We start from the raw sequence: 72,089 nt of genomic DNA, 5'->3' as shown, positions 1-72,089 counted from the left end.
CAATACTCCCTAGGATCTTATCACTAAGTGTATAAGTCCTGCTAAGGTTTGCTTTCCCAAAATGCAGCACCTCAAATTTATCTAAATTAAACTCCACCTGCCACTTCTCAGCCCATTGGCCCACTTGATCAAGATCTATACCACCTATGGTCACATCCAAATCATTTATATAAATGATGAAAAGTAGTGGACTCAGCACCGATCTTTGTGGCACTCCACTGGTCACAGGTCTCTAGTCTGAAAAACAACCCTCCACCACCCTCTGTCTTCTACCTTCATGCCAGTTCTGTATCCAAATAGTTAGTTTTCCCTGCATTCTGTGAGATCTAACCTTGCTAACCAGTCTCCCATGGGGAACCTCATTAAACACCTTAGTGAAGCACATATAGATCACTCTCACCACTCTGCCCTCATCAATCCTCTTTGTTACTTCCTCAAAAAACTCAATCAAGTTCACGAGACATGATTTCCCATGCACAAAGCCATGTTGACTATCCCTAATCAGTCCTTGCCTTTCCAAAGATGTGTAAATCCTATCCCTCAGGATTCCCTCCAACAATTTGCCCACTAACCGACGTCAGGCTCACTGGTCTATAGTTCCCTGGTTTGTCCCTACCACTTTCTTAAATAGTGGCACTATGATAGCCAACCTCCAGTCTTCCGGCACCTCACCTGTAATTATCGATGATGCAAATATCTCATCCAGGGGCCCAGCAATTATTTTGCGAGTTTCCCACAGAGATCTCGGGTATACCTGATCAGGTACTGGGGATTTATCCACATCTATGTATTTCAAAACATCCAGCACTTCTTTCTCTGTAATATGGATATTTTTTCAAAATGTCACCATCTATTTCCTTACCTTCTATAACTTCCATGTCCTTCTGCACAGTAAACACTGATGCAAAATACTTGTTTAGTGTCTCCGCCAGCTCCTGTGGCTCCACACAAAGGCTGCCTTGCAGATCTTTGAGGGGCCCTCTTCTCTCCCTAGTTACCCTTTTGTCCTTAACGCATTTGTAAAAACCCTGTTGGACAATTAATTTAAACGTATCGATTATTCTGTCCAATAAGTAAGTGACTTCCTTGAAACATTCAAGTGCATTCGTCACACATGACCAACTCTTCACAAAGCCTGCCCTCTTTTAATTATTTGGTGTGTGCATTGTCACAAAGCAAGGAATTGCCTTGTCATTGGCTAAATGGAGTTCTTTTAAATCAGCCTTCAAGTTAAATTAGTGGTCAATCTTCAACAGTGTAATTCATTGGTCTCGACCGCAACAATAGCCCAGATAGTCTTGGCAACTGATGTTAAGTGGCTACACAAAAGTTTAAAAAGGCCAACTTCCACTGGGCAGGTCAAAGCCTTACTAACCTTTTTTTGGATGGGTTGGCACATCATAGGTCCTCTGTCTCTCTGCTTCTGATAATCTAAATCGGGGCTTCCATACACTGGATGGTGACCTGAGTTTGAGAGATGAGCTATCGGGGCCTCAACCTCTGAGATAGCAACAGCTGTTGCGAAGCTCCCACTGATTTTTGACAGCTCTGAGACCCCTTCAGACCTTTCTCGGTTGGTTGGGGTGACCTAATAGACTGCCCTCTAAGACATAATTCCTGCTGTCGGAGAGAAAACTATGAATATGTCTTAAGCCAGGAATTCAGAGACAAGTAATTGTCCTCTCTGTCCCAAATTACTATCCAATACGAGGCACAAGTGAGGAGTGCGGTGGAATATTCTTCACTTGCCTACATGAATGCAGAACCAACAATACTCAAGAAGCTTGACACTACCCAGGACAAAGTAACCCATTTGATTGGCACCCATTTTTTTTTTGATTCATTCATGGTATGTGGGCATCGCTGGCTAATCCAGCATTTATTGCCCATCCCTAATTGTCTAGAGCACAGTTATGAGTCAACCACATTGTTGTGGGTCTGGCGTCACGTGTAGGCCAGAACACTAAAAATAGAATAGAATAGAATCCCTACTTTGTGGAAACAGGCCATTTTGGCCCAACAAGTCCACTCCAACCCTCTGCAGAGTAACCCATCCAGACCCATTCCTCTACCCTGATTACTCCACATTTAACCCTGACTAATGTACCTAACCAACACATCCCTGAGCACTATGAGCAACTTAGCATGGCCAATTCACCTAATCTGCACATCTTTGGATTGTGGGAGGAAACTGGAAGACCCGGAGTAAACCTACACAGACACAGGGAGAATGTGCAAACTCCACAACAGCAGTTTCCCACCCTAAAGGACATTAGTGAACCAAATGGGTTTTTCCAAAAATCAATTCATAATAGACTTTTAATTACAGGTTAGTATTGAATTCATGTTCCATCATCTGTCTTTGCAGGACTTGAACCCATGTCCCCAAAACATTACTTGAGTCACTAGGTTAACAGTCCAGCAATAATACCACTAAGCCACACCTCCTCTTGCACCACATTTGGCATTTATTGCCTTAGTCACAAATGCACAGTGGCAACAGTGTGTACTATCGACAAGACACTCCACAGTAACTCATCATGGCTCCTTCAAGGGAACCTTGCGAATCCATGATCTCTTGCACCTAGAAGGACAAGGACAGCAGATACAAGGAACACCACTGCCAACATCTTCCTCTCCAAGCCATTCACCATTCTGACTCGGGAATATATATCACCGTTCCTTCGCTGTCACTGGATCAAAATCCTGAAGTCCTTCCTAACACCACTGTGGACTGCAGTGGTTTAAGAAGGTGGAGCAATAAGGAAAAGGCAATGAATGTATAACTAGTGACAGTCACATCCTATGAATTAGTTGAACAAGTTGGGAAAAAACTACTTATGCTGGAAACCTGAAACAAAAACAGAGAATGCTGGAGAAATTCTGCAGGTCTGGCAGCATCAGTGGGCAGAAAGTACAGTCAACATTGCAGGTCCAGCAACCCTTCTTCAGAATCAGTAGTGACTACAAAAAGATGATATATATGCGAAAGGAGGGGGGGGCGATGGTTGTCAGAGGGAGAGTGAAGGAACTAGGTTATAAGTGGAGCCAAAATGCCAAGCATTAGAGAAAGACAGTAAGGCAGACAAAGGGATTGATAATGGTAAGCTAGGGACAAAGAAGCACTGCTAATGCTGGCCAGAAGTAGGTGAAATAGGGTGATTGTGTTGAAAGCAGCCCATGTGATGACAGGGCCTGGGGTGTGGGTGGGTAAAGGACATCAAACAAGTTCAGGCGTTAAAATTATTAATTTTAATGTTAAGTCCTGAAGGTTGCAGTAGAAAATGTTCATGGCATGGTGGCTCAGTGGTTAGCACTGCTCCCTCACAGCGCCAGGGACTCCAGCCTTGGGCAACTGTCTGTGTTGAGTTTGCACATTCTCCCTGGGTGTGCTCTGGCTTCCTCCCACAGTCCAAATATGTGCAGGTTAGGTGAATTGGCTATGCCAAATTGTCCCATAGTCTTCAGTGATGTTTAAGTTAGGTGCATTATTAGTCAGGGAAAATGTAGAATAATATAGTAGGGGAATGGGCTTGGGTGGGATACTCTTCGGAGGGTTGGTGTGGACTTGTTGGGCTGAAGGACGTGTTTCCACACTGTAGAGACTATTAAAAAAAAATGAGATGCTGTTCTTTCAGCTTGCAGTGAGCTTTGCTGGAGCACTGCAGCAAGCCTGTGACAGAGATGTTACTCGGGGAAATCATGTGTTGAGGTGGCAGGCAACTGGAAGCTCATGGTCACTTATATGTACAGAACATAAGTGATCCACAAAGGACTCGCCAAATCTGTGTTACATCTCCTTAACGTACAGGAGACCACATTGTGAGTAGTGAATACAGTAGACTAGATTGAGTGCAGTGCAGGCAAATCACTTCTTCACCGGGAAGGTGTGCCGGGACCATTGGATAATGAGGAGGGAGGAGGTATATGGGCAGGTGCACCTTCTGTGATTGCATGGGAGGGTGCTGTTGGACTGTGGTGGGAGGGGGGTGTTGGGAGTGAATGAGGAGTGGACCAGAGGGAGCGGACCCAGGAAAGGCTGACAAGAGAGGGGAGGGGAGAGGAGTATATACCTGGTGGTGACATCTGCTGGAGGTGGCACAAATGGCGGCAGATGATTCTTTGGATGCGGAGGCTGGTGGGATGGTAGATGACAAAGGGGATCCTATTATTGTTATGGGAGGGAAGAAAAAGCACGAAAATGGGCTGTATACAGTAGTGGGCCCTGGCAACCATGGTGGTGGGGAATCCTCAGTCCAGAAAAATGGTGGAAATATTTGAGGCCTCCTGAGGCATCACTGGAACATGATGTGATGAAGATGGAGAAACAAGAAGAATGGGTTAGACTCCTTCCAGGAAGCAGGGTGTGAGGATGTATAGTCCAGGTAACTGTAGGAGTCAGGGGGTTTGCAGTGGAATTTGGTGGCCAGCCTATCACCAGAAATGGAAACAGGGATATCAATGAAGGGAAGGGAGGAGTCAGAGAAAGAATTGTGGCTGGGTGCCCAGGTAGGACTGGATAAAGGAATGTTTCACGTACCCCACGAAGAGATAGACACACTGGGGCCAATGCGGGTACCCTACCCACTCCTCTGACCTGAAGAAAGTGTGAGCAGTTGCTCAGTATGAGGAAGAGCTCAGTCAGGCAGAGGAATGTGGTGAAGGATGGGGAGGGTTCAGGCCTTTATTCCAGGAAGAAATGGAGAACCACAAGTATATCCTGGTCAGGGATGGACGTGCAAAGGACTTATAAATTAATGACTTTTGCTGAATATAAAACATTTTGTGTCAGACACAGGAACAGATAGTAAATATCTGGTAAGAGGCTGAAATTATGAGAAGTGATGGAGACAGAGTTTGGGAGAAGGTTCCAGAGAGGCATGGGTACCTCTGAGTTGTTGCAGCTTGTGTTCCTTTATTAGATTTGATTAAATTACTTACAGTGTGGAAACAGGCCCTTCGGCCCAAGTCCACACCGATCCGCCGAAGCGCAACCCACTCAGACCAATTCCCCTACATCCACCCCTTCACCTAACACCACGGGCAATTTAGCCAGGCAATTCACCTAACCTGCACATTTTTGGATTGTGGGAGGAAACCAGAGCACCCGGAGGAAACCACGCAGACTCGGGAAGAATGTGCAAACTCCACACAGAGAGTCACCTGAGGCGGGAATGAACCCGGGTCCCTGGCGCTGTGAGGCAGCAGTGCTAACCACTGTGCCACTGTGCCGCCCACTCCTGAAAGGAATTAGAAAATGGGGAGGGGGGGTGGAGTGGGGCAGGGTGCAGGGCACCTGTAAGCCAGCATGAGATGGTGCCAATGGAGAGAGAAGTTGAGAGTATGCCTGTGGCAATGCATGGCACTGAGTGTGGACCTCAGGCTTAGTTGGAATCCAGTTGGGATGAGTCTGAGCTGGAGGCAGTCACTGAGGGATAAGATGGGCCGTGGAAGTGAGTTTTGGCAAATACCTTGTCAAACACCAGGAGTGAGAATGACAGAAATGATAGTGAACGAATGGAAATCCTGTCAGAGAGAGCAGCAGAACTTCTTCAAAGTCGGCACGCTTGGAAGAGGTGTCACCATGAGTTAAACATGAAAATTAAACATAGGAAAGCAGGTGCTTGTGGGGTGGAAAGTGAAGAGCAGGAGACCCTGGTGAGATTGTGGGAGGTAAAAGTAGAGGTGAGGGGAAACATGAGGGGAAATGGATTAGACACAGCAGATAACCCTGTCAAAAACTCTTCAGGACCCCGCAGCCTTTAAGATTTAATAGCCAGCAGAATAATTTTACAGCCTGAACACCTTCTTCCATGTCCTTTATTCACTCCCCTACTTCAGGCCCTGCCATCACATGGGCTGGTTCAGCACAGCCAACCCATTTTTACCTGCTTATGGTCCCCATTACCAGCTTTTCTTTCTCCCAGGTTTACCATTATCCATCTATTTATATGTCTCACTGTATTTCCCTCTCTCTATGAGCTCCGTCTCCACAATTCACTCACTCCTTTATTCCCCAGCCCTACCTTCAGCATATGTACCACCTTTTTCTAGCCACTACTAAGTCTGAAGCAGGGTCATTGGACCTAAAATGCTAACTCTGCTTTCTCTCTACAGATGCTGCCAGCCCTACTGAGTTTCTCCAGCAATTTTTGCTTTTGTGTTAAAAATGTCTATTTTCTTTTGTTAAGACCCTACTTTTTCACCTGCACCTTAGTACCCAGGAGATGACAGGGGAGTGATGAAGGAGGAAAGATGGGAGGAAGCAAGATGGACATAGGAATGTGAGGAGGGGGAGTTGGGTGATGCAGAAATGTTAATCATCTACAAGACACAAGTCATGAGTGTGAAGGTATACTCCCACTTTCCTGGATGAGTGCAGCTTGATACCATCCAGGACAATGCAGCCCGTTTGATTGGCATCACATCCACAAGCATCTACTCCTTCCATCACTGATGCTCAGTAGCAAGTGTGTACACTATCTACAAGATGCAATACAGAAATTTACCAAGGGTCCTTAGACAGTACGTTCCAAACCCATGACTACTTCCATCTAGAAGGACAAGGGGAGCAGGTACAGGGGAACACCCTTACCTGCAAGTTCCCCTCCAAGCACTTACGTTCTTGACTTGGAAATATATCACTGATCCTTCACTGTCACCGGTTCAAAATTTTGAAATTCGATCCATAAGAGTGTTGTGGATCTAACTGCAGCCTGTGGACTTCAACAGGTCAAGAAGGCAGCTCTAGAGCAACCTTCTCCAGAGCAATAAGGGGCAGGCAATAAGTCAAAGGCTGCCAGGGATGCCCATGTGCCATAAATGAATAAAAAGAGGATGTTTGTTCAGATGTCAGGCTAGATTGGGTTGGGATATCTGGTCGGCATGGACGGGTTGGACATGCTGTACATCTCTATGACTCTATGACTCTATGTCCTTTGAAAGATGAAAGAGATACATTTTAAGAAGTCTCTTAAAGAAAGAAAGTGATGTAGAGAGGTGGTGAGGTTAGGGAGGAAATGCAAGTGCTGGGATCCAAGGCAACTGAAAGTACAGCCACGAACAGTGAAGCATTAATAATTGGGAATGTACAAGAGGCCTAAATGAGAGGAGCACAGATACGGACAAATAACAAAATTACAAGGGCATAGTGCAACAAAATGCATCCTCCCTGGAACATTTTGAAGCAATTTTTCTCTCATCTCAATCTGGAAGCTACTTAGATATAACACATGCAAATTTTGCTCTGTTCAATCCAACGTAAAATTGCCTGTGTCTCCAGTTTTGGTGCTGCACAGCCAGTTATAAAATTAACGCCGTGTAGACATTTTCCGAAAGCAGAAGCTGAAAACTAGATGCAAATAAAAGCTTCCAAATTTGCAAACTTGCTTTAATGGCACATACCACTATTGGAATAATATATCATTGTTAATTTTGGCTTCAGGCAATAATGATGTGATTTTGGACAGTCATATAGCCAGCATGGAAACAGACCCTTCAGTCCACCTCACCCACACCAAACAGATATCCTAAATTAATCTAATCCCATTTGTATTAATGACGGCATCCACATTTCTTTCAATTTTAGATGGCTGAGTTGTCACAAATTGACAATTTTACTATTCCATTTTAAAAATGTGACCCGTGGAATAGAAAATTTCTAAGTATATTTTATGATGGGTTCTTTTGCACAACAAAAATCTAATTACCTTTGCCTTAAAAATATTTAATGGCCCTCCCTGCACTGCCTTCTGAGGCAGAAAGTTACAAAGTTGCACAACCCTCAATAGGGAAAACATTCTCCTTCCTTATGTCCTAAAAAAGTTGACCCCTAATTTTAAAACAGTGGGGTTCTGGACTCATCCAAAGAAGAAACATTATTTCACATCAATTTCGTCAAGGCCATTCAGGGTCTTATGTATTTCTATTGATGCATCTCTCACTCTTTGAATTTCCGGGGAAATATGCACAATTTTCCCTCAAAAGATAACCTGCTCATTTGAGGATAATGGTCATAAACCTCCTCTGAGGTTTACATCCTTCCCGCGGTATGGAGGTGCCGGTGTTGGACTGGGTGAGCAAAGTTGAAAATCACTCGATGCCAGGTTATAGTCCAACAAGTTTATTTGAAAATACAAACTTTCAGAGCGTTGCTCCTTCGTCAAGTAGCTAGTGGAGCAGGATATGTAGGATACAGGATTCCCATAAATGAGGAGACCAAAACTGCATATAATATTTCAACTCAAAGGTCCTGTATAACTCAAAAATAATATCCTTCCTTTTATGTTCAATTCCTAGCATAGAACTATGGAAAGGGTATGGCACAGAAAGACCCATTTGATCCATTGTGTCTGCAGTGACTGGAAATCATGGCTGCCCATTCTAATCTGGGACAGGCACCATATCTGTAGCATAGAGAGTTACAGCAATTTAGGTACAGGTCAAGCTTTCTTTTGAATGAATTAACAGCTTCTGCCTCTATCACCAAGCCAGGTGACAAATTCCAGTCACCTATCACTATCTAGGTCTAAAGGTTTTTCTTCATATCCTCTCTAATCCTCCTGCATCACTTTATAATAGTCCTCTGTGCTAAGGGAAACAAGGCTTCCCTGTCCATTCTATCCAAGACTTTTCTTCCCTCATCTGCGGCATTAATGTGAATTTCAAAAAGCATGGTCTGCCTTCCCCTAACAGTTCCACATTACAAAAGAATTGTCAGAATGGAGGAATGGGCTGCACATTTCTGAAGGAGACTTGATTAGATCCCTTCTCAGAAATACAGCACTACTTCTTTTTATAAAAACAAGGGCATGAAATTGCTACTCTTAGGAAATTCAGCCCATTATAGAGTATCAATACATTAATAAACAAGCTCCTGATGTACAATGTAAACGCAGGATATCTGAAATGAAAACCGCAAATGTTCAAAACATTCAGCACGTCACAAAACAGCAGTACAGACAGAGATAGAACTAACATTTCAAACCAATACTGCAGGTAGCATTTAGCAACTGGCAATTTTCAGCTTTTAGATCCAAAAATAAGAAGACTTAATATTAACTTTATTTCGAACAAGCTATTTCAAAGTACAGAGAAACATTTAATACTGGCGAAACATCCAATTTCTGAACTTTCACCTTTTTGAAAGATAAATTAATAATGGCTGCTAACAGCAGTACAACTGCTAAGTACCTCTTTGGTCTTACTAAATAAGGATGCAAGATATGAAAAATTGCATGTGCTGGGATGTAAGCAAAGCAGCAAGAATTCTGAGTGAATCTACATAAATAAAAACTCTTGTCAGTAAAAAAGTACTGATTTCATCTCCAGTGGAGGTTGCTGGTAACTGCAATGTGTAGAAATTAAAATTCGGCTGTACTAAGCTCACATCTTCCTGTAACCTAAAATAATTGAGGCTTCTCTCTGGTTTAAAAAGAATCCTTTATCTCTGCTGGATGAAGGTAGTCAAATATTTATAATTAACTTGTCTGGCTTTGGGAGATAACTTGACAAACTAAACTTACTGAATATCTTCGGCACCTACAGCTTAACAAAAATGTCAATTGCTTTTGCTGGCACTAACCAGTAAGAAGCTGACATGCAATTTGGTTGACAAGGACAAATGATACAGTAGATTTTTTTTAAAAATGACTGTAATGAAGTGTTGTAAAATATTTAGAAATTCAATGATGGTAATGGCTTTTATATAAAAAAAATTATTGTGTTTTGTGGTATTATACCGCATTAGTGAAAATGCAATGTGAAGATCCAATGGCTGCCTTAATATTTACTTAAAATTCAAAATCTTTTGACATTCTTTGAGAATCATAACCCTATCTGGATGCTTGCCTCATTTTATTTGGATAATGCAAAGTGTGGAACCTATACTCTTTTTTGTTTTTCAAAGCACACCTGGAGGAAATGCCAAGTCTGTAGGAGAGATGAGTTCTGCCATCATATGGAAGCACTATCTGCTGGACGGTCACCTGCAATTCTGGCAAAATTCCTGCAATAATCCCAATTCTGTCAGCATTGCTGCACTAAAATCCTAGGAATTCGTACCTCATCATAAGGATTGCTCATCCATTACATTTTGTGGTCAGCTAAAAAGAGCAGGAAGTGCATTCTTGCTTGACATGCCACATTGTAAGAAACAACTGCAATAAATTTGGCAAGAAATATTTGTCATATACGCATCTTCTTTTCTCACACCATTTTCTGGTCACTGTTTGTTCAGAGTCTACACAGAATTTGTAGTGAAAATATAAAGTGCTGGCGATCACAGCAGGTCAGGCAGCATTCATGGACAGAAAGCAAGCTAACTTTCCAGTCTGGATGACTCTTCTAGACTCAAAATATTCGCTTGCATTTTCTCCATAGATGCTGCCTGACCTGGTGTGATCTTCAGCACTTTTTGTTTTCAGTGCAGATTCCAACAAGCTGCAGTAAAATTCTTTGACAAAGAGTTTGTTGAGTTCATGAATAAGTTTCATCTGGGAAATACTTTCTCTCTCCTGAGAGCCCATACAAAACCTAAGGCTTGAGTGGATGTGAAATAGACACTAAGATTGGTGGATTAGCAGATGGTGAAGGGGACTGTCAGAGAATACAGCAGAATATAGATAGACTGGAGAGTTGGGTAGAGAAATGGCAGTTGGAGTTCAATCCAGGCAAATGCAAGGTGGTGCATTTTGGAAGATACAATTCAAGAGTGAACTATACAGTAAATGGAAAAGTCCTGGGGAAAGTTGATGTACAGAGAGATCTGTGTGTTCAGGTCCATTGTTCCATGAAGGTGGCAAGGCAGGTCAATAAAGTGGTCAAGAAGGCATACGGCATGCTTTCCTTCATCAGATGGGGTATTGGGTACAAGACTACTCAGACCTCTTGGCATCATGGTAGCCCACAAACCCACCAATACATTAAAACAACAGCTAATGAACTTAAATGACTCTATACAGACAAAACTAATGTCATTTACAAAATACCTGGCACGAACTATAACAAACACTACGTGGGACAAACCAGCAGAAAACTTGCCACCAGGATATATGAACATCAGTTAGCCACAAAAATATATTACCCACTCTCACTAGTATCCTTACATGCAAATGAGGAAGGACCCCACTTTGACTGGGACAACAGATCCATCCTAGGACAAGCCAAAGAGACACGCACAAGATTGCTTAGAACATGGCATTCCAACCAGAAATCTATCAACAAACACATTAATTTGGACCCCATCTACTGAGAAAAAGAACCTGAAATGACATCACCAACCCAAGGAAACCTAAACACATAAATAGAAAGCAGGACATAACACCAGCTCATTCACCAGAGGCTCCCAAATTATGTTACCTAGTGTGGTGACAAAATGTCTGAAAACAAACCTTCTCACTCAGCGAGCAAACTTACATCCAGATATTCAACATGAGCTACTAATCTCCTCAAAACTCATGTATTTTAAGTTTTACATGAGTTCTGTCAACTTACCATTTAGCCTTTTCAATTATATTTGATTCCTTATTTAATATTTAATGCACAATTATTAAAATACCAACAGTACATTACTTTGATGGAGTGATATACATTTCAAGGCATTCAATAATTACAGTTCACACAATTGATTGCAGGTTATTTCAATAATTTTTTTAAGTTCAGATTCCAGTTAATTGAATTACATCTCTTTTCAGCTGCTGGCATTTACAGTGGCAATGTTGCCACAGCAGTTACTTGTCTGAGTGACAAAAGGGCATGAATAGGTCATGAAATCTGGAAATCTTTATATCATTTAGCAGACTATATGACATTTAACACTTTGCAAATCTTCTCAAGATCAACCAGTTGATGAACAATGAAAACTGCCCCAGCCACTGAAGGTCACGTGCCACAAGGGAATTTTAAAAATGACTGAGGATGACATCTTTTTTTTCCTCAAAAGTTGTCACCATCTTGGGATGTAGAAGTTCCCAGGTCAGTGCTCCCAGAGTCAGAGCCACAGAAATGGAAAATGGGCTATTGAAGGATTTGTGATTTTATAGAGGAATCTTATCCCCCTTGACCTAGTAGGAAGTAGGGCAAGGTGACTGTTGAAATGGACTATGAGCTTCAGCAACAAACCTCTTCCCAAATGCTACCAACTTCAATTTTAGGTATTTTCCAATCAACCTCTTCATTGTGACCTCTGGAACAGGTGGAACTTGACTTCAGGTCTTCTGGTCCAGATATATGGACTCTACCACTGCACGACAAGGATCCAAAACATGGGACTGCAGATGCTGGAGAATAGAGTCAAGATTAGATTGGTGCTGGAAAAGCACAGCAGGTCAGGCAACATCCGAGGAGCAGGAAAATCGACGTTTCAGGCAAAAGCCTTCATCAGGCCGAAACATCGGTTTTCCTGCTCCTCAGATGCTGCCTGACCTGCTGTGCCTTTCTAGCACCACTGTAATCTTGACAAGAATCCAAAACAGCCCTTTTCGAAATAGCACTGCAGTACAGAGACCTGATGCCCTTTTGTGGTGAAACAAGTATTTAAAAGGACCATCATCCCTTTAATCAGCAAAGGTAATCTATTTAGCAAGTTCCATGAATGCTTCAGCAATCAACAGTGTGCACGACTTTCCTGACTGAGCTACCAGCATGAATGTGGAAGGAGTGCACCGAATGTAGCCGCTGTTAACCTGCAGACTAATCCTGTTTTACAGCTTGCCCTACAGTGGAACACTTGCATTCATCAGGCAATGAAGCTAGTCTAGTGAGGAAACAGAAATCTCATTCATAGAACACAGAAAAGTGCAGCACAGAACAGGCCCTTTGGCCCATGATATTATGCCGAGGTTTAATCCTAATGTAAAATACAGTAACCTAACCTACATACCCCTCAACTCACTGCTATCCATGTGCATACCAGCAGATGCTTAAATGTCCCCAATGACTCTGCTTCCAACACCACAGCTGGCAATGCATTCCATGAATTCATAACTCTCTGAATAAAGAACCTACCTCTGACGTCTCCTTTATACCTTCCTCCTAATATCTTCAAACTATGACGACTCGTACCAGTCAATCCTGCCCTGGGGAAAAGTCTCTGGCTATTAACTCTATCTATTCCACTCATTATTTTGTACACCTCAATCAGGTCTCTTCTTTCCTCCTTCTCTCCAGAGAGAAAGTTCTGAGCTTATTCAACCTTTCCAAGTGTGGTCTCACCAGGGACTTGTACAGTTGCAGCAAAAACTTGCGGCTCTTAAACTCGATCCCCATTAATGAAAGCCAAAACAACATATGCTTTCTTAACAACCCAATACACTTGGGTGGCAACTTTGAGGGATCTATGCACACCCAGATCCCTCTGTTCCTCCACACTGCCAAGAATCCTGTCTTTAATCCTATATTCAACATTCGAGTTCGACCTTCCAAAACGCATCACTTTGCATTTATCCAGGTTGAACTCCATTTGCCATTTCTCAGCCCAGCTCTGCATCCTGTCTATGTCGTGCTGGAGCCTGCAGTAGCCCACTATACTATCGACAACACTTCCAACTTTGTGTCATCTGCAAATTTACGAACCCACCCCTCAACCTCCTCATCCAAGTCATTTATAAAAACTACAAAGAGCAGAGGCCCAAGAACAGAGCCCTGCAGGATCCCACTCAACATCCCACTCCAGGTAGAATACTTCCCATCCACAACCACTCTCTGCCTTCTGTCAGCTAGCCAATTCTGAATCCAGATAGCCAAATCTCCCTGTATCCTATACTTCCTGACTTTATGAATGAGCCTACCATGGGAACCCTATCAAATGCCTTGCTGAAATCCACATACACCACATGCACTGCTCGACTGTCATCGACCTGTCTTGTCACCTCCTCAAAGAACTCAGTAAGATTTGCGAGGCATGACCTGCCCCTCACAAAACCATGGTGACTGCCTCTACTAATGCTGTGCTTTGCCAAATAGTTATAAATCCTATCCCTCAGAATCCTTGTCAAAACTTTGCTGACCACAGATATAAGACTGACTGGTCTGTAATTGCCAGGGATTTCCCTATTACCCTTCTTGAAAAGAGGAACAACATTCACCTCCTTCCAATCCTCCGGTACGACTCCCTTTGAGAGTGAGGAGGCAAAGATCCTCGACAGCGGCTTAGCAACCTCCTTCTTCGCTTCCCAGAGCAGCCTAGGATAAAACTGTCTGGCACTGGGGACTTATCAATCTTAATGTTTTCCAAAGTTTCTAGCACATCAACTTCATCAATCTTGATCTGGTCAAGCTCCTCTAAGTTTTCATTTACAACAAGTTCCCTTTCCTTGGTGAAAACCGAGGCATTTAGGGCTTCCCCTATCGGCTCAGACTCCACGCACAAGTTTCCTCTGCTATCCATGATCGGCCCTACCTTCTCCCTGATCATTCTCTTATTCCTCACATATGAATAAAATGCCTTTGGGTTTTCCCTAATCCTTCTTGCCAAGCCTTTTTCATGCCCCCTCTTGAGCTCCTTTCTAGAAAGCCTGGAATCTTCTAAAGCTGTGTCAGATCCTTGCTTCCACCACCTTACATAAGCTGCCTTCTTTCTTTTGACGAGAAGTTCCTCTGTTCTCGTCATCCAAGGTTCCTTAATCTTACCCCTTCTTACCTGTCTCAGAGGAACAAATTTATGCATCACTCACAACAACTGTTCCGGAAATAGTCTCCACATGTCCACATGCCCTTTCTGTGGAACAATTGCTCCCAGTCTGTACTTCCCAACTCCTGTCCGATAGCGGCATAATTTCCTTTTCCCCAATTAAATATCTTCCCTCGGTAACTGCTCCTTTCCCTCTCCAAGACTATTCTAAATGTGAGGCAGTTGTGATCACTTTCACCAAAGTGCTCTCCCACCGCGAGATCTGACACCTGTCCTGGATCTTTGCTGAACACCAAATCCAAAATGGCCTCTCCCCTCGTCGGTCTGTCTACATATTGAGTGAGGTACCCCTTCTCAACACACCTGACAAAAACAGCTCCGTCCAAACCATCTACACTTAGGAGGTTCCAGTCGATATTGGGAAAATTGATAGCACCCATAACAACAACTCTGCTACTTCTGCAATCTTCCAGAATCTGCCCGCCTATGAGTTCTTCAATCTCTCTACTGCTATTAGGTGGTCTGTAGAAAACCCCCAATGTGGTGGCTGTTCCCTTGCTGTTCCTATCTTCCACCCTACTGACCCAGTAGACAAACCTTCCTCAACAATCTTCATTTCTGTAGCTTTGATGCACTCTCTGATTAGCAATGCTACAGCCCCCTCCTCTTTTTCCACCCTCTATGTTATTTTTAAACGTTCTAAACCCTGGAACATCAAGCAACCATTCCTGCCCCTGTAGGAATCCACGTCTCCATTATGGCCACAACATCATAGCCCCAAGTACAGATCCATGCTGTAAGTTCGTCACTCTTACTTCGGACACTCCTTGCATTAAAGCAGGCACATTGCTTGAGAAACCTTCCAGATAGATTTAATACATCTTATCACTGCCCCGTTTGCAACTGACCCCTCTCAGACATGTGACTCTGATTCCTAACCCACTGCCAAACTAGTTTAAACCCTCCTGAATCACACGAGCAAATCTCCCACCCAGGACATTTGTGCCCCTCCAGTTGAGGTGCAACCCATCCTTCATGTAGAGGTCCCACCTTCCCCAGGAGGTATCCCAATGGTCTAGGTATCTGAAGCCCTCCCTCCTGCACCAGCCTTGCAGCCACGTGTTAAGCGGCATTCACTGACTGTTCCTCACCTCATTGTCTTGTGGCACCGGTTGCAAACCTGAGATCACTACTCGTCCTGCTCTTCAGCTTCCAACCGAGCTCTCTGTAGTCACTTTTCAGATCCTCAATCCCTTTCCTGGCTATATCATTGGTGCCAATATATACCACGATTTCTGGCTGCTCCCCCTCCCCCTCCAGAATCTTGTAAACCCGACTGGTGACATCCCGGACCCTGGCACCGGGAAGGCAACATACCTTTTGGTAGTCCCGTTCCTGACCACAAAATCTCCTGTCAATCCGTCTAACTATAGAGTCCTCTACCACTAGCACTTTTCTATTTTCCCCCATTCCCTTCTGAGCCACAGTGCCAGGCTCAGTGCCAGAGACCTGACAACCGTGGCTTTCCCCTGGTAGGCCGTCCCCACCAGCAGTATCCAAAATGGTATACTTATTGCTGAGGGGAACGGCCACAGCGGATCCCTGCTCTGACCATCGGTTCCCTTTCCTCCCCCTGACTGTAACCCAGCTGTCCTTATCCTGTGCCTGAGGAGTGACCACCTCCCTGTACATCCTCTCAATTTCTCCCCTCAGCCTCTGATGATCCATAGTTCATCCAGCTCCAGTTCTTTAACTCGGTTTTCAAGGAGCTGGAGTTTCGAGGAGCAAGTTTCCCAAACTAAACTAGTCCCATTTGCCTACTTTTAGATTGAAAAAACTATGCTATTATAACATTTGAAGGGACAAAAAAAACTGCAGATACTGGAACCCAAAGTAGATCGGCAGGAGGTTGGAACAACACAAGAAGCCAGGCAGCATCAGGAGGTGCAGAAGTCGACGTTTCGTCTGTAACTCAAAGGTTACACTCAAAAATTCGACTTCTCCACCTCCCGATGCTGCCTGACTTGCTGTGTTTTTCCAGCCTCCTGCCTGAATGCAACATTTAAAAGCATCCTAACCCTTTCATCACCTAGCCTAATTTACGGTGCGCTGACCTTTTTTTTAAAATTGCTGTCATGGAGTACTTTGTTTGGGATATCAATGAAGTGCAGCAGGAGCGTGGACAGAATATCTGGAACCATCAGCACTTCAAGGGTTAAGAGAGAAACTCAACATTGTTTTTATTTCTCTGCCTTCCGATACACAGATGATTCTGGGTTCGCCCAATTTAAGGAACTCTAAAATCAACAGAACCTTTAGAAAACACTTTTTAAAAAAAAATAAACGTCCCAGAGTCAGGTGTTTGGAGGGGCATTCAAAAAAAATGTTTCTAAAGGAGTGGGAGCAATTGCAAGAAAAGAATAAGAAATGTTTCACATCCCTGTTATGTGAAGGGGCGGTGATTTGAGGAGATGACAGATTAGGAAGACCGAATCTTGCAGTTAAATAGTGCCCGAACAGCTCAATTTATTTTTAAACAAGGAAGCACTTCTCCGTCCTTTTGCAGCCACCGTAGGTGGGTGTGTAAGAGGAAGTCCTGAGCTTGATGGGCTGAGTAGTACCGGAGCTTTCTGTGAATGGGAGCCCGCTTCGCGTTGCTATGGGATTCCCGGGCTACGTTCCACTGATCCTCGCGCTCAGTGCCTCCTGCTTCCTGGCTGCCGCCCAGCTCCCCCTGGTCATCAATACTTGGCCTTTTAAAGACGCAACACAGCGAGGTAAGTTGCAAGCCAGGCATGGCTCTGCAAAACAATCAAGCGACTGATAGGAAAAACACGTAGGTCTAAGTTTCTAAGACAGTACATAATCAGCATTTGTTCAAGGAGAGCTGTTGCAAATGTGTGCTCTGGTTTTTTCTACTGGTCTTCATCTAATCCTGTTTGAGATTAAGTTCCAGTAGAGTCGTGAAGGATCCTGGCACCTCCTCCTCCTCTCTTTGGCCTGAGATGTGGTGACCCTCATGTTAAACTCCCCACCAATCATCTTTCTCTCTTTAGAAATGAACAAAGAACAGTAGGGCATAGGAAGATGCCCTGACACTACTGTGACAGTAGTCTAAACCAGAAACCTTTTGCTTATCCCTCTATTCCCTGCCTATTCATGTATCTGCTAAAGTGCCTCTCAAACGTTGCTATTGTATTGGCCTCTTACACCTCCTCTGGCAGCACATTTCAGACACTTAGCACTCTGTGTGAAAACATGCCTTTCACATCTCATTTAAACTTGCCCTCTTTTACCTTAACCTTATGTACCCTAGTAATTGACACTTCTACTCTGGTAAAAAGAGTCTGATTATCCATTCTATCCATGCATCTCATAACTTTGTAAAATTCTATCAGATCGTCCCTTAACCTTTGGCATTCAATTGAAAACCAAGCAAGTTTGTCCAATCTCTCCTCCTAGCTAATGTTCTCCAAGGCGTGCAACATCCTGGTAAACCTTTTTCTGTACTCTCCAAAGTGACCACATCCTTCTGGTTGTGTGGCAAACAGAACTGTCCACACACGCACGCATGCACACACACACGTGCGCGCACACACACACACACCCTACACTCACACCCATGCGTACACTGTCTCACAGGCATATACTCCATCACACTCTCATACTCACTCTCTCCCTCGCTCTCATGTACGCGCACACAAAAAAGTATATGGGGTGAATTTGCATTTGCTGAATTGTATTTGCAGATACATTCTATTTTGTTCAAGAAGCTAGCAATCTGTAAGCAGTCATCTTTTTTATAGTCCATGTGACATTTTATAAATTCCTACTTTGAAAATATAACCTGTCTGACACAAAATTGGAATACAATCAGACTCTAACCCATAACTTTTTAATGCATTGTCTGAGCTGAGATGTCAGTTTTTTTATAGCACCTTAAGTTATCTCAGGAATGTGACTTGAAGGAAGTTCTGGGATTTTCATGCTAATGAATCGAAACCTGCAACCCATTCTAAAAGATGAAAGACTTAGCAGCAATCTAGGTTTGTTCAATATATTGCAGCAGAGTATGACACTGATATTTTGCTATAAATTTTGTGTTGTATGATCCTACACCACTAGCTACCTGATGAAGGATCAATGCTCCAAAAGCTTGTATTTCCAAATAAACCTGTTGGACTATAACCTGGTGTTGGGTTATTTTTAACTTTGTCCATCTGAGTCCAACAGCAGCACTTCCACATCATCATATTCCAAATGTGGCCTAATCAAAGTTCTATTCAAATCCATCATATCCTACCAATTTGTATATTCTGCCTTGATTGATGAAGGCAAGAATTCCATATGCCTTCTTGACCACCTTGTCCACTTGTGTTGAAACTTTTAGGGTACTATGGACCTGTATGCCTGGATCCTTCTATATGTTAATGCTGCTGAGGGTTCTGCCATTTACTGTATACTTTCCTTTTGCACTGGATCTTCCAAAGTGCCTCAGCTTGCATTATCTGGATTAAACTCCATCTGCCCTTTGTCTGTCCAAGCCTCCAGCCTATCTATATCCTGCTGTATCCTTTGGCAATCCTCCGCATTGTCTGCAGCTACCCAATCCTTGCATCACCCACAAAATTACTTCTCAAACTTACTTCTATACTTCTTTTTCAGCCATGCTTCATAGTTTCCTTTTCAACTTGCTCAAATTGACCTGGAAGACTTCATCCTCCTTTATTATTGGTATGGGTATGGACTACAATTTGTGCTTCTCCCTCAAAATGCTCTGTAGCTGCTCAGTGAGATCCTTTACTCTGGTACCAGGGAGGCAACATACAACCTTGGATTCAGTCACAGAAATATCATGTTGTTTGTCTGCTGCATTCCCCATATTCTTCATGCCTCCTGTACAACGGAGTCACATGGAATCTTGGTTCTGACACTGATGCTGGCAGCACTCCCCAGTTGAACCATTTCTCTTATCAGTATTTTAAGCTAAATACTGATCGTAGACTGATGCACTCAGGGTTTCATGCCTTTTAAACCTTGAGTGTCTCGCAATCATCCACTGCCTACATACCTGTCCATCCTTGAGCTGCAGGGTAACTATTTCTGGAAACATGTTGTCGAATAAACTCCCAGCTTTGCACATAGACTGCCAGCTGCTACTCAAGCTCCAAAACCTGGGATTTATGCCCCTCCAGCTGACAACACTTGTAACTGTCTGGGAAGGGATGTGACCTGGAGTTCTCACATGGCACAAAATGCCCCATCAAGCCCTTGATTAGGAGACTAATAATTGAGATAAAAGAAACAAAATTAAGACTAAATAAGTAAAAGACTCAGGAGCTGTTCATTAATGGGTTGTTTCTTTTGAGCCACTATCACTTTTTTTTATGGGTGGGAAGGTCGATTAAATGCTCTACTTTAATTCTGATTTGTTTCTTATCTCATTTTAATTTAATGAAAATGTAAAATATTTTAGTGTTATCTCTTGTAATTTAAACATTGTCCCCTTAGATTTAAGAAATTTTATAAATATATATGATTTATGATGATGAATCATAAAATTGACTTTTTTTATCCTAATTAATTATCCCGCTCTTAATCTTATAGGCGATTACTGATAACGTTTCACTTTCATTTAAATTATTCTCATCCCAAGTGACTTTTTGTGCCTTGATGTCACTTTTTGATGGGACACCACTGCTCTGGCGATGTTCCAACCCAGTGTCAGATGACCTAATTCAGTGAAGACAAGGATCCTTGTCGTGACTGTGGTATGCAGCACATATATCCAGCGAGTAATTAGTTAGGTCAAAATGACATTTATTTTCTAAATTCTATACACCATAGACATATATGACAAAATTCAAATAAAAGGATGCACGTGGAACAGCAAATCCAGTCTATTAACCATTCAGAGGTTACACAATTATTGGTTACTACCTCTAAGAGGAACCAGAGTTATATTAAATTTCAGATATGTCAAGTCCTGGTATGCTTCTGGTAACAGAGATGGGTAATGCTGGCACATACTCTTGTATAATTACTTACCCTTTTGATCAGAAAGCTTTAATGCAGAATGTGTGCAAATCTACACTACCAGAATAGAAGACAACTGAATTTTAAATTCCAAACACATTGACATATTAGCTATCCAAGTTTTGGAATGGTAACAAGAAGAAGAGGCTGTGTGGTGTGCAGCACTGCATTCACAAACTGTTCTTAATGTTCACTATTGAGATTAAACTATCAAGGCCTTCAAAAAAGCTAAACAGGATAACATGTAATTAACGTGACATTTATTCTCAAGCTGTTTTCATTAGTTATAACAAATTTATGGTTTATTCTTGTGAAATTTGATTTAAGAAAAACACATAGCAATTTATCAAAGCACTGAAGTAATTCAGTACACATAAAACACCACTACAATCTAAAGGTCTTAAAATGAAAAAACATCAAAAACTGTTGTAAGATTCAAACTGTTGGAAGGTTCAACAGGATGTTAATATTGTAACTTATCACTGCTCCTAATTTACATTATTCTCTCTTCCTTTTCACTTAAAATCATCGAACAAACTTATTTCTTATTGTGATGGAAGGTGTATAATTTATCTAAATTCTAGTGTCATTTATTTTTGAGTTGGACTTCCTGATTTTTTTTCAATTAGTAACATAATCGATTTTCTGTGTCTGAAGGCTTTTAATGATCAACTTTCAAGTATTTCTGTAGCCATGGTGATTTATTTCAGAACACTTTGAAAGAGAGGGCCTCCAAAAACTAATGGGCTTTAGATACATTGGGAAAATTTACAAGTGAACAAAAGTACACAGTGTAATATATTAGGTATTCTTGTGAAAGATACTGAATGAACCTTTTTCAAGCTTGAGGTAACCCCACACAGCAATCATGAGAATGAACCTCCTATGAACTACAACTCCATCCTGCCTTAAGTAAGGGGACTAAAGTGGTATGTAAAACTCCAGGTGCCATCACATAATGCCTTGTACAGTTGCAACACCTCTCCACTTTTATACTGTATTCCTTTATTAATAAATGCCAAAATTCCATTTGCCTTCCTTGTTATCTGCTGTACCTGCATACTAAGTGCACTTACATTTTCCCTTTTTAAATACCTACAGAAGCTCTGATTTGATATTGCTGAGTTTTCAAAAAAAAAAGCTGGCTCATACACAATTGTTTGTTCTTAATTCCCCTTTTGGTGCTTGTTGTTATTCTTTGTAATTTGACCTACCTGTCATTTTTGGTCTACTATATGCTTTTTCCTTAATTTTGAACATTCTTTAACTTTTTAAAATAACCATGAACTGTGGTTCATTCCCTTGAAATTTTTCATATTTGTGGGAATGTGCTTACTTTTAGTATTCTGAAATATCCTTTTAAATGTCTGCTACTGCTATATGTACTAACTTATTTCCTTGCTTAACATACCTGTTCATTTTAGCTTTTTCAGTTTTTGTCCTAATCATTTCTCCTGTATCTAAATTTAAAAGACTAGCTTTAGATAGTCTCTTTAGATTAATTTTTTTTAGAATTATGATTACTGTTCCCAGAACGCAGTCCCTTTGAAGCTTCAATCACCTGACGACACTCTTTCCTCTATCTAGTATGACCCCTAACGTAATTGAAATATCTACTTATTGTTTCAAGAATTGCTCCTGGGTGCATCTAACAAACCTACCCCACCGAGGCCCATGGTAGTAAGAGTGTCATAGTCAATGATGGGCAAGTTAAAACCAGCCCTTACCACATGCTGTTGTTTTTACATCTTTCCATAATCTGCCGCCACATCTGATCCTCTAACTCCCAATGGGTATTGCGAGGCCTATGGTATAACCCCATCATCATGATTGCATCTTTCTTATTGCCTCTCTGGATGAGCTATCCATGATGTACTCTCTTAGTCTTTTTGCTTATGTCGTTACTATCAATCACGACCTATGGCTGCTCACCCTCCCCTTTCAAAATATCCTGTGCCACCTCAGAGATCTCCTTGATCCTGGCACCAGGGAGCCAAAACACATCCTGGAGTCTTGCTCGCAGCCATAGAAACGCCTTTCTGTTACCATAGTTATCGAACCATCAAGACAGGTTAAGATGCAGGGAAGTTGTTTATATGTGTGGAACATTTTAGACCAAAGGACATCATCTCAGAGTAAGGAGACACCCATTTAAGACCAAGATGGTGAGGAATTTCTTCTGAGGCTAGTGAATCTGTTGAATTTTTCACTCAGAAGGCTATCGAGGCTGGGTTGTTGAGTACATTCAGGGTTGAGACAGGCAGATTTTTAATCTGGTATGGGAATTAAGCCTTATGGGGCAAAAGCAGGAAAGTGGATTTGAGGATGATTTGGGCAGCACGGTGGCTCAGTGGTTAGCAATGCTGTCTCACAGTACCAGCGTCCCAGGTTCGATTCCAGCCTTGGGTGACGGTGAAATCTCCACACAGACGTGCTCCCCATGTCTGCGCAGGTTTCCTCTGGGTGCTCAGGTTTCCTCCCACAATCCGAAGATGTGCAGGTCAGGTGAATTGGCCATGCTAAATTGCCCATAGTGTCAGGTGCATTAGTCAGAGGGGAAATGGGTCTGGGTGGCTTACTCTTCGGAGGGTAGGTGTGGATTGGTTGGGCCAAAGGGCCTGTTTCGACACTGTAGGGAATCTTAAAAAAAAGATCAGCTCATTCATGATCTTATTGAATGACTTAGCAGACGTGATGGGCTGAATGGCCTACTTCACAACTACATCTTATGGACTGCAGTTAGAGACGAGAACAGATGTGGCCTTACCAGCAAACCCCCAAATCCAAAGAGAAAAACAAACTGTTTTCTACCTTTTTTTTATTTGTTTGGATTAATTTGGATGTGTTTTGTATTCAGCATGGGACACTCTTCTTTCTGGAGGTTCAGCATTGGATGCAGTAGAGAAAGGCTGCAGCCAGTGTGAGTTTGAGCAGTGTGATGGCACTGTAGGATACGGTGGAAGTCCAGATGAACACGGGGAGACAACACTGGATGCTATGATTATGAATGGGTGAGTAAATAACTAACCACTGTGCGGAAAATAACTTTATCTGTTTACAGTTGAACCTTCAAGATTGATTTGCGTGATGAATTACAGTCTTCTGCAAATACCTTTATTCAAAATAACTTCTAGCTTCAAAATCTTTGCTTTTTTCTGTTGCATTTTATTTGCCGTTCACCCTGCCAAACTCACTGCAGTAATAGTCAACCTTGTGAAAAAGTTGACATTTGCCTGAAAAATCTGTCATGTTTCATGTACTTTTTGCTCATGTTTTGGAGTGGTATGGCAGGAACACCCGAGTGAGTCTTTCTCTTTGTTACTCTTTTTCCACTTGCGTTCCTAACTATCTAGAAGACAATGGAATAGATTTTAGAGTCCGATGTGGCTACACCTGGTAAGGATGTTGGATTTCCTTTCCCAAAGTACATCAGTGACATTAGAACAATTATTACATGATCTTAATAAGGCCATATATCTTTACCTCTCTGTTTAAACTTCACCATTTGCTTTGGTGGGATTTGAACCAACTTGAGGTTCTGGATTAATTCCAATGACACTACGACTATGTCACCACCACTCCTCATGTATTAATTGTAAGCTGACCTTTTTTTTTGCTTCATGTTTTGTCTCAAACAAACTCAATTTTTACACAAGTAGATGTAATTACTGGATGGTATGAGGAGGGTTAGTTTTCCTGTTTCCCACATTCCCCAAATATTTTGAAATGGATTATGCTCCCCTCACAAAACCTCAGAATTGCACAGTCCATTTTCTTGTATGTGGTTGGAAATGTATTTTAGCTGCAAATGTGTTGCTGGTCAAAGCACAGCAGGCCAGGCAGCATCTCAGGAATAGATTGAATTGCGCACAGTTCACAATGTGCATGAAGTCTGTAGATGATTCTCACAATCTATTTCAAGTGTAATGCCACATTTAAAATTTTTAATGAGAACACTCTGAACATGAACTTTGAAAATGTACGGAAATGAATGCTCACAGCATGCCATCTCTTAATTGAAACATAAACATTAAAATTCTTCACTCACACGTTTTTTATATATGTATGTTGTTAAAACTCTTCAGTAACACAATTGAGGTTGGAGCAGTTGGAAACCTGCGAAGAATTAAAAGTGCAATCAGTGTTGCAAGAGCAGTGATGGAACATAGCAGTCATTCATTGTTGGTGGGAGAGTCAGGTAAATCTCCATTGTTCAATAATGATAAAAGAACTTGTATTAACATATTCTTGTTTTTCAACATATTTAATTTATTCATAAAACTTACAAAAGTGCATTGTACTCTATTGGAAACTTGGCATTACATGAAGTGATAATCCAAATAAGTTTTCTTTTGTTCTATGTATTTACAAATGCAGCTAACATTCACAAATTTTTTGATATGTCAGACTACAGCCGACAGGGTTTTACTCAGTTTCCAAGGCCTTTCGCATCTATGTCTTGAAAAGTCTTAGTTGCTTTTCCCCAAAGCATCTATATAGCAACTCCCTTAAGCTTTCTTGCAGCCCTTTTCTGGACTTCTGTCAGCACACAACATTCAATGATGGACAACACTTTACAAAGACTGATGGAAATTTCAGGCAGTTCAAAACGTGTCTTGCACTTGCATTCTGAGCAGCAGTTAAACCAACTATGCATTGCAAAGAAATGACAAACAAACTCCAATTAGGAAAAATGCACATTTAATGACTGACTAAATGGGTAGATTCACTAGTCCAAAATAATTAGACCAGACACAATTTTTATTTATGTCTTCATTTGAATGACTTTGAACATAAATCTAATGGCTCCATTTTTATTTGAAGGCAGTTTTTTTTTTGTTAAATTTCCTCGTGTCATTCAGTTCCACGGAGTATACTCTTTTTTTTGTTTTTGAAAAAAATGAACAGTTATGGTTTATTTTGGATTTGTTATCTTACTATCAGCATATAATATTGCTGGAAAGCAGAATGTTTCTTTATGTTTGAAGCAATGATTTGGGTTTAATGTATTGGAAAGGATTCATATCACAAAGAGTAAATCATGCAATGCTGATTGTGTGACATATTTGTTTACTTACTGAGAGAAATGTCAGTCAGTCAGTGACTTAAATATGTAAATTTCTATCAGGTTGCTACTCAGCCTCTGACATTCTGGAGAAAAAAAATCCAAGTTTATCCAACCTCTCCTTACAACTAGTATATACTCCAACATAGATTAGATTACCTACAGTGTGGAAACAGGCCCTTCAGACCAGTCAGTTCACACCGACCCTCCAAAGAGTAACCCACCCCGACCCATTTCCCTCTGACTAATGCACCTAACACTATGGGCAATTTTTAGTATGGCCAATTCACCTGGCCTGCACATCTTTAGACTGTGGGAGGAAACCAGAGCACCCGGAGGAAACCCACGCAGCCACTGGTAGAATGTGCAGACTCCACGCAGACAGTCACCCGAGGCTGGAATCAAACCTGGGATCCTGGTGCTACGAGACAGCAGTGCTAACCACTGAGCCACCGTGACACCCTCGGCAATTTCATTTACACCCTCTCCAATGCCTCCATATCCTTCCTGTAGTGTACTGACCCGAATTGCACACAACATAGCCTAATGGCAAAAAAAGTTTGCAACATGTTAAAAGACCTTTTTTGCAATTTGCTTAGAAGCAGCTCTTGAATAATTAACTAATCACTTGAGATAATGGATAGTTGACACATTAATGAATAGTTGTCAGTTTAATGATTCTATGCCTCTTGCGTCCTGTCTCTAGTGATGCAAGAACAATTATATACACAATAGTGAGGAACAGACTTAATTCTTCCTTTTGCTTAAAATTGCTTTCAAGATCTTCTTTCCTGATGTACGAGCAAAATGCTGGAGATCAGAATTAATACAAAGTGCTGGAGTTGGCGTATTGAGCAGTTCTGAGGAAGAATTTGTCTTGAATGTTAACTTTGTTGCTCCCTCCTCAAATACTACCAGAGATGCTGAGTTTCTCCAGCACCTTGTTTTCACACTGACCATCAATTCAACCAACCAGAACAATGCTCTTGACTGTGTCTCCAGTGGGAAATGGCTAATTGAGAACAGTTCAAGCCGAGGAAACCCTATTAAAATCCAGAGAATTCATCCCTTACATTGTTTTTTTGAGGTTAAGCTGGCCTGAATTTAACTCATGCTGGTCCATGTGAATACATGATCTTTGATAAATTTTGTAGCAATTCTTGAATATGTTGACCGAGAACATGACAGGCAGGCAAGAATACATTCCCGGGTCATCTTAGTGGACAGAAAACTGATATGTTAGGAAATGCTAAGTGAAATTATTGTAGATTTAAAATCGTGAATAAATGAGATAGAGGGAGTACCAGAAAATAGTCAGTGGCCTCCCCAAAGTACTTTTCCAAATCTTTGTATTGCCAAAGGATAATTAAAGGGCTGAGACTTAGAAGGTCAGTTTCAATGTCTTGCATGCACGTGAACAATTCATAGATTGAAAGGGGACTCTATAGTGTGGGGCACAGTTAGGCATTTCTATGGCTATGAGTGAGACTCTAGAATGGTGTGTTTCAACTGCATAAGTCGGGTTTTGAACTGTGTTTGGAGTATTGTGTGCAATTCTAGTCACTACACTACAGGAAGGATATGGAGGAATTGGCGAGGGTGAAAAGATGTTACCTGTGTTTGAGTATATTAGTTGTACGGAAAGGTTGAACAAAAAAGGTTGGATTGTTTTCTCCAGAGTGTCAGAGGCTGAGTGGCAACCTGACTGAAGTTTAAAAATTTAAGAGAGACTTGGGGAGACTGGATAGTCGGAGTCTTATTGAAATGTTAAAAACCAAGGGGCATAGGGTTAAGGTGAGAGGGGGAATGTTTAAAGGAGATGTGCGGGACAAGTCTTTTTTTTTACATAGAGGGTGGTAGGCACCTGGAATATGCTGACAAGGGATTTGGTAGAAGCTGATACAAAAGCAACATTTAAAAAGCATTTAAACAGATAGATAGGGAATAGAGAAATACAAAGCATGTGGTAGCAGATGGGTTTAGTTTAGAATGGCATCATCAGCAGGACATACGTGATAGAGTCACAGAGATGTACAGCATGGAAACAGACCAGTCCATGCCGACCAGATATCTCACCCAATCTAGTCCCACCTGCCATCATCCGGCCCATATCCCTCCAAACCCTTCCTATTCATATACCCATCCAAATGCCTCTTAAATGTTGCAATTGTACCAGCCTTCACCACTTCCTCTGTCAGCTCACTCCATACACGTACCACCCACTGCGTGAAAAAGTTGCCCCTTGGGTCTCTTTTATATCTTTCCCCTCTCACTCTAAACCTATGCCCTCTCGTTCTGGACTCCCCCACCCCAGGGTAAAGACTTTGCCGGTTTATCCTATCCATGCCCCTCATAATTTTGTGAACCTCTATAAGGTCACCCTTCAGCCTCCGCTCCAGGGAAAACAGCCCCAGCCTGTTCATGCTCTCCCTATAGCTCAAATCCTCCAACCCTGACAACATCCTTGTAAATCTTTTCTGAACCCTTTCAAGTTTCACAACATCTTTCCAATAGGAAGGAGACCAGAATTGCACACAATATTCCAACAATGGCCTAACCAATGTCCTGTACAGCCGTAACATGACCTCCCAACTCCTGTACTAAATACTCTGACCAATAAAAGAAAGCATACCAAACACCACCTTCACTATCTTATCTACCTGCAAATTCACTTTCAAGGAGCTATGAACCTGCACTCCAAGGTCTCTTGGTTCAGCAACACTCCCTAGGACCTTACCATTAAGTGTATAAGTCCTGCTAAGATTTGCTTTCCCTAAATGCAGCACCTCGCATTTATCTGAATTAAGCTCCATCTGCCACTTCTCAGCCCATTGGCCCATCAGGTCCAGATCCTGTTGTAATCTGAGGTAACCCTCTTCACTGTCACAACACCTCCAATTTTGGTTTCATCTGCAAACTTACTAAATGTACCTCTTATGCTCGCATCCAAATCATTTATGTAAATGACAAAACGTAGAGGGCCCAGCACTGATCCTTGTGGCACTCGACTGGCCACAGGGCTCCAGTCTGGAAAACAACCCTCCACCACCAGCCTCTGTCTTCTAGCTTTGAGCCAGTTCTGTATCCACATGGCTAGTTCTCCCTGTATTCCATGAGATCTAAGCTTGCTAATCAGTCTCCCCTGGGGAACCTTGTCTAACACCTTACTGAAGTCCATATAGATCACATCTGCTGCCAGCCCTCAATCCTCTTTGTTACTACTTCAAAAAACTCAATCAAGTTTGTGAGACATGATTTCCCACGCAGAAAGCCATGTTGACCATCCTTAATCAGTCCTTGCCTTTCCAAATACATATACATCCTGTCCCTCAGGATTCCCTCCAACAACTTGCCCACCACTGAGGTCAGGTTCACCAGTCTATAGTTCCTGGCTCGTCTTTACCACCCTTAAACTGTGGCACCACACTTGCCAACCTCCAGTCTTCCGGCACCTCGCCTGTGACTATCGATGATACAAATATCTCAGCAAGAGGCCCAGCAATTACTTCTCTGGCTTCCCACAGAGTTTTCGGGTACACCTGATCAGGTCCTGGGGATTTATCCACCTTTACCCATTTCAAGACATCTAGCACTTCCTCCTCTGTAATCTGGACATTTTGCAAGATGTTACCATCTATTTATCCACAGTCCTTTTCTTCCATATCCTTTTCCACAGTAAATACTGATGCAAAATATTCATTTAGTATCTCCCCCATTTTCTGTGGCTCCACACAAAGGCCGCCTTGCTGATCTTTGAAGGGCCCTACTCTCTCCCTAGTTACCCTTTTGTCCTTAATATATTTGTAAAACCCCTTTGGATTCTCTTTAATTCTATTTGCCAAAGCTATCTCATGTCCCCTTTTTGCCCTCCTGATTTCCATCTTAAGTATACTCCTACATCCTTTATACTCTACTAAAGATTCACTTGATCTATCCTGTCTGTACCTGACATATGCTTCCTTCTTTTCTTTTTAACCAAACCCTCAATTTCTTTAGTCATCCAGCATTCCCTATATCTACGAGCCTTTCCTTTCACCCTGACAGGAATATACTTTCTCTGGATTCTTGTTATCTCATTTCTGAAGGCTTCCCATTTTCCAGCCATCCCTTTACCTGCAAACATCTGCCTCCAATCAGCTTTTGAAAGTTCTTGCCTAATACCGTCAAAATTGGCCTTTCTCCAATTTAGAGCTTCCAACTTTTAGATCTGGTCTATCTTTTTCCATCACTATTTTAAAACGAATGGAATTATGGTCACAGGCCCCAAAGTGCTTCCCCACTGACACCTCAGTCACCTGCCCTACCTTATTTCCCAAGAGTAGGTCACATTTTACACCTTCTCTAGTAGGTACATCCACATACTGAATCAGAAAATTGTCTTGTGTACACTTAACAACTCCCTCTCCATCTAAACCTTTAACACTATAGCAGTCCCAGTCTATGTTTGGAAAGTTAAAATCCCCTACCATAATACCCTATAATTCTTACAGATAGCTGACCGACAGGGCTTGTTCCTGTAATGTACTGCTCTGTGTATCAATGCAGTATCTTTGAATTTTTCATATGAAAGTAATGTTTTTCCAACAGCATCAATCTTTGCTCAGAATATGGGATTCCTCAGTGAAGACTTAACATCAAATAAATCTCTGTCCATCCATGCAGAATGGCTGAGCAAAAAATGCCAGCCCAATTACTGGAAGGTGGGTGCCACTTCTGTCAAGGACAAGTCCTGTTAAATATTTTTACTTCTTTTCAATCATATGATGAAAATTAATAAGAATTTTATAATATTACCAGGTATTGTGTTAAAAAAAATTTGGTTTTCACAGAATGTCTTTCCAAATGCTAAAACATCTTGTGGACCATATAAACGAAAGGAAGGGCAATGGTCAAAAAGACATAGAATGCCAGCACAGGTGGTCGATATTCACAACCATGACACCATTGGTAAGCTCTTTCCCAATCTGCAAACTCTACCAGCTTGAAGACTACAAGCAGCCGCTTGAGAACACCACCACTTCCAAGTACTCTTGCAAGTCAAGCACCATTCTGACTTGGAAATATCCTGTTTATTCACCCCTTTTGGGTCAATATCCTGGAATTTCTTCCCTGATAGTCCTTTAGGAATGTCTACTTTCTTTGGATTGCAGCAGTTCAAGAAGGCAGCTCATTACTACCACTTTCTTAAGAGTAGCTAGAGATGGGCAATAAATCGTGGCTAAGCGAGTGATGTTCACATCCCATGTAATAATTAAGAAATGATGAAAAGTAGGTGGGTAGGTAACTGGTTCATTGGAAAACTTATCTTGGCTGCATATATTGAATTATGATGCAAATAAAATAAGTATTCATCATTCACCACATAGCTATAGACAATAATTAAAAGGAAAATACAATATAAATGAAGTGTACAATTATGAACTTTACTATATATAAATAATTCAAAATAAATTGCAAAAAAAAGGTCTCCTTAATTTTTAGACTAAAATTGTTAACAAGTACTTAAGGTATACAAGACATTGCCTTTATCAATTGCGGCACAGAATATAAAAGCAGAGAAGTCATTGTTGGGTCTGTATAGAACTTTGGTTAGGCCACAGCTGGTGTACTGTGGAGTATCTGGTCACCACTCTATAGGAAGGATGTGATTACTGTGGGGGGGTGCAAAGGTGATTCACTAAGATGTTACCTGGGATGGAGACCTTCTGAATTGGAGTTGGATTAGATCAGATGGTTATATTTTGAGCAGAGAAGATTCAGTGTTGTCATGATTATAGGTGTAGACATTTTCTAATCAACCTGTTCAGTGATGTCTTTGCATATCTTTCACACAGATGGGTCTTCAACAGGGTAACTTCACAACTTTTGAAAAGTGCTTGGATGAACACTTGAAATGTCATAACACCAAGGTTATGGATCAAGTGCTGGAAAATAGAACTAGTGTAGTTAGTGCAGGCACTATAGACACAATAATCCAAAGGGCCTTTTCTGTACCGTATTAATCTCTGATAAATGAAAGATCTACTGCACTCTTGTAATTTGTATTAAAGCTCACTGATAATATGCTGTCAGATCAAGTTTATTAAATTCTCAATCATTTACTTATGGTTTATGACATTGATAAAGTAAAGGTTTGGGAGTTATCACAATTCCTTTTATGTCTTTTATGTGGTGTTTTCTCCTGAGTTCATTTGCGAGTTGACTTTCATGTAGTTGTGGCCATTATTAAAGGAGACTTTACAACTACCCTGCAGTTGTATGGAATTATGGATTCCTGTATGATATTTTGCTGTTGAATTTTTGAATTTAGGTATGATTGTAATTGATAAGAGTAGAAGGATAGTGGCTGGAACATCCACCAATGGTGCAACGCATAAAATCCCAGGGTATGTATTTTTGGGCTCTAAAGCTTCTAATGAATGTCTCTGTCTCTCTGTATGCCTCACTATCTCTGTTTCACTGTTAGTTGCGCCATCTTGCGCTCTTCATCTGTCCTGCATTGCATTGTCTCCATCATTTTTGAGCTCACACTCTCTTTTTCCATTTGTGTTGCGCACATTCCATCTGTTTCATGCTTGCACACTCCTTGCTTGTCTCACACTCGTGTTCTCTGTCTCTCATATTAGCATAAAGATTGTCAACTTGACTAAATATTATTTGGGCCAACAGCCTCATTTACTTTGGAAGTTCTGTTGTATATGATGACATTATCTGTCTCATTTAAAAATGTGAGTGAACATCCAGCAATATTTGGAGCTAACTATTGTTTTGGCTAGATGCCATCATTCATCAGGATTATGAGTTACAGTAAGATGCCATCCCCTTGTGTTATTGTTAGTGTGTGACTTCTGTCAAGTATTTTCACTTGCCTTGTATTATTGTCACATCTGGCATAATGCTTCAGTTAAGTGGAAATTTAAAATTAAATTGGTACGACAATCAAAGTATGGAAAAAGATCTAGTGGAAAATCTGTCCCGCTCCATTACTGCCCTGGCAGTGAAGTTGAAAATTACCCCCATAATGTAAAACCCTGACTGTTTAACAGATGGCAATTTATTAGTATCAACATACGTTTTTTAAATGTGTTTCAAACAGTTGACTGAATTTCACTGCAACTCCTAAAACTGGTTTGAAAGCAATCCAATATTTATCTCTTTGCCACAACAGCTGGAGCATATTATTTGAAGAATTTTGTTGTGTAAATTAGTGTTAACATCCCCGACAGCTTGTTAACAATAAACACTTGTATTTCTACTGTGCCTGTAATGCAAAGTCTCATTCCAAAGTACTTCACCAATAATGATACTGAACAAAATTTGACACCAAGCCACAATGAGACTTTCGGGCAAAATGCTTTCAGTTTAAGGAGTATCTTAAAGCAGAAAAGTGAGGAAGACAGAAGGGATTTCCAGAGCTGAAGAGATCCTTTTGATGGTCCGAGCTGAGGAGAGCTTTGGAAGGGTGAAGTCCAGAGGTTAAGAAGGCAAGGAGAATGGTTTAAACAGCTGATAAGCAGAGGCAGAACTGAGTCGGAGGATTTTATGGAGGTGTATTTAGGTGATCTTAGTACAAATATATAGTCAGGAAACCCATCTCTGCGCCAACTATGACATCAAATCGAGTTCAGCAGGGAGGGGCTTGTGTTTAGTGGCTAGATAATGGTGTATCTGGTGTTGATCAAAAACTATTTAGTTAGACTAATTTCTGTTCATCCAGTTCCAGATGTCAGACAGCCCGATAACCTCTCTCAATGCCTCCAGTTTCTGAATTATCATTGATAGGGCATTTGTAGATTTAACAATCAAGTTAGGAGGAATGAGCTAATACTCATCTGCCACTGACCACACCAAAGCTATTGACTTTTAAGAGCCTTGGTATGGAGGTGCCTCCATTGGACTGCAGTGGACAAAGTCAGGTGTCACATGATACCAGGTTACAGTGTAACCTTTTTATATGAAATCACAAGCTTTCAGGGCTTGTGAACAAAGGAGCAGTGCTCTGAAAGCTTGTGATTTCAAATAGGCCTGTTGGACTGTGACCTGGTGTCACGTGACTTCTGACTTCGGCAAATCAGCACCTTTTAAAAGTCAATTATATATTAGATTTTATGTAGCTCAGTATCAGAAGCAAGTCAGTCAGTTTTCTTAATAAATGAGGAATGGGTTCATTTCAAAGACTGTTTACTGCAGAGAAGTTGAAGTACCTTTGCATCCCAGAATGATCCAGAAATTATGAGCAATTTTCACAGACAGGAGCAGAAGCTGACAAGTGATCTAGCCATATCTGGTGCTAAAGGACTAAATTTGTTTACGATGTCTTTTTGTTCAAGAATAATCTCAATCATTTTAGTTGTTTGTCCTCTCCATTCAGGTGGGTGTTCTTTTGTGACTGGGGAGCAGAGCCTAATGTTGGAGAAGTAACCATGGTTAGAGGGATTATGGGGACGGGAGTTTGAAATGTGGAGGTGAGGTTAGACATTGGATTGCTAAACAAGGGGAAAGTCCTAGGTTTAATACCTAAGTTGCGTCTAGCTAATAAACCTTGGATGTTTTTCTTGCCGAAACCTTCCTCATTCTGCTAGCAGCTGTGCCTTCAGTTTGTGTTTAACTCTGGAATTTCTTTCCTAAATCTCTGTCTCTCTTTTTAAGGAGTTCCTATAAAAACTCACTGTTTTTGACCAGCTTTTGGTCACCCATTCCATCATCTTGTTTAGTTGGGCTTGCTGTCAACTTGATTTTGTTGACCTTCGCTCCTGTGAAACAACTTTTGGATGTGTAACCATGTCAGTGGTGCTTTATAAATGCAAGTTGTTTTTGCAATATTGCAGCCAACTGCATGCAAGTCTTTAGTTACTTGAGGTAGAATGTGAGAGAAATTGTGTTGGTCTAAAGTTAAATTTAATCCCTCTCTCAGTCTCATGGAATCTTGTGTCATGAGATAATGGAAGAAAACCCATAAAGATTCAAAATTGTTGGTAGGAAGATATACTGGAAGGAACAGTGAACATAAAGTCAAAAAAGTTTATAATGCTTTACAAAATTTGCTAATATTTGACTTTCCATTTGTTGCCTAGTATTCCCACTGATTGTTGGGTGAAACCTCATGTTAATTGGAGCTTTGCCATTTAGTCCAGAGGCATTTCTTCCCCACTTAGAGAATAATGAGGTGTTGAATTGTTCAGTGAATTAGCATGGTATTTCTAAGCATTTTTTAAACAGTGAAATTTAATTTTCTGGGATGAAAGAGCAAATTACCACTGATGCTGGAATCTGCACTGAAAGCAACAAATGCTGGAGATGACAGCAGGTCAGTTGGCATCCATGGAGGGAGAGCAAGCTTTACGTCAGCTCTGATGAAGGGTCATCTTGACTCAAAATGTTAGCTTGTTCTCTCTCCATGGATGCTGCCTGACACACTGTGATTTCTGTGATCCAAATAAATATTTACTCAAAAAACAATGATTATTTTACTCTTGTTTTATTCACTCATGGGATGAAGGTATCTCTGGCTAGGCCAACATTTCTTGCCTATCCCTAGTTGCCCAGAGGGGAATTAAAAGTCAACCACATTACTGTGGATCTGGAGTCACATCTAGGTCAGACCAGGTAAAGATGGTAGATTTTCTTCCCTAAAGGACATGAGTGAATCCAGATGGGTTTTTCTAACAATTGATGACAATTTTATGGTCATTAGTAGACCATTAATTCCAGATTTTTTTATTGAATTCAAATGCTACCATGTACCCATGGTAGGATATGAACCTGGGCCCCAGAACAGTAGCTGAGTTTTTGGACTACTAGTCGAGCAATAATACCACCAGGCTATTGCCTCCCAATAATTATTTGTGTTCCTTCTAGCCGTGTGGGAGATTCACCAATAGTTGGGGCAGGTGCTTATGCCGATAGCACAGCCGGAGCTGCAGCTGCTACAGGGATGGGCGATATTATGATGCGGTTTCTTCCGAGGTACGTCTTTCTGACCATATCCACCTTTTTCCAGATGATGGAGTTCAGAAATTGGAATGGTCTAGCAGGGAGCAAACTTAAGACAGTGGATTTAGAAATTTATGTGTGTGAGGGTATGTTGCATTGTAAAAATAGTTGCTGAGTTATCTCTGCACAGGAGACAGAAGTCTAAATTTCACAATTAATAGTGAAAGTGTCCCCCACAACATAAGAAAATGCATCATTTGCTCCAATGACGGCTGCCAGTGAAGATTTGACTGGCTTTAAAGCACAGACCCGTGTTTATTCTAGCATGAAGCCTCCTAAAATGGCATCTTTGTGTCTGGGATCAGGGCAAGAAATATTTGAGTTTACTTACACAATGCTTAGTCAAAGTAAGTTATATTTCCAGAAGCTTATTTTTGTTTGAGGGATTAGAACAGCATAGTTCTAAATTTTTTTATATAGAGCTGGAGAGTTTGTTCAGTTAAAACTCTGATTTCTGCATGTACCAATCCCAACATTTTGAGTCATTCATATGGAGTTAGTGTACAAGGACAGCAGGTTCACACTGTGAAATTTATTTCAATGCAGAGTCTATGGGTAAGAACTGTAACAGTGCTCCCTATGCAACAGAAAGATGTCTCTCACAGCAATCTCTGGATGTTTGAATTTTTTTCCAGTGTGTAGAGATGTAATAACTTTCCAAATGCTCCCATACTAACAGCAAGCACTAAGAACTTAATTGTAATTATTCCAGCAAATTTCAGTTCAATGATGCAGCAGTCACAATGATATTTGGCTCAAAGAAAGGGAAGATTGGGAACTTGTTATTATGGGCCACAGGCATTATAGGTTCTTACAATAAATACAACACTGAGGCCATTCAGCCTATTATTTCTGTGCTGTCTCTCTGTGAAAGCAATTTAAACATTGCCACTCCCTTGGCTTTTATTCCCCCTATAGCCCTACAAATGTAATCATTCGGGTTTCTTTTGAAAACCATGGTTGTATCTGTCTCCCAGTCATTCTCAAAGTACATCACATTTCATAGCTAAATCACTTGCTGCAGAAAACATCCATATTACAGAGGAGGAGGTGCTGGATGTCTCTAAATGCTTACAGGTGGATAAATCCCCAGGACTTGATCAGGTGTACTCCAGAACTCTGGGGGATGCCAGGGAAGTGATTGCTGGGCTCCTTGCTGAGATATTTGTATGGTCGATAATTGCACGTGAGGTCCCAGAAGACTGCAGGTTGGCTAATATGGTGCCACTATTTAAGATAGGTGATAAGGAATGGCCATGGAACTATAGACCAGTGAGTCTGACGTTGATGGTGGGCAAGTTGTTGGAGGAAATCCTGAGGGACAGAATTTACATGAATTTGGAAAGGCAAAGACTGATCAGGGATGTTCGGCATGGCTTTGAGCGTGGGAAATCATGTCTCTCGAATTTGATTGAGTTTTTTGAAGAAGTAACAAAGAGGATTAAGGGCAGAGCAGTAGATGTCAAAGAACATGATGCTGGAAAAGCTCAAAGGTAGGTGCTGGGTCCACTGCTTATCGTCATTTACATAAATGATTTGGATGTGAACATAGGAGGTATAGTTAGTAAGTTTGCAGATGAAATGAAAATTGGAGGTGGAATGGACAGTGAAGAAGATTACTTCAGAGTACAACAGGATCTTGATCAGATGGGAGTGCAGGTTCATAGTTTCTTGAAAGTAGAGTCACGGGCAGGTAGGACAGTGAAGAAGGCATTAGGTATGCTTTCCTTCATTAATCGGATCACTGAGTATAGGAGTTGGGAGGTCATGTTGTAATTGTACAGGACATTGGTTCAGCCACTATTGGAATATTCCATGCAGTTCTGGTCTCCTTCCTATCGGAAGGATGTTGTGAAACTTGGAAGGGTTCAGAAAAGATTTACAAGGATGTTGCCAGGGTTGGAGGATTTGAGCTATTGGGATGGCTGAATAGATTGGAGCTGTTTTCCCTGGAGTGTCAGAGGCTGAGGGGTGACTTTTATAGAGATTTATGAAATAATGAGGGTCAGGGACATAATAAATAGACAAACTCTTTTCCCTGGGGTGAGGGAGTCCAGAACTAAAGGGTATAGGTTTAGGGGAAAGATATAAAAGGAACCTAAAGGGCAACGTTTTCACACAGAGGGTGGAGCATATATGGAATAAGCTGCCAGAGAAAGTGGTGGAGGCTGGTACAATTACATTTAAAAGGCATCTGGACATGGGCCAAGTGCTGGAAAATGATATTAGATTAGGTTAGGAAATCTGATTGGCATTGAGTTGGACCGAAGGGTCTGTTTCTGTGCTGCGCATCTCTGACTGTGTGACTCTAAATGAAAGCAACTTATTGTTGCTTCCTTTGTCAACCGTCATAAATTGGTGAACCGGAAGACACCAATCAGGACCGACTCTCCCTGTCCACTCCCTCCTTTACAGACCTGCTATCAAATCTCTTCTCACCTTCTCCTCTTCAAGGAGACTGGCCTCAGCTCAGAGCCATTTCCTTTTCCAATCTATCTACGTATTGGATGTTCCTCATTCCTGGAGTCATTCTCATGAATCAGTTTTCCACTTGAGGCTGGCACAATATTTTACATAGAGTTATTGTACCGTTTTCTTGATTTTGTAAGTATGAGCTATTTATAAAACTCGTGTTTTAGATTCTTTCCAACCTGCACAGCCACTTTCAAGGATATATACAGACATTTCCATTCGAGTACACCCTTTAGAATTCTATGCATTGATTTATGTTCCCTCCCCCACTTCTCTCTAGAATGGGTCATAGAATCCCAATGGTGTGGAAACAGGTGATTCAGCCAAGCAAGCCCACACCCAATCTCGGAGGAGGATCCCACCCAGCCTCACCCCCTGCAATCCCTTCCCAAATCCCTGCAACTCCTATGGCTAATCCACCTAACCTACACATCCGTGAACACCGCAGGCAATTTCCCGTGGCCAACCCACCTAACCTACATTTCTTTGGACTTTGGGAGGAAACCGGAGCACCCGGAGGAAACCCACGCAGACACCAGGGAGAATGTGCAAACTCCACACAGACAGTTGCCTGGGGCTGGAGTTAAACACAAGTCACCGGCATTGTGAGGTAGCCGTGCTAACCACTGAGCCGCTGTGCAGCTTTGTCATTGCTGTCTCGAAATGCACGCCCCATCCACCTCCCTCCCTCACAGAGCAGGGAAGGCAGGCGGCAGTGTGGTTGGAATCATTCCATATTTCTCTGTATTGCATTCTTCCAGTTCTGTGCCTATTTCTTTGTCTTTCTTTTCTATGTCCTTTTGAAGATTTACGCTGTCCTCCCCACAGTTCACAATAATTCTGTTTTATATCAGCCATAAATTTTGAAGTGGTGACCTTGCACAAGTCTATGTCACTGACATATCAGGAAGGATGGGAGTCTCAGCACTGATGACTGGAAAGCCGACAAGAGATATGAAAAATAATTGTTAGCGATATCTGGGGCTGCTCAGTGGCTAGCACTGCTGCCTCACAGTGCCAGGGACCCGGGTGTAATTCCGCTGTCAGGTGACAGTGCAAACTCGGCACAGACATTCTCCCTTTGGTTGGTTGCTCGGGTTTGTTCCCATAGCCCAGTGATGTGCAGATTCGGGAAATGTAGGGTCATAGGGATTGGATGGGATGCTCTTCAGAGGGATGATGTAGACTCAATGGGTCAAATGGCCTGTGGGGGTTCATCTGTTTCCAACACTCAGCAAATTTTATATTTAAATTGAGAGTGCCTTTATTCCCCCTCCCCATTGGGTTCTAACCATGCTCACAAGCTTTGCTCAACTTTCCTGCATTTTATCAAATGCTTTTTTTTCAAGTCTATATACATTGACTGCATTACCCTCCTGTACACTTCCTACTACCTTGTGATTTTCTTAAACTTGATTTACTCTTGATAGCCTATTCTAAAATCGCCTCTTAACTTTTCACCTACCCACTGACCCAGGTCCTTCCTCTTTCCTATCATTTGTGCAGTATTTTCTTCTATTTTAATGACTGTTGAAATGTACTCCTTTGAGACCTTGACTATGACTGTTAAAATTCCCTTTTATATTGTTCAGTTGTCCTCACTCAAGCATTGAGGATACATCCGAGCAGGCAAAAGGATTGTGCCAGTATTGATCAAAGCTATTGTTACATCACTGATGTTTTTTTGGGGTCAAAGGCAATGTCCATTTCCTTAATTTTAAGAAACAGCAAAGGAACGTTTGTGCCACTAAGTTTATACTAAAAGTCCAGTAAATAGTGGGAAGGAACAAAGTGTAGAAAAATGCAATATCTATTGAGTATTCATAATGCAGAAGTTTATTTGTACACTGGCTTTTGCAATGGTGTAATAGGACAAAGAGTGAGACGTTCTGACATGTGAACAAGCCAATACGCTTGATCAGTGCATCTCCAGTTCAGTGGGGAAGAAAGTGCTAGAGCTAGTTATTGGGAATGAAATGGAACAAATGAAGTTTATTTCAATGGAAGAACATTTGGTTCATATTACAGCACCATAACCTTTAGAATAATCACAGAAAAGGGCTAGGTGCAATCAAACATAAAAATACAATTTGTGGAAGATTAACTTGGAAAAGAATCCAGCTGATTTGGAATAGAATTTAACAAATAATACTCATTTTAAAGCAATAGTTAACCAATTAGAGGATTAGTTCAGGTACAAAAGTAGACAAATTTCCATTGGAGCTGAAAATGTGTTGTTGGAAAAGCGCAGCAGTCAGGCAGCATCCAAGGAGCAGGAGCATTGCAGGTTAGGAAGGTGGTGCTGAGTTCAAGGGTTGGGACTGAGACTTCTTCCTGACCTCTCTGCCCCCACCCCCACTCTGGCCTATCACCCTCACCTTAACCTCCTTCCACCTATCACATTTCCAACGTCCCTCCCCCAAGTCCCTCTCCCTACCTTTTATCTTAGCCTGTTTGGCACACTCTCCTCATTCCTGAAAAAGGGCTCATGCCCGAAACATCAATTCTCCTGCTCCTTGGATGCTGCCTGACCTGCTGCGCTTTTCCAGCAACACATTTTCAGCTCTGATCTCCAGCATCTGCAGTCCTCACTTTCTCCTAGAAAATTTCCATTGGAGGGGTGGAATGTTAGAGCATTCAAAACTCAGGTTCCCTGGATGATTAAAGGTAGAGCAGTGAAAAAGAAACCAATAAAAAAGGCTTGTGATGAATTGTAACATTTCTCATATCGAGAACCAAACTGAGTATGGAAAGTGTAGAGAGCTTGAAAAGGGGGTGAGAGTGCAAGGGAGACTAGCTCAGTTGGCTAGATGGCTAGTTAGTGATACCAAGAGCACTGGTTCAACACCCACACTAGTTAACATTATTATGAAGGATTGTCCTTCTCAATTTCTCTCCTCACTTGAGTTGTCTCTCTCCAATGAGGCATGTGCCCCATGGTCTGGTAAAACAATGGAAACTTTACCATTAGTGCCAGACTATTCAAATTATAAGTCTGTCTTTTCTTTATCTGAAAATGATGAGGGGGTAAACCTCACAAAACAAGCTGGGAAAACCTTTACAGCCTATATTCCAGGACAAAATTAGTTAACATTTAGAAAACTAGCATTTGCCAACATTGATGCAATTTGTTCTGCTACAACGTGGAGGTTGGTTAGCGCGAACTCGCTGTAATGTGATTGACAAACTGGGGGCACTGTTTCCAAAGCATGAATTTTTAAAACATGTGTTGGCTATAACGCCATTACATCACAAACACTTTAAGCACTGTTTCTAAAGCGCGATTTTTCTGTAACATGGGGTTACACAAGAATGCAACCATTGCGTTATAGAAGAACTGACTGTAGAAATTTGTTAAAATCAATTCCTGTTTGAATATCTAGGGTTCTTTTAAAGCAACAGAGAAGGACAAAGTTGTTTATATCACATTTCAAAAATGGTTTGACAAAGTGTCATCTGTCAGCTAAATTAAAACCCGCACTGTTAAAGGGAACAGTGAGCCTAAACTTGGCTGAGGGAAGAAGTAGTGTTCAAATGTTCTTTTTCAGACTGGGGCAAAGGATACACTGCTGGTCCTCATCGATGGTATTGGGGGCCACTGCTGTTTTTTATATTAATTATATAGACCCAGATATACGCAGTACACTTTCATCATTTTGAAATGACCCAAAAATGAGAAGGACAGTAACAGAATTCAGTAATAGAGAGACTGGTGAAAAGGGCAGTCAGTGATGGAAGGAATTTAACGTGGAGAAATGTGAAATAATGCATTTTGGTAGGAAGTGTCTGATGAGACAAAATCAACTAAATGTTTCCCATTTAAAGAGGATGGAAAAAATTAGAGCTCTGGCAGTTTTTATAATGAAAGGCTTTATGGGATCCTTACTTTAATTAAGCAATAGAATGCAAAAACAAGAGTTATACTGATCCTTAAACATTGGTTGGGCCTTTCTTATTTGGGGTATTGTGCTCCATTCTGAGCACCATTAACTGAGAAAATGTTTGTTGTTAAGCTATGCAAAATTCTTCTCCCACCCATCTTCGTTTAACAAGACAATGATTTCAGTATCAAGCATTCCTTAAATGCATCCATATCATTTACCTACACTGCCCCTTTTAGTTCAATTCTAAGAGATTTTTCAGTTTCCCAATTGGTTTTATTTGTGGCCATATCATAATCATGTGCCTTGTTCTGATCGAGCGCACAGGCCAAGACGTCTTCTATGTCTTTTCCATGAAACCCTTTCAGAATCATTACCATTAAGACCTTTTAAAAAGTTACCCTTGTCTCTTATTCTCTGGAGAAGAGAGCCCCAGCCTGTTCAATTTTTCCTGATAGGTCATACAGAGCCTATTTCTTGCCGTGGTTCAGAAAAAGGTATAAATTCTCAGTTCTGAATGCAGTTTCTCCCTGCAACGTTTCAGAGACAGACAGTTTTGACTAGAGTTTATTAAAATCAATCAGCATTCTTTTGCTGAGTAAAGTTTCTTATTTTGTGCACAAAATTCATTGTAAGTTGTGTAGAATGCTCTTTTCTTTGATCTTTTGAGTACATTTTTTCATGTGGACATTATTTCAGTTTGACATTTTTGCCTCAAATTAGTTACCAGGCAGTGGAATATATGAGATTGGGAATGGAACCAACTACAGCTTGCCAGAAAGTTATTGCAAGAATTCAAAAGTATTACCCAAAGTTTTTTGGCGCAATCATCTGTGCGAACAGAACTGGGGGTTATGGTAAGTCTTTCAAACAAAACCTGTTGTAAGGATAAGTGGTGAAACTAACTTCCTGAGAGAAAATCTAAAGCCATGCAGGAAATAAACCAGTCTTGGGTAAACTTGACTACACTTAACATTCATTCTATGTCCTTACAGAGTTAATTTATCATTAAGTATCTGTACTTGCTTACTTGGGTACAGGTTTGTGTTTGTTATAACAAAAATATGTAAAATTCCGCATTTTTGCCTCCAGTTTTTTTGTGATATCTAGAGAAACATTTTGATTAAATTACCCTAGCTAGAGCTGAATTGAAAAATGTGTTGCTGGAAAAGCGCAGCAGGTCAGGCAGCATCCAAAGAGCAGGAGAATCGATGTTTCTGACATGAGCCTTCTTCAGGAATGAGGAGAGTGTGTCCAGCAGGCTAAGATAAAAGGTAGGGAGGAGGGGGAGGGGCCTTGGAAATGCGATAGGTGGAAGGAGGTCAAGGTGATGGTGACAGGCCAGAGTGGGGGTGTGGGCAGAGAGGTCAGGAAGAAGATTGCAGGTTAGGAGGGCGGTGCTGATTTCGAGGGATTTGACTGAGACAAGGTGGGGGGAGGGGAAATGAGGAAACTGGAGAAATCTAGGTTCATCCCTTGTGGTTGGAGGGTTCCTAAGCTGAAGATGAGGCGCTCTTTCTCCAGCAGTCGTGTTGCTATGGTCTGGCGATGGAGGAGTCCAAGGACCTACATGTCCTTGGTGGAGTGGGAGGGGGAATTGAAGTGTTGAGCCACGGAGTTGTTGAGTTGGTTGGTCCGCGTGCCCCAGAGGTGTTCCCTGAAACGTTCCGCAAGTAGGTGGCCTGTCTCCCCAAGATAGAGGAGGCCACATCGGGTGCAGCGGATGCAGTAAATATGTGTGTGGAGGTGCAGGTGAATTTGTGGCAGATATGGAAGGATCCCTTGGGGCCTTAGAGGGAACTAAGGGGGAGGTGTGGGCGCAAAATCCACAAACCTGACTGCCCCGACCGACCCACTGTCTCAGCCTGCTCCTGCCCCACAGAACTCGTCTCTGCATACTTCGACACGGTCCTGTCCCCCTTAGTCCAAGAACTCCCCACCTATGTTCGGGACACCACCCATGCCCTCCACCTCCTCCGTGATTTTCGCTTCCCCGGTCCCCAATGCCTTAGCTTCACCATGGACATCCAGTCCCTGTACACCTCCATCCCCCATCACGAAGGACTCAAAGCCCTCTGCTTCTTCATTTCCCGCCGTACCAACCAGTACCCTTCCACTGACCCCCTCCTTCGACTGACTGAACTGGTCCTCACCCTGAACAACTTCTCTTTCCTATCCTCCCACTTCCTCCAAACTAAAGAAGTAACCATGGGCACCCACATGGGCCCCAGCTATGCCTGCCCCTTCGTAGGATATGTGGAACAGTCCATCTTCCGCAGCTACACTGGCGCCACACCACACCTTTTCCTCCGCTACATCGATGACTGTATCGGCGCTGCCTCGTGCTTCCACGAGGAGGTTGAACAGTTCATCCCCTTTACCAACACCTTCCACCCGACCTCAAATTTACCTGGACCGTCTCAGACACCTCCCTCCCCTTCCTAGACCTTTTCATTTCTATCTCGGGCGACCGAATCAACACGGACATTTACTACAAACTGACCGACTCCCACAGCTACCTAGACTACACCTCCTCCCACCCTGACCCCTGTAAAAACGCCATCCCATACTCCCAATTCCTTCGTCTCCGCCGCATCTGCTCCCAGGAGGACCAGTTCCAATACCGTACAGCCCAGATGGCCTCCTTCTTCAAGGACCGCAGATTCCCCTCAGACGTGATCGACGATGCCCTCCACCGCATCTCCTCCACTTCCCGCGCCTCCGCCCTTGAGCCCCACCCCTCCAATCGCCACCAGGACAGAACCCCACTGGTTCTCACCTACCACCCCACCAACCTCCACGTACATCGTATCATCCGTCGTCATTTCCGCCAACTCCAAACGGACCCCACCACCAGAGATATATTTCCCTCCCCTCCCCTATCAGCATTCCGATAAGACCACTCCCTCGTCAGGTCCCCGCACCCCCCACCAACCCAACCACCACTCCCGGCACCTTCCCCTGCAACCGCAAGAAATGCAAAACCTGCGCCCACACCTCCCCCCTTACTTCCCTCCAAGACCCCAAGGGATACTTCCACATCTGCCACAAATTCACCTGCACCTCCGCACGCATCATTTACTGCACCCGATGTGGCCTTCTCTATATTGGGGAGACAGGCCGCCTTCTTACAGAATGTTTCAGGGAACACCTCTGGGACACCCGGACCAACCAACCCAACCACCCCATGGCTCAACACTTCAACTCCCCCTCCCACTCCACCAAGGACATGCAAGTCCTTGGACTCCTCCATCGCCAGACCATAGCAACACAACGGCTGGAGGGAGAGTGCCTCATCTTCTGCCTAGGAACCCTCAACCACAAGGGATGAACCTAGATTTCTCCAGTTTCCTCATTCCCCTCCCCCAACCTTGTCTCCGTCAAATCCCTCGAACTCAGCACCGCCTTCCTAACCTGCAATCTTCTTCCTGAGCTGTCTGCCCCCACTCCTACTCTGGCCTATCACCATCACCTTGACCTCCTTCCACCTATCACATTTCCAACGCCCCTCCCCCAAGTCCCTCCTCCCTACCTTTTATCTTAGCCTGCTGGACACTCTTTCCTCATTCCTGATGAAGGGCTGATGCCCGAAACGTCGATTCTCCTGTTCCTTGGATGCTGCCTGACCTGCTGCGCATTTCCAGCAACACATTTTTCAGCTCTGATCTCCAGCATCTGCAGTCTTCACTTTCTCCTAGCTAGAGCTGAAACTCTGTCTTTGGACTGTGCATAGTAAAGTGAAGTACAACCAGAAATCTGTGGAGCCTCAGTCACTGGGAATGTTCAAGGCATAGCTTTCTGGAGATGAATACATTGAGAGATGTGGGGACAGTGCTGAGGTAGAACAGGCTTGGTGGACTGAGTGGCCTCCTGCCCAAAATTTGAAATCCCTGCAATGCCTTGATACAATGTAATGATGTAAATACATACTTTCTTAATGACTATCATCTCCGACTTTTTCCAGCACATCCGAATTGACAGGGGGTGGATGGGAAAGATCAAATGGCTTGGTACCTGGACTTTCAATGGCCCACGATAAAATCTTACCAGAGATTCCTTTTCGTAAATTACCTTAATTTGTAAGATGTAGGTGGCAGCTACATAATCAGTGGATAAGTCATGGGAAATGCAGGATTACAGGGAATAAGGTTTGGAGCGATGGGTCTGGATGGGATGCTCTTTGGAGAGCCAGTGCAAACTCGATGGACCAAATGGCCTGCTTCTGCATTTTAGTGATCCTATGAATAGATAGGTTACTGGGATGAGAATCATACAGTTAGGCACCTTGCAGCTTCCAGACTCAACAATGAATTCAATAATTTCTGGCAGTAATCTCTTCCATGTATGGCCTTATTATTGTTTTTATTTTGTTGTTTGCCTATCACATAATCATTTTATTTTGGTCTTGCCATGTCTTACACCTTCTCATGCTTTTTAAAAATTCTTTTTAAGACTCAACCGTTTGACCTGCTTGTATCCCATTAAAATAACTATTTCCCAGTTCTGATGAAAAATCATGAACATAAAATATTAGGTTGGTTCCTCTACCAGTGTCGTTTTTGCTTTTATTTCACATTTTCCAGCATCTGCTATATATTGCTTTCTAATCATAATTGGATCTAAATAAAATGGGTATGGGATGGACTTAGAGGCAGTCAGGATCTTCTGAAAGAATACTCAATGGAATGAGAGAGAGAGAGAGGCCAGGGAAATTCACTATGGACAATACAAAGCAGTAGAAATACAGACTGAATAAAGAGACCTAAAGACCGTTGTGGACTCCAGTGTTCTCTATACCTTGATTGTGTTTTTAAATTTCACAATGAATAGATTGTGAGATATGTTGCTGAATCAGTTGAGTTCATGTCCATGAAGTCATGTTGAAGACGTATAGATCTCTCTTCAAAAGCAGCTGGAGCTAGGGGAGAAGCCCCAATTAGTTGCTAGGGTGAGAAGATGGTAGGGCTGAACGTATTGGAGTTGGAGAGTGCCAGAGGCATTGTCAGACTGTATATTGTAGTGTATTGAAAATTAAACTTTGGTTTTGTTTGTTTAAAGGTACAATACACCTATTCTAACAAAGGGAGCATGCTACAGACAGATTTTAAAAGTTGGTCTGTGTTTAACAGCTCATGCTATTCCAATTCTGAATGTTCACAGCTGATTATATAATTGCCTTTGTCCCATGAACTTAGCATACATCATGAAAGCTGTGTATTATTTATATAGAGAAAAGCTACAGAACAAGGAATTTGGGAGTCCTCAAACATGAATCACAAAAGCGAGCATTCACGTTTATAAGTAATAGGGAGGGTACACAGAATCTTAGCCTTTATTTCAAAGCGAGTGGAAGATAAAGTCACAAGAGGTTGGTATTGGAGCGGTCAGAAAAGGTTCACTAAGCTGATACCAGGTTAAATTGTCTTGAGGAGAGGCACTGGATTCACAGAGTGATACACCACAGAAGCAGACCCTTTGGTCCAACTAGTCCATGCTGCACATGATTCCAAACTAAACTAATCCTGACTCATGCCTGCTCCTGGCCCATATCCCTCAGATGATGCTTGATTAAATAAATGGCTCCACCTCTGTACTATGTAGATCTTCAGTTATAGACATGGTCTTTTACAGTGATTAGCTGTTGGTTGTTGAGGATTTTGAGTCTAGTCTGAGGATTGTTTGAGTTGGCAAAATATGGTGGTTACTATGTTTCATTTTAATTCATTGAAGTGGATAACCCCACCAATAATCTAGAATATGATTCTGATCTGTGAGGACGCACATATCAACATGTTTAGCCCTATCTCCTGGAGTGATGCAATATGTTTTTTTTTCCCCAGGACTGAAAGCCAGCTGTAGCTCTTTCACAGCATGTTTCCATAATATAAGATTGAGACACTTTATAGAAATGCCTAGTAAAGAATACCTGCTGGAAAAGAAACAGTTTGAATTTGTGATCAGCTGACTGGTTTAGTTTTGTCTCTCACATTCACGACCAGCTGTGAAGTAGGCAACGAATATTGGAAAGTATAAATGCGCAGGTCGACATTATTATCCTGTGAGGCCACTAAGGGATAAAGGGTTTGAAATCCGAATAACAAAACAACTCACTCTATTTTCTCCAGAGGACACTTGCAATGCAAATTTTGTCAGAGGAATGAAACTGGAGTTGGCTTAATAGAGAATGTTGTCAGAGAATGGTACATAAAAATGACCATAATTAATTAGGAGCATGAGTAGACCATTCAGTTCTTTGACAGGATCAAACCTGTTGAGTTTTTGCAGCAAATTCTGTTTTCATTTCAGAGTGCAGTGAGCTATGTTATGTAAGTATCACTGACTCCAATGTTGAAATTAAAGACACCGATATAGTATTCCACTGGCTTCACTTCAAGAAATAGCTATTTATAAATCCCACATTTCTAATTCCTCACCCTCTCCCTATCAGTTCTTGGCCCAGTATGTAAATCATGAACATTGCTGTTAAATGCCTTGAACTTTGGGATTGTAACTTGTCTATTGTTGGATTTGCAGTCAATATTCGGGATTATAATTTCCAATTAGATTTTAGTCTCCCAGGACTTAGATCTTACTTGGCCATATTTATGTTGAGCTTCCCATTCTCTCTTGGGTTTTTTTCTAATATTAACATGATAACAACATTTTAAAGATAGAGGAAGTCACACTAACTTCAGTGTAACTGTGATGGTTTTCAGCCAAAAAAAATTTCCCTACCTCCAGTTTACTTAGTTTGCTTTGCAGTCATTTGCAGATGGAGAGGGGAGGCGATGTCTTAGTGGTATTATAACCGTGCTGTTAATCCAGAGACTTAGATAATGTTCTGGGGACTGGGGTTCAAATCCTACCATAGCAGAATCCAATTTTTAAAAAACCTAGAATTAAGAGTCTCATGATGATTATTGACAGGAAAAACCCAGCTGGTTCATTCATGTCCTTTAGGGAAGGAAATTGCCATCCATACTTGGTCTTGTCTAACTCCAGACCCACAACAATATGGTTGGTTGATGCTTTGGGCTGGGCAGTACTATAAATGCTGGCCTAGCCAATGATGCCCTCATCCTATGAATAAATAAAAAAAAGCTTGTAATCTTTTTAAATTTCCAAATCCCTTGGTTAATCCATTTGGGATCCAGTTTTAAGACATCCAACAGGCGTCAGGAGAAATAATTGACTGAATTGGATACTGAACTGCAGTTTCATGCTGGATATCAAGATATTTGTTCATAAAACCAAAGTATTTCAGATGCTGGAGAAATTACTTTTTAAAAGAAAAGTGCTGGAGAAACTCAGCAGACTTGGCCATGTCTGTGAAGAGTGATCTCATCTATACTGGGAATACCATATGCAGACTGAGTGCTTGCATTGCAGAATGGGTTTGTCCTGTTTGGAAAAGGACCTCAACCTATCCCTCTGACATTTCTCCAACTTGTGGCCACGCCAATGCATTTGCCCAAAGCCTGAAATTATACTCTAGCGAAGCCCAAAGCAAGCTGGAAAAACAGCACCCCTTTTTCCACTTTGGCACTTTACAACCTTCAGGTTTCAACATGAAGTTGAACATCTTCTGACCATGAATTCTATCCCTCATTTTGATTAATCCCCTTTCTGATCCCATGGTGGATTGACATAGAGCTGCCTATTTTCTGCTATTAACATTTTCCATTAACCCCTATCCATTAGTATTAGTACTTAGTGTCTTTCGTTCCTGGGCAGCTGTTCCACTTGCTCTTCCTTCCTGCCCAGGTTTTTGACAACTGCATTCTCACCTCAAAGTTACTGTGGCTGACTGAGGTTGCTATCACCTTGGACTGTAGCGGTTCAAGTGTGGCCAGACCATCATCTTAGTGCACCTCTGTTTGGCAGCCACTAATTGGCCAATAAATGAAGATCTAAACTGAGGCCAGCATTGATCTCCATTCTGAGCCTCTCACCCTAATGCAAAATACATCCCACTTTCTTAAAGGTGTCACAGAAATGAAACTTATTGTTGTTACCATCATTCATCTATTTTTGAATGTTTTAGAACCATAGAATCATGCAGTACAAAAGAGAGCTTTTGGCCAATCGAGTCTATGCCTCCAAAAATGTACCACTATCTACTGTCCTTCCACTTTCCTGCATTAGGCCCAAAGCCTTGATTGTTATGCATTTCAAGTATTCATCCAAATATTTTTTAAAGGTCATGTGGTTTCTTGCCTCAACTAACTTCCCAAGCAGTGTATGCCAGACCTTGACCAACACTGGTGAGAAAGGTCTTCAAATCTTGTCTAAACATGCTGTGTTTCACTTTAAAATTATGCACCATGTTATTGACCATTCAGCAACAGGGAATAGCTGCATTCTATTCACCCTGTCCATGCTTCTCATAATCTCATATTCCTCTATCAGGTCCACCCTCAATCTTCTCTGCTCTGAAGAAGACAAGTGAGAGAAAGTGAGGACTGCAGATGCTGGAGAGTCAGAGTTGAAAAGTGTGGTGGTGGAAAAGCACAGCAGGTCAGGCAGTATCCGAGGAGCAGTTTCAGGTAAAAGTCATTTCTGATGAAGTGCTTATACCCGAAATGCCGACTCCCCTGCTCCTCAGACGCTGCCTGACCTGCTGTGCTTTTCCAGCACTTCCCTTTTGCCTCCAAAGAAAACAACCCAAGCTTATCCAGGCTCTCTTCATTCGCTGAAATACTCCATCTGGGTGACATCCTGTTGAATCTTCTTTGAAATCCCCTCCCGGGCAATCACGTTTTTTCTATAGATTGGGGACCAGAATAGCACACAGTACTCCAGCTATGACCTAACCAAAATTCAGTAGAATGCCCTTAGAATCTACGTCATGAGTAATAAAGCTTTTTTAAACGCCCGATTAACCTGTCTTGCTACCTTGGGGATCTTTGGACAAGCTCTCCAAGATCCTTCTGTTCCTCCTGAGGTTCCCTGTGTCTTTGTATACTAAGTCTGACTGGCTATTCTAAATATTATATATTCTAAACATTTGACAGTAAATTATACAACTAAGAGAGCCTGATAATTCCAATGGGCTTTGCTGGAAAGCCGCTGGAACAGTTATTTTGTGAGGACAGCTGAAATGGGTCCAGGAACAGGTGACTCCTCTTGACCATCGTGCAAGGTTTGAAAGACATGACAAAAATATTTGAAGCCGTTGCTTTGTGGTTTTTCATATCTTCTTAACAATGAGATCCGTGAATGAATTATTCTTTCCCAGAGTGGGAAGAGGAAAGTGCAACAGGTACAATCGAAGGGGAGCAAAGAAAATGGTGACTTCTACAATGTACACATTGTCAAAGCAATTCAGTGTGCTAATTCCCAAAGAATATTCAAGATTGGTTGTGGAAGTTGCATTATATTAGTACTGTTGATTGTAAGGAATGGTAGCTTTTCTTCTTTATAATGATTCTGCTTCTCTTGACTTTGTAGTTAATGATACTCATCTCAAGCTAAAACAAGAACAATGTTCAAACTGAGGGAGAGTTATTCTGCAGCTGGTCACATTGCAGTTTACTGTTGCCTTTTTGTTTGAAAAATGTGACTTTTCTCAGTGACATAAGGTTGAAGTTCACTCAAAATCCTGAGAAACAATTTCGAATAAGGATCGTGTGGTTCAAGAAAACAAGCTTATTGCTGTTGAGTTACATTAACCATAACTGGAGTCTTTCTGAACTTTTCCTTTCAGGTGCTGCATGCAGTAAATGTCCAGGATTCAACCAATTCCACTTTATGGTTCACAATCCATCAGAGACCTCTGAGCAGATAGTGGATTGCATTTAAAGCTACAGTGATACATCACTTTCAAAGACTTTAAGGCTTGTTATCATTTGCACTCACTTTTGAACCTAAATGACACCTTGCAATCTGTTAACGTATTGTAAGAAACCTTGTTGCTATGTGATTTGGTAACTGGACCATATTGATTGCCAATATAGTGTATGCAGATTGTTTGTCTTTGAATTTTGAGATGTACTCTAAATGTGAACACTCTTTGTTCATGTGCATGCACATGAACACTTGACCTTTCAGAATCCATTGAGCTTGTGCCATTATTTAGACCATGATTGATCTATACCATGAGTCCAGGAGAAAGTGAGGACTGCAGATGCTGGTGACCAGTGTTAAAAGGTGTGGCTTTGGAAAAGCACAGCAGGTCAGGCAGCATCTGAGCGGCAGGAGAGTTGACATTTCGGGCAGAAATCCTTCATTCCTGATGAAGGGCTTAAGCCCAAAATGTCCATTCTCCTGCTCCTTGGATGCTGCCTGGCCGGCTGTGCTTTTCCAGTGCCACAATTTTTGAATATACCATTAGTCCATTTATCTACCCATTGACCGTTCTATTAGATATTTGGAACCAGAACGAAAATCCAGTAAGTAATTGGAGAACCGTAAAATTACACTAGTAACAACTATTCATGGATATGTTTGCAAATACATGAGATCTATATGGACATACGGAGGTCTTCCATCCCCTCACCTCTTGTATAATTTAATGAAATGATTGATCAGAATCTCATTCCCATTCACCTGGAACTAAATTAATTCTGAAAACTGGGCAGCATGGACAAGTTGGGCCCCTGTTTCCATACTGTAAACCTCTCTGCTTTTGATCCATATCTTATGATTTTTACACCTGATAATTGATTGATCTCTCATGTTCAGAAAATTTCAATTGACCCAGCATCCACACCTCCTTTGAGGGTAAGGGAGCAGTATCTGTAAATGTGTACTGTGCTGGACTGTGAAGCCATCATTTCAGAACTGCCTTCACATAGTGGTGATACCAAATTGTCATACTGACCTACTGCTCCCTGAGTGCACTAAACTAAGACACGAGACTAGCCCCAGTTTAAAAAACCTTCCACCACTTTGAGCCATACTGGGTACACCATCCTTTCAGCCTGGTGAAAGGCAACAACTCGAGTGTCCAGTCCAAAGATGTGCAGGTCAGGTGAATTGGCCATGCTAAATTGCCCATAGTGCTAGGTGCATTAATCAGAGGTAAATATAGGATAGGGGAATGGGTCTGGATGGGTAACTCTCAGGAGGGTTGATGTGGACTTGTTGGGCCAAAGGCCCTGTTTCCATACTGTAAGGAGTCTAATCTAACCAAAAAAAGTGTTCTGAAGGAACAGCCTCAAAGTTGTTAAATGTTTAAAAAGAAAACTGCCCCTCACTATAATCACCCTAACATTAAAATGTAGCTGCCTAATGAGCTGGACTCTGGGATACATGTACAAACTAGGAGAGGGAGAACATAACAAAGAGGTGTACTTGAAATTTGACGTTCATTTGCATGTTTCATTTTATAGATATAGACAGATGAATTGTTGTAGTTGAAGGGCACTCCCAACAAGGTCGTCTTGTATTTTTAAATGACCTTTCTGACTTGATATGACATAACTCTGGAGCAAGTACCCTTGAACCAGTTGAACTGCTTTGTTTGCAAATAGCAAACATTGGTTATGCAGCGTTGTTGCTGAACTAGCTGTATGGCAGCTGCCCCTCAGAATACACTTCTGAAACTGCTACATATATTAATTTTCTGCTTAACTCATGAACTACCAACCATTGTTGATTGTCAAGGTTTAGTCAAGCAGTTCTATTTAAACATGTTGATGTCATAGAGTCAGGAAGAGTTGTAGAGATGTACAGCATGGAAACACCCTTTTGGTCCAATTTGTCCATGCCGACCAGATAACCCAACCCAATCTAGTCCACCTTCTAGTACGTGGCTCATATCCCTCCAAACCCTACCTATTCATATACCCATCCAAATGCCTTTTTAAATGTTGCAATTGTACCAACCTCCACCACTTCCTCTGGCAGCTCATTCCATACTCGTACCACCGTCTGTGTGAAAAGATTGCCCCTTTAGGGCTCTTTTATATCTTTCCCCTTTCAACCCAAATCCATGTCCTCTAGTCCTGGGCTCCCCCACCCCAGGGAAGAAACTGTCGAATTATCCTAACCCTTCCCCTCATGATTTTATAAACCTCTATAAGGTCACCCCTCAGCCTCCGACGCTTCAAGGAAAACAGCTCCAGTCTTTTCAGCCTCTCCCTATAGCTCAAACCCTCCAACCCTGGCAATGTCCTTGTAAATCTTTTCTGAATCCTCTCAAGTTTCACAACATCCTTCTGTTAGCATGGAGGCTAGAATTGCATGCAATACTCCAAAACTGGCCGAACCAATATCCTGTACAGCCGCATCATAACCTCCCAACTCCTGTACTCAATACTCTGACCAATAAAAGAAAGCATGCCAAACACCTTCTTCACTATCCTATCTACCTGTGGCTCCACTTTCAAGGAGCTATGAACCTGCACTCCAAGGTCTTTGTTCAGCAACACTCCCTAGGACCTTACCATTAAGTGTATAAGTCCTGCTAAGATTTGCTTTCCCAAAATGCAGCACCTTGCATTTGTCTAAATTAAACTCCATCTTCCGCCTCTCAGCCCATTGGCCCATCTGATCAAGATCCCGTTGTAATCTGAGGTAATCTCCACTATACCTCCAATTTTGGTATCATCTGCAAACTTACTAACTATACCTCTTGTGTTCACATCCAAATCATTTGTATAAATGAAGAAAAGTAGTGGACCCAGCACCGATCCTTGTGGCACTCCACTACTTCAGTCTGAAAGGCAACCCTCCACCATCACCCTCTTGTCTTCTACCTTTGAGCCAGTTCTGTATCTAAATGGCTAGTTCTCCTTGTATTCAATGAGACTAACCTTGCTAAACAGTCTCCCAAGGGGAACCTTGGAGAATGCCTTAATGAAGTCCATGTAGATCATGTCCACTGCTCTGCCCTCAAAAATCCTCTTTGCTACTTCTTCAAAAAACTCTGTTTTTTGATATGTCACCATAAGCTCAATCCTTGCAGCATAGCCATATCATACTCAATAAGATCATATCTCCCCTCAAGTCAGTGTCATTCTGATCTTTTTATATCAATTCCAAATCTGAAATGGTTGCAATTGTCAGAAAAAATGAAATAAATTAATTTCTTTTCTTAAAGTTGATTTTTGTGTTGTACATATAATGACTGATATTAAAGAATTTAAGATTTTCACACTTTTTTGTAGAGGATGATTTAATTTTCTGAACGTTTCTATAAGTCAAAAACATGGAGCAGAGAAAAAAAATAAATATATCCTTCATTTAGAAATTCTTATAGCTATCCTACCCACCGATCAGCAGGATCACCAACGTAATAAAACTTCCAAATTTTGGTCTGACTTGTACACTTTTAAATATAGTTCCAATCTGAACCGATTAATTTCTTTTTTCTTTATTTCCCCCTCCGAATATGCAGACAATCTCTTGCTGGCTTTCTGGTTTCACTCCTGTATAGCTGAAGCGAGCAGTGAAACTGAAGCAACTTTTTCACAACCAACTTTATTCATCTACAGAATGACCCGCAATAAATTACCAACCCACGTGTGCCATGGCCATCTAGAAGGACAACAGCAGCAGACACACTGGACCAACATCACTTGCAAGTTGCCCTCCAAGGGGTAGGGGAGTAGTTGGTCAGGGGTGAAGGGGTCCTAAAGGTAGTAACCAGCACCAATCCAGTGGAGATGTCAATCAATCAAATTGTTGACCTTTGATTTCCACCCCTGCTCTTGATTCTATGTAAATCTACCTTTTTGTTTTAAATTTGTTCACAATATGTGGGTGTTGTTGGCCCTTCCCTAATTGCCTGCAGGGCAGGTAAGTGTTAACCACCTTGCTGTGGTCGTGGAGTCACATGGAGGGTTTATCAGGGCAAAGATGGCAGATATTCTTCCCCATAGCACTGAAAAGTCCCTTTCACCCATTGAGTCTGCACTGAAATAACTACCACGAGAAGTGCGCTTATCTCCATTTCCTGCACTTGTTCCAAAGTGGTGAATGTGATGACATTTGAAGTACTCATCCAAATTGGTTTTTAAAGGTTGTGAGGTTTCCAGCCTCCACTACCTTCCCGGGCAGTGCATTCCAGACTCCCACTACCTCTTCTCGTCTGTGATTGACTCCTCATCCAAGGCCAAGGGCAACGGCTACTCTTTACTCAAGCAGTTCAGCCCCTCAACCATATCCCCCCTCGGTCTTCTCTGGTCTAAAGATAACAAAAAGTCAAGTGTTATGGACCTGAACAAACCACTTCAAAACGTATTAAGAGGATAGCCTAGACCTGAAAATGTGTTGCTGGAAAAGCGCAGCAGGTCAGGCAGCATCCAAGGAACAGGAAATTCGACGTTTCGGGCATAAGCCCTTCATCAGATAGCCTAGACTCTAAAGCATTCTTATTTTAACGGCAAGTGCTAGGTGTTACATTCTGGCTGCATTTTGATTGTTCAAATTCAGATTTGAAGCGAATCATACTTTATTCATACACTATAATTAAAATACAACAAAAGAAAGAAGAAATTGAAATTATTAACTCTATTAGAAAACTTAACAGATCATTTCACTACTAAGCAGTAACTGTTGCAAAATAGTAAAATCCCATCAACACATTCTTGGCAAAGGCAAATTCAGTAAAATAGGTTGTCTCACAGGCAATTGTTCATTCCAGGAAGAGGAAAAAAAATCAAGAGAAAACCGAGAGAGAGAGAGAAGCAGGGAGGGATGTACTGCAACTTCCAAACTCCAGCTTCAAGACCCAGCAATTGCGACTGAAAAACTAAAACCAAAAATCCTAGTTCTGTGGGAGCTTGACCCCAACCATTCCGGCTGCTTCTATTGTTCCACATTAAAACAAAATGCCAAGGTCTCAGGAGCCATCTATTGGATTCAAGTAGACAACTCTGCATCTCTGTCTTAAAACCTCTCCTCAAAAAAACACAAAATACACCTCTTAAAGCCATAATATAATCACACAAGCATTAGGTTACTTACAGTGTGGAAACAGGCCCTTCGGCCCAACAAGTCCACACCGACCCTCCGAACAGCAACTCACCCAGACCCATTCCCCTACATTTACCTCTTCACCTAACACTATTGGCAATTTAGCATAGCCAATTCAACTAACCTGCACATTTTTGGACTGCGGGAGGAAACCCACGCAGAACAGGGAGAAAGTGCAAACTCCACACAGACAGTTGCCTGAGGTGGGAATTGAACCTGGTTCTCTGGCACTGTGAGGCAGTAGTGCTAGCCACTGTGCCCACCGTGTCACCCAAAAGCATAACTAATCTCTCCTTATAGCTCAATTTCTCCATCCCTGCTGCATGCTGATGAATCTTCTCTGGAGCCCCTCTCATACTGTCACACCCTTCCTGTAGTGAGGTGACCAGAACTGCACACACTTCTCCATTTGAGGTCAAATCAATGCTCTGTACAACTCCAACATTGCTGCCTTGCTCTAATACTCTACACCACATCTCATAATGAAATCAAGTGTCACATATGCCTTATATCAGGGATCTGTCAGTAATTAATCCAAGATCCCTCCGTTCCTCTAAGCTACCCAGTGTCCTGCCATTTATTAAGTACTTCCAATGTACATCACCTTGCGCTTACCAGAGTTAAATACCATTTGCCCATCTGACCAACCCTTCTATATCTTCCTGTAACCTTCATCCATCTTCTTCACTATTATCACTTTACCAATCTTTGACGTCTGCAAATTTGCTAAACATTTCCCCTACATTTTCATCTATATGGACTTCAGTAAAGCGTTCAACAAGGTTCCCCATGGGAGACTGGTGAGAAGGTTAGATCTCATAGAATATAGGGAGAACTCGCCGTTTGGATACAGAACTGGCTCAAAGGTGGAAGACAGAGGGTGGTGGTGGAGGGTTGCCTTTGAGACTGGAGGCCTGTGACCAGTGGGGTGCCACAAGGATCGGTGCTGGGTCCACTACTTTTCATCATTTATATAAATGATTTGGATGTGAGCATAAGAGGTATAGTTAGTAAGTTTGCTGAAGACATCAAAATTGGAGGTGTAGTGGACAGAAAAGAAGGTCACCTCAGATTACAATGGGATCTTGATCAGATGGGCCAATGGGCAGAGAAGTGGCAGATGAAGTTTAATTTAGATAAATGCAAGGTGCTGCATTTTGGGAAAGCAAATCTTTATACACTTAATGGTAAGGTCCTTGGGAGTGTTGCTGAACAAAAGAGACCTTGGAGTTCAGGTTCATAGCTCCTTGAAAATGGAATCACAGATAGATAGGATAGTGAAGAAGGCATTACTTACAGTGTGGAAACAGGCCCTTTGGTCCAACAAGTCCACACCAACCCCCCGAAGAGCAACTCACCCAGACCCATTCCCCTACATTTACCCCTTCACCTAACACTATTGGCAATTTAGCATGGCCAATTCAACTATTTTTGGGACTGTGGGAGGAAACCAGAGCACCCGGAGGAAACCCACAAAACTCATGGAGAATGTGCAAACTCCACTCAGACAGTTGCCTGAGGCGGGAATTGAACCTGGTTCTCTGGCACTGTATGCTTTCCTTTGTTGGTCAGAGTATTGAGTACAGGAGTTGGGAGATCATGTTGCGGCTGTACAGGACATTGGTTAAGCCACTATTGGACTATTCCATGCAAATCTGGACTCCTTCCTTGTGAAACTTGATTGTGTGAAACTTGAAAGGGTTAAGAAAAGATTTACAAGGATGTTGACATGTTTGGAGAATTTGAGCTATAGAGAGAGGTTGAATAGGCTGCGGCTGTTTTCCATGGAGCGTCAGAGGCTGAGGCATGATCAGATAATTAGACAAAGTCTTTTCCCTGGGCTGGAGGAGTCCAGAACTAGAGAGAATAGGTTTAGGGTGAGAGGGGAAAGATATAAAAGAGACCTAAGAGGCAACTTTTTCACTCAGAGGGTGTTACATGTATGGAATGAGCTGCCAGAGGAAGTGGTGTAGGCTATTACAGTTGCAACTTTTAAAAGGCATTTGGATATATATAGGTATATGGCAGGGTTTGGAGGGAAATGGGCCAGATACTGGCAGGTGTGACTAGATTGGGTTGGGATATGTGGTCGGCATGGACAAGTTGGACCAAAGGGTCTGTTTCCGTGCTGTACATCTCTATGACTGTAAGACATACTTAACAAACAATAAGTGTTCCAGTACTGGTCCTTGTGGTACACTTCTGGACACCGGCCTACTTCTACCACTACACTGTGTGTCCACTTACTGAGCCAGTTTCTGATCCATCTCACCAGGTTTCCCTCAATTCCATGTGCATTAACCTTCTCAGTCAGTCTCCCATGTAGGACCTTGTTAAAAGTTTTGCGAAACTCCATATAAACTGTATCAACTGAACTTCTCTTATCCACACAATTATCATATTCTCAAAGAATTCTCACAAATTTGTTCAGCATGACTTCCCTCTGACAAAGGCTTGCTGATTATCCCTAATTAACCCATGTCTTTCTACGTGGGTATCAATTCTCTCCTTAAGAATTTTCTCCAATAGTTTCCCACCACTAAAGTGCGACTTTCTGGTCTGTGATTTCCTGGTTCATCTCTAATACCCCTCTTATGAAGTGGAACCACATTAGCCTTCTTCCAGTGCACTGGCTCTTACCCTGTGACCAGACAGGAATTAATAGTTGTCTCGGAGCCCATGCAGTTTCCTGCCTTGGTTCTTAAAGCAGCCTGGGATATAAGTCATCCAGGCCAGGGCATTTGTCTGTTTTTAAGCCCGACAGAGCCCATTTTCCTCCCCATTTTCTATGTCAGTGGATAATCGTTACATGCGGTGTTCAACCATTCTGATATTCCATGATCAACATGCTGATGTGGTCACAGCGTTGACTACTAATTCCAGAGCTTGATGCTGCACATGCACCTCTGAGGTCTGTGCAGAAGAGAGGAAAATATAGGGGAATACTGGTTACCAATGCATAACCAGTTACCATTTAGACAGCCCAACATGCTATATACCTTGCTCACCATTTTCTCAAGAAGTTGTGCCACCTTTTACAGATCTTGCAAATGTACTCCATCACTCTCTGTCAGAGTCAAAAGGTCCCTGTGTTAAGTGTCTATTGCCTCTTCCAATTCCCTCTGTCAAGCTGATTTATTGTATCAAACTCCATCTAAATTCTGCCTAGATTAGATTAGATTACTTACAGTGCGGAAACAGGCCCTTCGGCCCAAGAAGTCCACACCGACCCTCTGAAGCACAGCCCACCCAGACCCATTCCCTTACGTTTACCCCTTCACCTAACACCTTAACACTATGGGCAATTTAGCATGGCCAATCCACCTAACCTGCACATTTTTGGACTGTGGGAGGAAACCGGAGCATCCGGAGGAAACCCACGCAGTCACGGGGAGAATGTGCAAACTCCACACAGACAGTCACCTGAGGCGGGAATTGACCCGGGTTTCAGGCGCTGTGAGGCAGCAGTGCTAACCACTGTGCCACTGTGCCACCCACGTGCCTGTTATATATTTGCTTTAAAATTTAAGAATTTGAGGAACTGAATGATATTTGTCATTAAAATATCACTTAAGTTCCCATTCAACTTCGAACGTAATACAAGTAGAGGTAGGGGCAGTGCCTTCAGACAACGACAGTTGGGTGGGTGGAAGCAAATTTTGCAGTGAGTGTCCAAACAGCCAGGTTTATTATTGCAGCCACTGTGTGTGGGTGAAAAATGAGGTCTGCAGATGCTGGAGATCACAGCTGCAAATGTGTTGCTGGTCAAAGCACAGCAGGTTAGGCAGCATCTCAGGAATAGAGAATTCGACGTTTCGAGCATAAGCCCTTCATCAGGAAGGGCTTATGCTCGAAACGTCGAATTCTCTATTCCTGAGATGCTGCCTAACCTGCTGTGCTTTGACCAGCAACACATTTGCAACTGTGTGTGGGTGACCTAATCTTAACGGGCTGAGTAGTAGTTGGGTTTTCTGTGTATGAGCCTGGGGGTCTTTGTGAGTGGGAGCCCACTTCACGATACTATGGGATCCCTGGGCTACATTCCACTGATCCTCATGGTGAGTACCTCCTGCTTCCTACCAAACACCTGGCTCCCTCTGGTCATTACTACCTGGCACGGTGCTGTGCGGACAGGTATGTGCAAGCGGGTACTGCTGTCACCCCTGCTTCTATGCTTGCTTATGTGTACATAAAGTGAGGCTATTATAAGCTTCCACACTATTCGCTGATTTTAAGAATATTAGTTGCTTGTTTGAAAGGGAGGGTGTTGGTGGTTTTTAATAACCGAAAATACACCGCTTCTGAGTAAGTGTAATTCAACACATTCAACCATGAGGTTGGGAGTGATTTACAGTTTTCATTTAAGTTTAAATGCTCCCTTTAAAGCTATATCATTGCATATACTGCTGGTAGCACTGGGGAAATATGCCTCGGGAATATTTGATCTTTCTGTCACCAGATTCTACTGTGAATAAACTTTCATTCGTGCAAACCCTGTTTTCATGTTGTAATCCACACCAACTCCTGTCAATTCAGCAGTGGTCCCTGATATGTGTCAATGCCTGGAATAGAAATGCCTTTCTTTAAGGTTTGTGTAATGCCTCAACATGGCTTATCTATATATCACCTCTATGAACTAACAAACAACTGGAATTTAAGTGCATTTTAACTCTCCTGAAAATATCACAACGTGCTACATGAGGGCATGGTAAACCAATACGTCACATGAAGGCACAATAAGTCATTGGAATAGATGATCGAAAGTTTGCTCAAAAAGGTTTATTTTCAGGAGCATTTTAGCGGAAAAAAATGTGGTAACTGAGAAGGAGAATCCAGTAAAACTGGTGACTGGCATGAACTAGTAGACAAGCAGGAGGCTGGATGAACACAGCAAGCCAAGCAGCATCAGAAGATGGAGGGGTCAACATTTTGTGTATAACCTTTCTTCAGGACTGGGGGTAGGTGTCAGGGGAGTTGCAATTAAAGGGGAGAGGGGCAGAGTGGTGAGGTAGTGATAGATGACCACAAATAGAGGCTATGACCTGGTTGCTTGCATCCTTCCAAGAGGTTGGATACACTTGGATTGGTCTTCTATGACCAAGCTAGTTCTGTATCTATCTAGCCAACACACCCCAGATCCCAGGACACTCTACCTTTTGGACCAGCCTGCCATGAGGTACTTATCAAATGCCTTACTAAACTCCATATAGCTAACAAATGCTGCCATTCTGTCATCAGTCATTCATGCCACATTCTTAAAAAAACTCAATCATGTTGGCAAGACATGACCTTCTCCACACAATCCATGCTGCCTTTCACTAACAAGTCTGTTTGCTTCCAAATGTAAATAAATCCTATTTCTCAATATCTTCTCTAACAGCTTCCCCATCACAGACGTCAGGCTCACTGGCCTGTTATTGCCTCGACTATCTGTTTCCTTTTTAAATAAAGGAACACCTTTGGTTTTTCTTCAGTCCTCTGGAACCCCACCTGAGGCCAAAAGATACAAAGATATCTGTTAAGGCCCAAGCTATTTCTTCCCATGCCTCCCATAGTATGCTCAGATAGATTCCATCTGGCCCTAGGGATTTGTCTACATTAATGCATTTCAGGACACCCAACACTTCCTGCTTTATTCTGTTGACCTGCCCAAAAATATTCACACATTTTTCCCTCACCTCAGCATCCATCATTTCCCTCTTTCAAAAGTGATTCATTCATAAACTTTAACTTTAAAAAAACATACTCTTTCCTAATACAAGGAATAAATGTGTCAGTCATCCAGAACCTTTGAAATCTCAATAATGTGATGCTTGAAACACTCTGCAAATAGATTTAGTGAAATTGATAGACAGCCACAGCTATCAAATCAAGCCATGCCTCTTGACTATGTAAATCCAAACTTTTGGATATGATCCTGTGTGCCCACAATACTGTCAAGGGAGCTGAAACACTGAAAAAAGGGAGTTTGGAGAAGGACCAACACTAGACTGGCATGGTAGCTCGGTGGTTAGCACTGCTGCCTCACACCGCCAGGGACCCAGGTTTGATTCCAGCCTCAGGTGACTGTGTGGAGTTTGCACATTCTCCCAGTGTCTGAGTGAGTTTCCTCCCAAAGTCACAAAAATGTGCAAGTCAAGTGAATTGACCATTCTAAATTGCCCGTCGTGTTAGGTGCATTAGTCAGAGGGAAATGGGTCTGGGTGGGTTACTCTTCACAGGGTTGGTGTAGACTTGTTGGGCCGAGGGCCTGTTTCCACACTGTAGGGAATCTAATCTAAATGGCAGTGGATAGCCAAGGAGAGAGATGCACACTAAGGCATTCCCGAGGGAGCTGACAGATCAGCTTCACCTTGAACTGATTTGAAAACTTATGTTGAACCTGATTTTAACATTATCTTTTTTTTTGTTGTTACCAGATTGAAATGTATAGTTTTGTTTTTCTTTACCAACCAATTTCTACTTGGTTGAAATTTCTCCATGAGAAATCTGCATTCTACAATTTCCTGTTGGATTATGTGATTGCTCAATTTTTTGTGGTTTAAAAGTGAATTATATTTATCAAGGTATTTATTTTGCAGGAGACTACTCAGTTCATTGAGTCTGTGATGGCTGTACCTAGAGCAATCCCTTGCAGTATACACCACGCCTAAAAGTTTATTTCCATTTTTATTTGATTTAGTATGGAACACACTTCAGTCTGGAGGTTCTGCACTGGATGCAGTGGAGGAAGGTTTGCATCAGTGTGAGACCGACCAGTGTCAAGACACTATGGGATATGGAGGAAAACTGGATGAGCATGGGGAGACAACATTGGATGCCATGATTATGAATGGTTAAAACCATGAGACCATAAGACATAGGAGTAGAAATTAGACCTTCAGCCCACTAAGTCTGCTCCGTCATTCAACCAAGGCTGTTACATTTCTCATCCCCATTTTCCTGCTTTCTCCCCGTAACTCTTGATCTCCTTGATACTCAAGAACTTATCTATCTCAGTCTTAAATATACTCAATGACCTGGCCTCCGCAGCCTTCTTTCCCTCACTTCTTTCCCCGACCTTTTCTTCCGCTACATTGATGACTGTACTGGTGCCATCTCATGCACCAACGAGGAAGTTGAACAGTTCATCAACTTCACAAGCACTTTCCACATTGACCTTAAGTTCACATGGATCATCTCAGACACCTCCCTCCCCTGCCTGGACCTTTCCGTTTTCACCTCTGGCAACCAACTCATGATGGACATCTATTTCAAACCCACCGACTCGCACAGCTACTGGGACTACACCTCTTCCCACCCCCTCACACCCCCCCCCCCCCCCCCCCCCTTCCCGGTAAAAATGCACTCTCTTAATCCTCTCCGCCATATCCAGGACATCGGAGATGGCCTCCTATTTCCAGGACTGTAATTATCCCTCCCACATGATCAACAATTACCTCCAGCACATCTCCTCCACTTCCCACTCCTCCTCCACTGAACCCACCCCTCCAACCGCAACAAGGATAGAACCCTACCCCCTCTGCCTGGTCTTCACCTTGCACCCCACTAATCTCCGGATACATCTCATTATCCTCAGCCATTTCAACCACCTACAATCAGACCACATCAACAAAGCTGTATTTCCCTCCAACCTCTATCTGCGTTCTGCAGATACTATTCCCTCCGTGACTCCCTCATTAGGTCCATGCCCCACCATCAGCACACCCTCCATAACCAGCACCTTCCCCTGCCACCACAACAGGTATAAAGCCTGCACCCATAACTCCTCCCTCACCTCCATCCAAGCCCCAAAGGATCCTTCCACATCCAGCAGGGATTTTCCTGCACATCTAAACACCTCATCTATTGTGCCGTTGCACACAATGTAGTCTCCCCTACGTCAGGGAGACAGGACTCCAAATCATGGAACATTTCAGAAATTTCTCTGGGACACATGCACCAAACAGCTCCCCCCGTCCCCCCCCCCCGCCCTGTAGCCAATCACTTCAACTCCCCCTCCCACTCTGCCAAAGATATGAAGTCCTGGGCCTCCTCCACTGCCAAATCCAAACCACCTGTCAAATGGAGGAAGAGGACTTCATCTTCTGCCGTGGGACCCTTTAAGCACACTGCATCAACATCAACCTTACCAGTTTCCTATTCTCTCCTCCCCCTACCTTATCCCAGATCCAATCCTCCAACTCGGCACTGCCATCTTGATATGCCCTACTTGTCCATCTTCCTTCCCATGTATCCACTCCACTCTCCTTTCCGACCTATCACCATCAGTCCCCAACTGCATCCACCTATCGCCTTCCCAGCTACTTTCCCCCTACTCCCAACCCCATCCCACTATTTATATCTCAAACTCCTTTCCCCCTCCACATTCCCGACGAAGGGCTTATGTCCGAAACATTGACTCTCCTGCTCTTCGGATACTGCCTAACCTGCTGTGATTTTTCCAGTGCCACACTTTTCAACTGTCGGCCATTAGGTCCAGGTGATTTACCCATTTTCAAGGCTTAAGTTTTTCTAACATCTTCACCTTGGTGATAGCCGTCATACCCAGCTTTGCACCCTTACTCTCTTGAATCTTTTGGATATTAGTCATGTCTTCCACCATGAAGACTGACGTGAAGTAAGGTCGGTCATATTCCTGACTATTACTGTACACAAGGGAAATGTCATACAGTCATAGAGATGTACAGCACAAAAACAGATCCTTCAGTCCAACTCGTCCATGCCGACCAGATATCCCAACTAAATCTAGTCCTACTTGGCATATCTTTCCAAACTTTTCCTATTCATATACCCACACGGATGCCTTTTAAATGTAACGGTTGTACCAGCTTCCACTTGTCTGGCAGCTCATTTCATACACACACCACCCTCCCCGTGAAAAAGTTGCCCCTTAGGTCCCTTTTATATCTTTCCCCTCTCACCCTAAACCTATATCCTCTAGTTCTAGACTCCACCACCCCAGGGAAAAGACTTTGTCTCTTTACCCTATCCATGCCCCTCTTGATTTTATAAACCTCTATAAGGCCACCCCTCAGCCTCCGACGCTCCAGGGAAAACAGCCCCAGCCTTTTCAACCTCTCCCTATAGCTCAAATCCTCCAACCCTGGCAACATTCTTGTAAATCTTTTCTGAACCCTTTCAAGTTTCACAGCATCTTTCCAATAGGAAGGAGACCAGAATTGCACACAATATTCCAACAGTGGCTTAACCAATCTCCCGTACAGCCGCAACATGACCTCCCAACTCCTGTACTCACACTCACCGTGTGGGCGGCACGGTGGCACAGTGGTTAGCACTGCTGCCTGAGACCTGTGTTCAATTCCCGACTCAGGCGACTGACTGTGTGGAGTTTGCACGTTCTCCCCGTGTCTGCGTGGGTTTCCTCTGGGTGCTCCGGTTTCCTCCCACAGTCCAAAGATGTGCAGGTCAGGTGAATTGGCCATGCTAAATTGCCCGTAGTGTTAGGTAAGAGGTAAATGTAGGGGTATGGGTGGGTTGCGCTTCGGCGGGTCGGTGTGGACTTGTTGGGCCGAAGGGCCTGTTTCCACACTGTAAGTAATCTAATCTAATCTAAGTAATCTAATCTAATCTACTCTGATCATTAAAAGAAAGCATACCAAACAGCTTCTTCACTATCCTATTTACCTGCGACTCTACTTTCAAGGAGCTATGAACTTGCACTCCAAGGTCTCTTTGTTCAGGGCCTGTTTCCACACTGTAGAGATTCTAACTTCTAACCAAGGTGAGCCTGAACCTTCTAGTCTCGAGATAGGGACACTGCCACAGCCACATGACCTTTTAGAATAGTGTGATAGTTTCTCTTTTGTTTTGAAATGCTATGAACAAATAAACCAAAATTAAAGCTCTTGAAGGGGCACTGTAACTAAAGAAAGTTATAAATGGTATTTACTGATTCAAATCAAAATGTGATTTTTGGAGTCTACACATGCATTCCAGTCCCCGTGGTGCCCATCAGCCAGAAAAGGTCTTGAGTGTAACACTGGGCTCTGTGGGCTACCTTTTCCAGACATGTACATACCTGAGAAAGAGAGTTGGGCAGTTAGCCCTCTGTTTAGGTGATTTGTTCACTAGATTTTGCATTGCGAGCTGATTTTGAAATTATTCTTTCGTAACTTTGATCACAATGTACAGCACTTGAAATCAAGTGCGAGAATGTATGAGAGTGAAAATCATGCATGTTCTCAACAACTGATATTGATCACTGCCCATTATTTTAAAACTTCCTCAGTGATACAATGGAGACTGGAGGAGTGGGGCATCTTCAAAGAATTAAAAGTGCGATTCGTGTTGCTTGAGCAGTGATGGGACACACCAGTCATTCAATGTTGGTGGGAGGTAAATCTCAGTCCTTGTTGTTTGAGGGGGTGAGAACGATGACTGTGCATTTTATATACCTTTCTTGATCTCGCAAATTTCATTGACAAAAACAGAAACATGCGCAGAAAGGTCCACAACTGAAAATTGCTGGCTATTCTGAGACACCAGAGGATAAATATTGGATTGGACAAACTAACTGGTGGGTGATACAGACTGTGCGCTTCATATATTTCTTTCTGCAAGTTTGGATTTTTAGTTTTTGAGTTAGGAACATTTTGGGTTCTCTGTGTGTCTGAAGTTAATAATTAACTTTCATTTCTGTCATCATGATTCCTTGTGAAACAATTTTTGAGGCTCACCCATAGAATTAATGGGATTATATCAACCAAAGAAGATTAATAAGCTCCAGTTTAGAAAGTCAGGCAAGTGTATTTTTTAAGCTTATGAAATCTGCCAATAGCTCAGATTTCCTTCAGATTCGCTTTGAATTCTGAGCAATCCTATGAAGTTCTTCGATGAAAATGTCTCAATAAAGCAGTGCTCCTGAGAGAAGAAGGATATAATGAAACTAGTTTACCTCAGAGTAAAGAGTTAGTGATAGTCTCAAACCCGAAGTGTAGGGGTCTGTAACAAGTGTAACAAGTTCTAAACTAATAACGCTTTTTATCTACATGGATGTTTCCTAACTTCACCCCTGAAATGTCCAGTTGTAATGTTGATTCCCCTCATCTTGAACGTGCAACCTCATTTTCTCTCTATCTTTACATCTCAAACATCGAACAGATTTCTCAGTGATTTTCTGAATTTCAGGAAGTACAAATCTCATTTGTCTAATTTCTCCACGTAGACTTTGGCATTCAGGCAACATTTTGTTAAATAGTTTCACGGTCCTTCACCCAAGGCCAATTATCCTTCTTAAGGAATACTGCTTCTACATCTCCTTATCTGACCAGAGCATAAGGTAAAAACGGGGGTCTAGATTAGAGCGGTGCTGGAAAAGCACAGCAGGTCAGGCAGCATCTGAGGACCAGGAAATTCGACGTTTTGGGCAAAAGCCCTTCATCAGGAATAGAGCATAACTTCTTCCCCTTCCCATGATATAATCTAAATGGCAGTGAATTAGAAGATTATGACAACAGTAATTTATCGTACATTACAGAGTCAAAGAGCATGGAAATAGATCCACGGTCCAACTAGTCCACACCAACCATGTTCCCAAATAAGACTAATTACATCTGCCTGCATTTGACCCATATCTCTCCAAATCTTTCCTATTCATGATCTTATCCAAAAGTCTTTTAAATGTTGTAACAGTACCTGCATCCACCTCTTCTTATAGCACTATTTAAAAAAAGCATACCCTCCTGTGCTGGTTAAATTTTTCACCTCTCGCCTTAAGATGATACCCCTAGTTTTGAACACTTCCATCATAGGGAAAAGACCCTTCCTGTTCATTTCATCACCGTCCCACATGATTTAATAAACCTCTATTAGGTCACCCCTCAACCTTCTACACTCTAGTGAAAAATGTCACAGCCCATTTTTACAACTCAGACCCTCCATTCTCAGTAACATCCTTGTAAATCTCTTCTGTCCTCTCTCCATTTTAACAATATGTTTCCTATAATGGAGTGACCAGAGCTGCACACAGTACTCCAGAAGAGAGGTCACCAATGTTCTGTACAACCTCAACAGGCTGTCCCAAAGACTATACTGAAAGGTCTGAGCAATGAAATCAAGCAGACTCAACATCTTTTTAACCACCTTATCCATCTGTGATACAAATTTCAAAGAATTATGTACCCAAACCCCCAAGGTCTCTGGGTTCGACCTTATAGAAGTTTATAAAATAATAAGGGATATAGAGTTAATGGTAGTTGTCTTTTCCCTAGGATGGGGGATTTCAAAATGATGGAGCGTATTTTTAAGTTGAAAGGAGAAAGATTTAAAGATTCGGGAGCAAATTCTTTTCCACACAGGGAAGTGGTGGATGTAGGTACAGTTACAGTATTTTAAAGATATTTGGATAAGTACATGAATATAAAAGGTTTGAGGGATATCGGCTGGGAGCAGGCAGGTGGGACTAGTTTAGTTTGGATTATGTTTAGCATAGACTGGTTGGACCGAAGGGTCTGTTTCCATGCTGCGTGACTCCATGACTCTTTGATCTAAGATCTTACTTGTAATTGTATAATTCCTGCACTTGTTTGTTTTATCAAAATGCAATACCTCACATTTATGCGAATTAAACTCTACCTGCTACTCCTCAGCCCATTGACCCAACTGATTAAGATCTAATTATAATCCTATATAACTTTCTTCACTGTCCACTGTACCATCAATTTTAGTGTCATCTGCAAACTTACAGTGCCTCGTACATTCTCATTTAATTCATTTATTTAAATGGCATGCTAAACTGGGCCTAGTACCAATCCTGTGAAACACTGCTGGTCATAGGCCTCCAGTCTGAAAACCAACCCTCCACCTTCACTCTCTGTCTCTGATCATAAAACCAATTTTGTGTCCAGTTGATAACCTAAATTCCATGTGATCTAACTTTACTAATTAGTCTACCATGCAAAATCTTTTCAATGGCTTTACTAAAGTCAAGTAAACAATATCTACCACTCAGCCCCAACAATCTTTTTGGTTGCTTCCTCAAAACACTCAATGAAGTTTGTAAGACATGATTTCCCTCACACAAAATCATGCTGACTATACCTAATAATTCTTTGCCTCTCCAAATACCTGTAAATCCTATCTTTCAGAATGGTCTCCATCAACTTACCCAGCTTAAAAATGTGTTGTTGGAAAAGCACAGCAGGTCAGGCAGCATCAAAGGAACAGGAGAATCCTGAAGAAGGGCTTATGCCCGAAACGTCAATTCTCCTGTTCCTTTCATGCTGCCTGACCTGCTGCGCTTTGCCAGCAACACATTTTTAAGCTCTGATTTCCAGTATCTGCAATCCTCACTTTCTCCTCACCAACTTACCCGGCACTAACGATGTCAGACTCACAGGTCTACAGTTCCCAGACCTCTCATTATAGCCACCCTCCAGAACCTGGCACTTTACCCGTAGTTATGGATGATACAAATATTTCTGTGAAGGCCCCTGCAATTTTCTTCTTAACTTCACACAATGTCCTTTCCTTGATTTTCCTTGAGTCATTTGTAATTGTCTGACATTAAAGAATACGTGAAGAAAAGGAAAGATTCTACCAGTTAATAGCAAAAGAAGGGACATACTCCACTCATTGTAAAATATATTGAAAAAACACATGCTCGCCATTATAAAACACCCAAATTCACTGCAAGCTCATGGTTCTGTGTTTGATATTTTATGCAAATCCCATTTCGGTCATGAATGAACATGCATTATAAGAAGAAAATTGAAATGACACGGCAGGTAACTGTCAGTTAACTTATATTTATAGAATCATCATTGATTTTTGTGTCTAACATTTTGGGCAAACAGGCTTTTTTTTCAATTTCTTAAATCTAAAACAATATCCTGGACTAGCTTAATATTATCAATCTTTAGAGTTGACTGTAATAAGACAATATATTACACATCATTAAAACAAGTGATTCCGGTATACACAGCTAGTCAGGCAGCACCTGTTGAGAGTTTAGAGTTAAAATGTTGAGTCAGCAAACCTTCATCACACTTGCTGCCTCACCTCTTGAGTATATTCTGCCCTTTCCTGGGACAAAAGCATGATGCAAACCTGCTTTGCTTTAAGCATTGCTGATTAATAAAACTTTTCTTTTATTATTCATTTTATGGGATGTGGGGTATCACTAACAAGGCCAATATTTATTGCCCATCTCTAATTGCCCAGAGGGCAGTTAAGTGTCAACTACTTTGCTGTGGGTCTGGAGTCACATGTTGGCTGGAGTAGATAAGGAAGGCTGATATCCTTCCATAAAGGACATTAGTAAATCAGATGGGGTTTACAGCAATCAACAGTAGTTACATGGTCACCATAAGCCCAGCCTTTTCTCTTGTTGAATTCAAACTTCAACATATGCCATCGCCATATTCAAAACCATGTTCCCAGAACATTAGCCAAAGCTAACAAGTAAAAATTCCTAAGTGTACAAGGCTGTGGGCCAAGTGCTGAAAAATGGGATTACAATAATTAGGCGGTTGCTTTTGACTTGATGGGCTGAAGGCCTTTTTGTGTGCTGTCAACTTCTCTGACTCTAATAACATGGTGTGTGGCTTACTAAACCAGTGACATTACCACTACACCCACCTTTTCCACATCAAACTTAATTCCGAGAGATAATTCACGCATGTTTTGCTTCAAACTGATAACCATCATTGGACTTTTTATTTGTGTTCCTTCTAGCCGTGTAGGAGATTCACCAATAGTTGGGGCAGGTGCTTATGCCGATAGCACAGCCGGAGCTGCAGCTGCTCCAGGGATTGGAGATATTATGATGCGGTTTCTCCCAAGATACTTTATTCTTACCAGATCTGCTTGGGCTGTTTCTAAAGCTGGTGAGCTATAATGAGTTGGCAGAAGCTGTGATACCTAGAATGAGTAGTTGGTGCTCAAACATATGCCTGGAAAATTCTCTCCTAGAACAGAATTCTTCTGGCAGGAGTACTTTTCAAAAAAGTGTTATCTTTCAGTCTTATCACCAATATTAAGAAAATGTTGTTATGTAACCATGTCATGGGTGAGTAACAGATATTTAATGTGTTTTCAGGTTTTTGAATTTTAATACTGTCCAGGTTGA

General features: G+C 42.1%; 1 protein-coding gene across 1 annotated transcript; it reads left to right on the top strand.

The window, feature by feature from the left end:
* Nucleotides 1-17,231: 17,231 nt before the first annotated feature.
* On the top strand, nucleotides 17,232-55,072 carry LOC132826880 (N(4)-(Beta-N-acetylglucosaminyl)-L-asparaginase-like). Its single transcript, XM_060843155.1, has 9 exons — nucleotides 17,232-17,406; nucleotides 23,523-23,676; nucleotides 24,751-24,863; nucleotides 30,318-30,430; nucleotides 30,560-30,677; nucleotides 32,041-32,116; nucleotides 35,589-35,696; nucleotides 42,800-42,933; nucleotides 51,783-55,072. Exons 1-9 carry the CDS (start codon nucleotides 17,289-17,291, stop codon nucleotides 51,875-51,877), a joined length of 1,029 nt encoding a protein of 342 aa, XP_060699138.1. The 5' UTR covers nucleotides 17,232-17,288; the 3' UTR covers nucleotides 51,878-55,072.
* The last annotated feature ends 17,017 nt before the right edge of the window (nucleotides 55,073-72,089 follow it).

This window comes from Hemiscyllium ocellatum, chromosome 2, assembly GCF_020745735.1.
Source record: "Hemiscyllium ocellatum isolate sHemOce1 chromosome 2, sHemOce1.pat.X.cur, whole genome shotgun sequence".
NCBI classification, from domain to species: domain Eukaryota; kingdom Metazoa; phylum Chordata; class Chondrichthyes; order Orectolobiformes; family Hemiscylliidae; genus Hemiscyllium; species Hemiscyllium ocellatum.
This window is presented reverse-complemented; position numbering and strand designations above follow the sequence as displayed.

Excerpts from the sequence above, each read along its gene's own strand:
- LOC132826880 (XM_060843155.1), top strand. The coding sequence starts at position 17,289 with ATGGGATTCCCGGGCTACGTTCCACTGATCCTCGCGCTCAGTGCCTCC. Across the intron at positions 32,117-35,588 it reads GCAACGCATAAAATCCCAGG|CCGTGTGGGAGATTCACCAA; the intron begins GTATGTATTTTT and ends TGTTCCTTCTAG. Across the intron at positions 42,934-51,782 it reads GAACAGAACTGGGGGTTATG|GTGCTGCATGCAGTAAATGT; the intron begins GTAAGTCTTTCA and ends TTTTCCTTTCAG.